The sequence below is a fragment of the Osmerus mordax genome, chromosome 27, assembly GCF_038355195.1.
Source record: "Osmerus mordax isolate fOsmMor3 chromosome 27, fOsmMor3.pri, whole genome shotgun sequence".
NCBI classification, from domain to species: Eukaryota; Metazoa; Chordata; class Actinopteri; order Osmeriformes; family Osmeridae; genus Osmerus; species Osmerus mordax.
Genome location: NC_090076.1, coordinates 4,556,337 through 4,626,099, shown reverse-complemented (window position 1 = coordinate 4,626,099; position 69,763 = coordinate 4,556,337). Strand labels below are relative to the sequence as shown.

The window sequence follows — 69,763 nt, the reverse complement described above, 5'->3', positions numbered from 1 at the left end:
ACTTTGACCACTCTCGCTCTGATTTAACCCATAGAGTCAAATAACCGCAATAATATTAATACACTGTTCCATTTACCCCTCTTCCTTTCAACGTAGGGGAATAGTTTTGGTTGTTTGGCCAATATAAAAAACCCTACATGTGATATACAGATTTCAGCCACATCATTATTTCACCTGAACTCTCAGTGGCACTTGCATCTGTCATCTATGTGAGACAATGTTTCTCTGTTCTTAGTGAACTGGTTCCATTTAATTCAGCTATGAATATAGGTTTGAATGAAAACATCTCTCACCCTCATACCCTGTTCAGATTTGTGGTTTTACAGTAATTCATAGTTGTTTTGTTAGTAAATTGGCCAATGCCACCACAATAAAACGTTTTTTTGTCATTGTGTGAGACTTACTGGTCAAAATGTTGATATGCTTTTTCACCAAGGCAGTCAATCCTGGAAATGTTAGTTTTATACAAATTTAACTTTTGGTATACTTTTACTTCACTGACTGCTTACTGCAAAATGCAAGAATGTCAGTTTTTAAATTTGCATGTCAATTTCTACATATTTTTTACATGTAAGGTCATATACTGTATAGTGAACATAAATTTGCCACAAATTGTCATCCATGCAAAAAAATACAAGATTGGTTGATTGGAAACATTGTGAAAATGTGACAGAATGAGAACATCCTAAGATTGTGATTCCTTCAATAATATGTCACCTGCAGGTCATCTACCAATTTATCAGACATCACAAACATTTCATGTCATACAAAGCTATTTAGGGAATATATAGCCTACATGTATGTCTGACAACATTTTATAATTGAATGGATCCTTTTGCATGTGGTGGCTCACATGATGAAATAATGTTTAGAAGTTGTGAAGCGTGTCAATTTCACTAAGAATCAACTCGTCAGTTTTGATCAGCAAGCCATGTGCATGTAGTTATTGAGGATTATACCATGGTCAGTGGAGCCAGACGTGCAGCCAATCAGAATCAAGTAACTTATTTGGAGAATATACATTTTCTTAATTTACAGTGTCACATAACAGCTCATCTCACATCCCATTCGCTTTTCACCTCGCTAGGCTACCTTCAGCCAGGCTGCGGCCACCGGCCAACACGACACAGTCCTTTAGGCTAGGCCTACACCATAGGCAGAAATCCAGGGGGGGACAGGGTGGACACGAACCCCCCATCCTGGGAAAAATATTATTTGTCCCCCCCAATAAATCACTATACCATAAGGAAATGTCAATAATATTAATAATATACATTTAACATATTACAATGTAGGCTATGTGTTACAACAGTAATTTTGGTGTCCCCCTCGGGAATTGCTCTTGAGAAAATGTCATATAATTGTCCCCCCCAAAATTGATAGCAGAGTTTCGCCACTGGGCTACACATGGCCAATTATTTTGTTCAGGAAATCCTTGATATCGATTTGGGGACAATGACATGCCTGGGTAGCTGGTCAGTCTTGATGTTAAACATAGTGTCAAATTGTATTTACTGTTTGGAGAATATGCCAACTTTGACACGATCTCACATCTATTCAACTCGCTATACAGGCTGTGGTAGCCTAGTCTATATGGCCGAGAGGCTACTTTGTTTGTGAAAATCTTGATATTGATTTTGGGACAATGACATAGCTGGCCAGCTAGATAATCTTCTTGTCAAACATACTGTCAAATTATATTTATTGTTTGTCAACCGTACACAATGTTATTGCTTTTGAATCTTGCTAGCCTAACGTTAGCTCTAGCTTTCTGGCTAATGGCTCCGCCAAAGGAAAGCCGGTAACCTATGGGTTATATGAGCTGAGTGGATTAGAGATATCAGAGTTGGACTAGTTAGATATCAGAGTTGAAATCTAACGTTGAAAAACGTTAGATTTCTATGGCTAAACGCATGAAAACATAAATTTACGTTTGTAAAAAAAAAACATTGGCAAGTGACCATGGTATAAGGGAACTTACATATCGTAGACAATTGTACTTACTCTTTTGCACACACGTGCCACAACAAGAAACTATTTGTTCAGAGATTTGAACTTAAAATAAGTCTCATTGGAGAATTGAGCCAAAGCAATTGAGAAAAACCGTATTACATTACATCTCTATATCTCTCCACATCCCTGCCCCTCCTCTCTCCCAGGTACCCCTGATCTGTGAGACCAAGCCCATGATCAACATCCAGCAGCTGATGAACTGTCAGAACAACAACGGCAGCTACCAGCCTCCTCCTCCGGGGGCCAAGCTTGAGCACATACCCCCAGACGTGGCCCGACTCATGCAGCTCGAGGAGGGTGTGCGGCCCCCACCCCCTCCAGAGAGGAAAAAGCCCCCGGTGCCACCCAGGCAGCTGAAGAAAGACAAGGAACACTGTGCCATAGACATGAATGGCCTGGAGACCAATGTATAGCCCTGTCACCGTCGCTGCAGTATCACTGCTTCCCCAGCAGGGCCAAGCCTCAGTTCAGGCTCACCAGAACAAGGGATGACAACCTCACACCAGAAAAGGACCTGGATGAAGAAGATTGGATGGATATCATCTTATTTATGGTCGTAGATGTTTGAATGATTGGTCAAATGCTTTTTTTTATGCTGTTTTGTAAGTGTGTGTGTTTGGTATAATAGGTGGCAAGGCTTCCTTCTAGGCTTGTTTGGATAGTGGCCAAATAAAGTGTAGGGGTGGGGATTGTGGGCTGCCCTTCAGCCTGGCAATGATTGCTGGTGAAGACTTGAGAGTCATTGACAGGACACATTAAGTGCTATATCAACAGATTTTCAGGGGCCAAAGACAGGCACAAAGACTTTAGTTGACATACTTTGTCTCCAAAATGCTAAGCAAGTTCTAAGCAACATCGTTACAAACTATCATTAACACCGGTAGGAGGTTTTTGAAAGGACATAACTGCATGAACTTACAGGTACAAACACACGCAAGGACACACATACACACACTCACAGTCGCTCATTCCTTCCCACACACACAAACAAACATACAGAGTTCCTCAGACCTATACATATTTGTATTTATATTGTTTTAAGGTAGATTTGTCTTTGGTATTTACATTTTATATACTTTCTTGTGCAACAAGTCTGATAGTGCATATTGTCCATGTACATTCAGCTTGTGGCTTTATGTATGGCTAACAGGCCACTGCATGTGTCATACACCAGAACAGGGCAGAGAGAAAAACCAAGATGTCTGACTTGAGACATTGTTTGATCTGTAAGAAACCTGCCCTCATCCTGGATATTTATTCTGCCTTAACAAAGCTAGTGGTGTTAGGCTGATGTCTTCAAAGGAAGAGGATCCGAAGACAATCGAAAATCACATCCCAGTAAACCAGTTAAGATGCAGCCTGCGTATCATACAAGAGCTTACTTTTTTTTACAGGGGGAAAGGTATCCCTGTGTGTGTCTAAACTGACATTGCATAAGTATTTATTTTTTCTATTTTGAAGATTTAAAAAGAAATGTATAGACTATAACGTTCATGTTGTGTAATATGAATGCAGTTCATAGCTAGGCTGCCTGCTATTTATCTCGCTTTGTATCTTGGTTGACATGAAGGCAGATCCATTGAATAGATTTATGTTTATGTTAAATGCTTCATTAGTGTGTCTGTTCAAGGAACTGAACATTTAATGGAACAAATTACCTGTTTTTGACAAGCATTAGCATTAAAACTGGACTAACACATTCTGAGGGGCTTGGATTGGTTAAGCTCCAAGTATTTCATTTTCAGTTCCACATTTGATCTTAGCAAGATGGGGATTTTTCTCCCATGTATTTTTGCCACTTCAGGACATGAACGATTTAGGCTGTCCTTCACAAGACCTCTCTCAAGCGTAACAAATTACCTCATGTGGTGCTGCTTATGATGAAAAGGCAAATTATGTACACCTTTTTAATAAGCAGTAACTGAACATCATTTGTGAGTTATAGTTTCTTCAACATGTAAACCCCTATTCTACCATCCTTCTTCTGATTTCTCACAACTTTCCTTTAGATTTGTCTATTGTAACAGTAGCATTGATGGGCCAGAGTAGGAAGGAAAATATCATACATAAAATGTTATCCTTGCCAATTTGTGAAGATAAATATCAGTTCCCTGTGGATAAAATATCAAGAAAACATAGGTCTGTAATGTAATGGCAATCTTCTGAGTTTTTTTCTTTTCAAGATATTTGGGGGCCAAGCAGCGAAGCTGCGAAGCCACCTATTGTGTTTCTACCTTTTATTATTATTATTGGGGGGCAAGCAGCGAAGCTGCAAAGCTACCAATTGTGTTTCTACCTGTTCTTTTTATTATTACGCATCTTCTTCTCCTCCCATTGGAGTCTATGGCAGCCCCAAAAACCATATGGTGAAAAGTTGTGAAATTTGGCACAGTCATTTTTTGTAACACGTCAAAACCTTTTGTCCGGTACAGCCAATCAAAATCAGCAGCTAAGAAACCAAACAGGAAGTTGGGACCAACACTAAACTTGGTACCTTGACTCGGAACCCTCTTCTGAGGATGTGAAAACATTTTTGGTGTCGTGTGACCACTGGAAGCGCCGCAGAAGCAAAAATGCGATTTGGCCAACAACGGTTGATTTGTTTGCCTTATTTAAGTGATTACTTTCTCACATGATAAATATTGGGAGATCCCATTTCTGACAAAATACCAGCCGAATTGATGCGGCTGCCATTTGGAATTCATGAAAAAACTGTTTATTCACTATTCCTCCTAAAAAGTTTGTCCGATCTTCTCAGACCAAGTCTCACAAAATTCATCACAGGGTTTTTTGAAAGCGTTTGTCCGGTACAGCCAATCGGAATTGACAGCAGAGCCGCCAAACAGGAAATTGGTTAGTATCTCAGCAAATCTTTGATGGATTCACACCATTGCTATACATACTCAGAACTCTGTTCTGAGAATTTGTTTTTTTGCGTCAGTTGACATGCCTGGCCTCCTAATTGCTGCTTGCAGCTATATTTATTTTTGGCATTTTCATGCTTCCTTGGACAATACAAGTGTGACAGGAAAGATGGGGAAGAGAGAGTGGAAGAGAAGGGAAAACATAGAGCAAAGGACACAGGCTAGGTTTGAACCCAGGCCGCTACATTAAGGCCTCAGCCTACATGGTATGCGCTCTTATCTGGTGTGCCATCAGGGAGCCCCCCCCGAGATTATTTTTTTAATCAACAGATGGAGTACTTGAATATCTGTGGTTTGAAAATGACTCACTGGGAATAAAATTGATACTCCTATTCTTCCTATCTTTTCTTCTGACCATCTGCAGAATTTGCTAAATGTTTTGTAAGAGTAAATCTAACACTGCATTTATGAATAAAAAAAACTAGTTTAATGTTACTTGGTGACTGTTTCAGTACACCAAATGAACCTCAGTTTGTGTGAAGGATTTTGATTGCGCAATACTTTTATAAATAATTTATTGCAGAAAGCCTTGACAATTTATGCAGACTAATACATAGACATCCATGGTATTTATAAAATAATTTCTGTGAAAATGTAGGGTAAAAGTATTTTAGAAAATATTTGCAATCTTACATTTTGTAAAACAAGACATAAGGAAAAAATTAAAAATAGGCTAAACTAAACAGGTACACACTATATGACTATCCTAATGGCTTCAAGTACAGTAGCATAATGGCATAGCAATGGTAATAATCACATCACACACTCAAATGAAATTGAGTCAGAATATAAACACATTTTGATTGTGTCAAACTTTGAAAGAACTGATTTAGATGCAAACCATGGTGATCGCTGACATGTTGACTGTTTACTTACAGACATTAACACAGAATGCATCGTTTTTAATCAAACGGAAATGTCCTTAAACCTGACAGAAAGAGGAGGAATATTATATGCAGTAGCAGGTCATTGCACTGAAAAGCAAAGTCTGAAACAACAATTAATCTGGTATCCTGCACCAGAAAGATATACACATGCCATTCACCACCACCTCCGTTTTCTCCATCCTTTTCTAACAGAATTCAGCTTTAAGTCTCCTCCTCAATCTCCTCCTCCATTTCCGCCTCTTCCTCCACCTCTTCCTCATGTCCAAAGGAGCGTTCAGTGCTGGACGGGCCCAAGTCCAGAACCTGCAGGTTGGTTAGGTGGGAGAAAGAGCTTTCCTTCACTGAGTTCACTGACAGACGATTGGACCTGAGAAGAGACAAGACCAGAGGTTCCAAAGGTCAACTGTTTGTCAGGGACCACATCACAGCTGGTTCATTTACTCAACACATTTGTTGTAATTTTCAATAAAAGCATCAACTAACTTATCAAAATGTTAAATGTATCAGTCCACCACAGCATCTTAAATCACACCATCACACATGAAATCAGGGTTTTTATTTTCCAGTGAGAACACAGCCATCAACAGGGCAGTGTTTTTGATGGATGAAATCATAGTGTCTTAAGTCTATCCACAAGTCCACTCTTTCTCTGTGAAAAGATCAATATGGCCAATCTGTTGGTCATGTTCGTGTGAAACTATTGACCCTTATGGTCCTTCATTTCATCATGGAGATGTAACAAATTACTTTTACTTTAGATTATGGGGGTTAAACTAAATAATTATGCTTGCTGCGATTAACTGATCCACACTCACACACTTCCCATGATCAATCAATGACAGTTGGTCACACAAATGGGCAGTAACAGTCACACACAAACGAACACAGCACAGACACGCACACACACCCACACCCACATCCAAACACACACAAATCCCCCCTCCCCCCAATGAAGCAAGCATTCCAGATGCTCTAAATTGGCTCAAGCTACATGCTCCCAGCTGTGGAGGGATTTGGTCGAAAAACAACATTTCCAAATGATGTGGCAGCAGCTGCTAAGCGCAGCATGAAAAGTTTGACAGCCTGGACAGGGTCAGGGCCTGTAAATACAACCGATAAACTGACAGCATGGGGTCAGGCTGACCAACCCAAAAGACCAACCCTGCCACACAAGGCCTTAAGTCCCTTCAGTGGTTTGCCACAAACTGGCCCAAAACCACTATCGACTGTTGTTCAAATCGTTCCTTCCTCAGCAAAGACAATTAGCATAATTGGATGTGACATTGGGGCTGTCACCAGGCGATTCCTTCTCGTGGGGTTCTCAGCAAACACAAGTAAACAGTACTGTTGTGAATTTCTTACACTACGGAGACTGTGTAGGTTGCAGTGTGTGTGGTTATGGCTAAGTTAGTGACGTATGCTAATGAACGCCTTGTGTTTTCTTTTGTTGATTACGGTATATGGTTGCCTGTACAGAAGTCAGAGACGATGTAAGTTTGTACACTTTATGTTTAGCTATTGTTTGTGCGCAGATCAAGCTATTCCTGACTTGTTTCAGCCTGCAACGAGTACAGAATGTTAGCCGTTTTACCCGGCGATGCGAAGCTGCAAGTTAATCTATTTGCTAGCTTGCTAACTTTCCACTGTAGCTACATCACACATGTTCCTAGCTAACGTGTGATACGTTTGTTGTGGCGCTAATCGTTACTGTGCTAGAGAGGATTTTTTTTCACTTGCACAGTGTGATAATTGTACACTTTATTTCCGTATTTGATAATAAGGGATTAATAACCTACTGTTTAATATCCGATAATAATAGTTATAACAGCTGTGACATTAATGAACCTTTTTGGGTTTATTTCAGAAACTTAATTAATTTATCCAACAATGTACAGCTTGTGACTGCCTGTAGTGCACCATCTTATCACCGAGTAAAAAGTTTGAACACCACCTGGTGACTCGTGCTCTCTAATAGGAGCCCTGAAGTGGCTAATACACATTATCCAGCATTCACAGGGTTAAAATCCCAACGTTCTTTGAGACGGATATATTGGCTACTTCAGAAGATGTCATCAGAGGGGCAGAAAGGAGCAGCAGCGAATGGTAGCCAGGCAAAAATAACCTCCAACCTGAGTAGGTACACAGCCACACACAAATCCCAAGCTGCAGATTTTCTGAGTATGGATTCATTAAGGAACCTAGTTGAGTCCCTCTCCGGGAAGGAAAGGCAAGAGGCTGCTGAAATCGCTCAACTTACCAGCAAACTAGCGAAGTATGAGGTACGACAGCGTTGACGCCAGGACTTCATGGAGCGTATTACATCAAACTTAAGAGAGGAAGAAGTAGGTGAGACTCCTCCAAACATGAAGAGCGCAGAACACTCACCAACCCCACCTCCCACAGTGACTCGTCACAACATAAATCCAGTCTATTCACCCTCACCTGGGCAGACAAACCTGTCCCATACAGAGACACAGAGTGAGAGGCAGGCCGCCCATGAGAAGTCCCTGGAGCCAGTGGTTAGGACAAAGACGATACATCAGGTTCCAGGTGAAGAGGCAGAAGAATGGAGTGGTCAAACCGGAAGGTCAAACACACAGTCCCCCAGCCTTTCATTTTGTAATATTGGATTCCGACCAATTTATCCAACCCCACAGCACCAGGGGGGCTCCCTCTTTTCACCTATCTCCTCTGGCACAATAACTCCACTACCCGTCAAGCAGCAGCACCCCGCCAGTCCAGGACCTGTACCGCCACAGCCCACTAGACCGTCCTATCCCTATGCTGCTCCTGACCAGTCAGCCCCGTCTCCAGTGCAACGGCAGTTACCTGTTTCAGATCCTTTATGTCTGCAGGCTAACCTGCCTCAAGGCTGTCAGACTGTGCTACAACCGCAGCCGCGACAACAGGCCGGCCCTGTTTGAGCGGGCTACATTCCCGCCCACTATCCTCCTACATATCTGTTAGCCTCATTGCATCAAACCCTTACCTCTGCTCCACTAGTGCATGGCTCAGTGCCAGTGGTCCCTTCTCAGCTGCTCTCAGCCCAGACTGTATCTCCGACTGGCTTTGGCACGTCACCTCCCTCATTGTATGGTGCACCGAAACCCACTATTCCAGATTTTTCATCCGACAGCGAGAAATTCACCAATCTGAAACTGGCGTTGGATAACCTCCTCAAACCCCACCTGGGACTGACAGAGAAATACAAGTACCATGTACTGCTGGAACATCTTAAACTCCCAGAGGCTCAGATAACAGGTCAGTCTTGCCGCCACCATCCATACCCGTACTCAGCCTCTATGCAGGCTCTACAGCTGCAGTATGGCCAACCACACCAGCTAGCTCAGAGTGAAATAGCGGCGATCCTTACATCACCTGAGGTGAAAGCGAACGATGTCCGTAGCTTCCAGAGCTTCTCACTACAGGTTCACCTCCTAGTCAGCATGCTGCTTTCACTGGAGGGACCCCAAGGTATCGAGCTTAACTGCTGCTCACACGTAGACGTCTTCTCATCAAGCTACCGAAATATCTCCAGGATGGATTTATTGACTCCCTACAGATACAGGGGAAGCTCAACTCTGCAAGCCTGAACCCCTGCACTCTGCAGGACTTTGCTGGATGGCTCCATTCCAAGGCCCAACAGCAGCGGCTGTCCAGCCGCTTACTACAACGCTACCAACAAGAGAAGCCCCCAAGCAATTATAGGGAGAATGCTCCAGCCAAGACCAGGAATCAAAGTGCGACCATCTACCATGGTGCAAAACCAGTAAAGCCCAAGGTATCCGGATTCCCTATGCAGTCTAAACCCAAGAAGCCATTCAAGGTGCACTGTCTTTTTTGTAACAGCAATGAGCACTATATTACTCGCTGCAACAGCATTAAAGAGCAACCTACAAAGGAACTGATCGGATGGATAACTGGAGGGAAGCGCTGCTGGAAATGTGCTTGTTCCCATCCACCTGAGACATGCAACCTCAAGAAACCCTGCAGTGACGGTGGTGGCATTCATCTTCAAGTCCTCCATGGTGTGGCCCAACATGGGTCAATCAACCCTCCATCTGGCACCTCTGACAGTCGGATCTATCTGACACCCTCCATCCCGTCAGGCCGAGTGCTTCTGAAAGTCGTGCCAGTCCTACGACATAACAACTCCATATCAATGAAAACCTTTGCAGTTCTGGATGACGGGGCTCAGCAGACCATGATCCTATCAACTGCTGTACAGCAGCTCCAGTTAGCTGGCGTGCGGGAGAGCCTTGCCCTCCGTACTGTACGACCTGACATAACTCACCTCAGTGGATCCAAGGTTACCTTTGAGATTTCCCCAAAGATAATCCAGGGAAGCGCTATAAGGTCCAGGGAGCCTTCACCGCTTCAGGCCTGGACTTGGTGGAGCAGAACTACCCAGTCCAGAGTCTCCAGAGACGGCACGCTCATCTGCGGAAGATTCCACTTCACCCTTTTCACAATGCACAACCGCTAGTGCTAATAGGGTCAGTTCATGTTCAACTTATCACTGCCATTGAGCCGGTGCGCCAAGGGGCCAAAGGCAGACCCATAGCCATCCACACCGCCCTCGGGTGGGCTCTACAAGTTGCCGAGGGGTGTGACCCAAACCAAACCTCAGAGCCTCAGTACCTCTGCCTTTCTGTAGCCAGTCCGGAGGATCTCCTTTACCGAAACGTCGAGAGATTATGGCAGCTCGATGTCCTCCCTTATCGAAGTGAGAAGTTGGTTACCCGCTCCAGAGAGGATCAGGAGGCTATACGTCTTCTTGAGGACAGAACTCAGCGGGTCGGGGGAGTTCAACGTTATGTTACTCCTCTTCTGCGCAAGTCAGGTGCACCCAAGCTGAAAGGTTCCATCCAGTCGGTCACAGCTAACTTGAGGAGCACAGAAAAAAGACTCAAGAAAAACCGGGAGAAAGCAGCTGTCTATTCAGCAGAGATTGCCAAGTTTGCCCAAGCAGGATACGTCACCAAGCTACAGTCTGAGGAGGTAGATCAGTCAGAAGAGTCTTGGTACCATCCTCATCACTTGGTACACCACAAAAAGACAGGTCTTCAACTGCTCATTCCAATACTAGGGAATGTCGCTAAATGAGCAACTGCTGCCGGGGCCCACCTTGGACGCATCCCTGCTAGGAGTCCTCCTGCGATTCCGACAGTACAAGGTTGCTATCAGTGGGGATATCCGGGGGAATGTTTCAACAGGTCCGTCTGCGGCCTGAGGACAAATCCCTTTTCAGATTCGTCTGGAGAGACCTGCGTAGCGAGGACCCACCTGATGTGTATGAATGGCATGCTGTGCCATTTTCGCTTTGCAGATGCACGCTCGTCATTACCAGGACAGTAATCCTGACATTCCACCGTCAGTGGAACAAGGCTTCTACGTGGACAACTGCCTCGAGAGCCTTCCCAACATACCTGCCGCCAAGGATCGAGTGGACCAACTACGCAGCCTACTGGCAGAGGGAGGGTTTGAGCTACGGCAGTCGGCCAGTAACCGAACAGAGGTAGTAGCTGATCTACCTACAGAGGCAAGGTCAGTCGTTACAGACCAATGGCTAGTTCAGAACAGAACCGACCCACTGGAACCTGCTCTAGGCCTCAGGTGGAACTGCGCAGAAGACACTCTTAGTTATCATTTAGGGGAGTCAGATGGCTGAGCGGTGAGGGAGTCGGGCTAGTAATCTGAAGGTTACCGGTTCGATTCCCGGCTGTGCCAAATGACGTTGTGTCCTTGGGCAAGGCACTTCACCCTACTTGCCTCAGGGGGAATGTCCCTGTACTTACTGTAAGTCGCTCTGGATAAGAGCGTCTGCTAAATGACTAAATGTCTAAATGTATCATTACCGGCCCGTGGAGCTTTCAGCACTGACAATGAGAAAGGTCTACCAGGTTTTAGCCAGTCAGTATGATCCTCTGGGGTTTATGGTGCCATTTACCACACAGGCTAAGGTGTTCATTCAGCAGCTATGGTCAAAGAGAAGAGTGATGATCCTGACTTGCCTCTGGATCTCCGAAATGCGCCTGGGAGCGCCTTGGAGTCTGAGCTAGGGCACCTCAGTACAATATCGCAGTGCTGCTACTTACCTGCTCCTGATGATGGTTCAAATCTGGAGCATGACCTCCGGGCAGCCCATTGGTCATCAAGATGCAAAGTCTTTACTGCTAATAGAGTGCCAAGCCCAACCTTCCCTGAAGAGGTGGTTGTTCTCCAGGCGCAGGAACCTGTGTCCTCCCACATTCGGCTATCTTGCCTTGCTCCTGAGTGTGGTCCTACACTCAGGATTGTTTGGGTCGGAGGGAGACTACAGAAGGCCAACTTGGAAGAGATCCATCCTATTGTACTGGATCCACGTCACCCAACCACAAAGCTCCTCATTAAGGAGTTTGATGAACGGCTGTTACACCCAGGAATGGAGCGAGTGTATGCATAGCTCCGGAGGCAGTATTGGATTCTGCGAGTACGTCAGGCTATCAAGCACCACCAGCTCACCTGTCCAGCCTGTCAGCAATGGAGAGCCCAGTCTAAAGTCCCGCAGATGGCATATTTACCACCGGAACCCCTCAGACTCCTCTGTTCGCCCTTTTATTCAAAAGGCGTTGATTGCTCTGGGCCGTACTTGGTCAAGATTGGCAGGAGGAACGAGAAGTGCTGGGGTGTCCTTTTTAAATGTCTCACCACTCGCGCCGTCCACATTGAACTCCACAGACTCGGATGCCTTCCTACTCGCCTTACGTAGATTCATTGCCAGAAGAGGTTGACCAAAGGAGATATTATCGGACTGTCATAACCGGGTTCATAGGAAGAATAGATAGATAAGTAGGCACTTCAGGCAGTGACAAGCCACTTAAATAAGGATAACAGTGTACTGCCTGTCTTGTCCTTCTGAAGTTGTTAAATTGAATAGGCTGAACATCAACATGTAACATCAATAGCCTAGAAATTCCAAACGAATTAGCTTTCAATGTTATGTATGCCTAGGCTACTTGGACCATGTCCTGGCAATAAATAAAGAACATTATGCTACATGTTTTGCCAGGATAACTGGCAAGACCATTGAATGTTCATGATGTTCCTGTGTGTTTATTCCTTTGACTGGGTACAACAACGCGATCAGTCAACCGACTATAAATTTTTTTAATGTCGGGCTACTAATTTATAGAACAACTTCTGTCTGATACGTGTGGCATCCTTTAGCCAAATAATTAGCCTACATTTTGCTGAGAGATTGAAGAGCTAGACAACAAATGTTCTAATGAATCACCGACTAAAGTCATCTTCTGACATTGCCTTTGCTCCATGTTAAAAGCTCCAAAATGATGGACTGGCAAAAGCTTTATAACTATAAATCTACTCAAAAATGTACTTTAAAGTATGGCGACGACGTTGGCAACTTATCCAGTAGTAAATGTCAAACGACAAGTATGTCAAAGTAGTAGAACCGTGATCCCAAGCTAGCATCGACAACGCTGTGTTTACACCGGCAGACGCGTTGCAAACCACTTCCGGCAGAAATGAAGTTATGGCGGCCCCCTGGGATTTGGCGTGTAAACTTGTCTATATCGGCCTTAAGTTAGTGACGTAAGGTAATGACGTAAGTTCCACGAGAACGCCTTGTGTTTTCTTTTCATTACGGCGGTTGCCTGTACAGAAGTCAGAGATGGTGTAAGTTTGTACTCTTTATGTTTAGCTATTGTTGCAGCAGATCAAGCTATTCCTGAGTTGTTTCAGCCAGCAACGAGTACTGAATGTTAAGCGTTTTATCCAGCAATGCGAAACTGCGAGTTAATCTGTATTTTCTAGCTTGCTAACTTTCCACTGTACATCACACATGTTCCTAGCTAGCGTGTGATACGTTTGTTGGGGCTCTAATTGTTACTGTGCTAGAGAGGATGTTTATTTTACTTGCACAGTGTGATAATTGTCCACTTTATTTACGTATTTGTTAATAAGTGATTAATAACATACTGTTTAATATCATACCTATTAATATGTTATTATCCGATAATAACAGTTATAACTGCTGTGACATCAATGCACCTTTTTGGGTTTATTTCAGAAACTTCATTCATTTATCCAACGTACATTCATTTATCCAATGTACAGCTTGTGACTGCCTATAGTGAACCATCTTATCACAGAGTAAAAAGTTGAACTCCACCTGGTCACTCTTGCTGTCTGATAGGAGCCCTGAAGCGGCTAATACACATTATCCAGCATTCACAGGGTTAATATCCCAACAAGTACCTTGTCTACAATCTTCATATGCACCCTGTGGAGACAGCACTTTGGAGAGTTCAGAGATATTTCAGGAAAAAGAAACAGATGGACAGTTTGCAGGGCTGAAACTGTGTTTTCTGTTTTCCTCACAAAGCTGGCAGAACGGCTGCCAAGTGTGTGGGCCAAATGGAAAAAATATATACTTACATAAGGCTGAGAAAACTATCAACCAAACATACATAAAAGCTGTGTGTATGAACAAGGACCCACTGGACAAGCGATATGTCATACAGCTGGCATGAATGAAAAGGACTTCCTTACATATATTCTCAGGGGATGAATAGAGTAGTGAATCGAGCTATAGACAGAGCCAATATGTCATTTTGAAATGAGAAAATTCTAGCAAACCACCCAAAGTGAATGAAAAAGATCAGGAGTTCAGTAGAAGCCAATTTAATGTTATAATAACAAGCTGTAGTTATTGCCACTTTGTCTGTCAAATGTATGTTGGCTTTGTGAGTGTGTTTTAGTGTCTGCATACTGGACATCTGTGATATCTATCTCTCAGCTTGGGGGGTTTCTCTCATTTATTCTTTCTTCTCACCGTAGGAAGATGGCTTTGATGTTGGGCGTGCCTTCGAAAGCTGTGACGGGTACGTTGCTTATGCGGTTACTCTGCAGGTGAAGGTACTCTAAAGACTCAGGCAGGTCCGAGGGGATGTGAGAAAGCTGGTTACTCGACAGGTCCAGTATCTGCAACAACAGACAGCTTTATCAAACGGAAAAGTGTCCTCCCCAATGGTTCTGTACACAGTCCATCAAACAAAGTGTTCTGAGAAGAAGAAGCTGCTGTGAGGATCAGAGAGTTGCTTTGTATGCTGCTAGTGTTGAAAAATAATCCCCTCAGCTTTCTCTCCGCTAAAATATTACCGGAAGGTCACAGGTCATCCTCTCTCTCTCGCTCTCTCTCTCTCTCTCTCTCTCTCTCTCTCTCTCTCTCTCTCTCTCTCTCTCTCTCTCTCTCTCTCTCTCACCCTTTATATCTCCCTTTCTCCCTCCCTTCCTGTCTCCTACCCCCTCTCTCACCCTCCCCCATTTCCACTCTCACCTTCAGTGCACTCAGCTCCAGCCAGGCTCCCTGGTAGATGGAGTTGAGCTTCAGCTCGTTGTTGCTAAGGTTGATCTCCCTCAGCTTGGGCATGCTGGTCAGCGCCCCTTCCGGTATGGAGGTCAGCTGGTTGTCCTTGACCCGGAGGACATGGAGGCTGCGCGGCAGGCCCACGGGCAGGGCCTGGAGCCCGTTCCCGGACAGGTCAAGGGTCTCCAGCAGGCGTAGCTTCCTGAAGGCCTCGCGGTGCACCTTTGGGCTGGTCAGACGGTTGTAGCTGAGGTTGAGCTCCGTCAGGGTGTACAGCGCAATCAGGTCGTTGCGGCCGATCTCCGAGATGCTGTTGTGGAGCAACATGAGGGTCTTGGCCCGTCGGGGCAGGCCTCGGGGAACGCGCTCCAGCAGGTTATTGTACATGTGGAGGGTGTGGAGTTTCTTCAGGCCCTGCAATGCACATAGATTCGATAAACTAAGACTCAGCGATGGCACAAGGCTGTTTAACACGGTGAGTGAAGGAGAGAGGCAAGTTACTGTACGTGGAAGGCGGCCGGGTCTATGGAGCGTGACCGGAGTTTGTTGTTGTGGAGCAGGAGGTACTCTAGGTTCCGGATGGGGCTGAGCGTGTCCCTGGGGATGCTGTGGATGGAGTTCTTCTCCAGGTGGAGCAACACCAAACTGCGGGGTAGGCCCTTGGGGACGACACTCAGGTTGTTGTTTGACAGGTCCAGGCACTCCAGGCTGCTCAGCTGACTAGAAGAGGAAGGAAAGAAGAAGTCTTCCTTTCATCAATAAATAATCTTTTCTCCTCTTTCCCCCTGATATCGTCATTTCCACCTCCACCCAGTTGTTTACCCAGGAAGGATAGAAGAATACTCTTATAGAGAAAATTCAGACTCTCTCTTCCAATGACTACATTTAGTCATTTAGCAGACGCTCTTATCCAGAGCGACTAATTGCGGATGTTCTGTGGTGGTTTTATCTGCTAAATGTGTTTTATCATCAGAATCGAAAATAAACTGTAATTTCGGTTGCAAACCTAGAAGTCTTTTTATAAAGTTACATAAAGGCAACCTTGCCCAGATCAGCATCATCCTGTGAGGAGGGCTGACATGGCCTGATGTCCTTCCCTACCTGAACGTCTCATTGTCCATACCGTCGTTGCTCAAAAGGTTGTCCTGTAAATATAGCTCTCTGAGGTGGGACAGGTTGTCAAAAGCCCCGGGTGGAATTTTCTCCAGTTTGTTACTCTGTACACAAAAGACCATGAGGTAAAACATTTAAACATAAAAAAAAAAAAGATGAGTCATAGATTGATCTGAACTTTTGATATCAGACTGCTCTGCACCTTCAGATGAAAGCGATGGAGGGCAGATGGCAGGTTCCGGGGTACATAACGCAGGAAGTTGCTGGACATAATGAGGATCTCCAGGCCGTCGGAACTATTGAACATGTGTTCTGGCAGACCTGCATCCGTCAGCTTGTTGTTATGGAGATAGACAGACCTGCAGAGAGGTTTGGACAGGGATCAGGGGTTGAGGAACAGAAATAATAAATGTGTGATTAGCGTTCTTTTGTTTTATCTTTGCACATGAAGCCATTTAAGATGAGATTTCCAGAATTCATGCACCTGCATGGGCAGCCCCAACGTTCACACACACACAGACATGCACAAAAATGCACATACAGAAAAACAACCTACTTCAGTCTTGGTTTCTGGCCAAATGTATATGGATATATCTTTGTCAGTTGATTAGCAGCAAAATCTGCGCTGATCAAGGAAGTAGGAAGATGTTTTGGTGCTGAGCTGAGCTACAAGTAAAAACAAAACAGGGAAAACGTTAAGTTTACCATTATTATTTTTTTACCTGCCACTGCTACAAAGGTAATTGGCAGGTATCTATGCCAAACTCTGATGAAGTATATTGCCTTTTTTAATTGAGATTTAGAACACAGACGAAAAATCACCAAATCGAATGGGAAACGTTCATTTCATTTCAGAAATGTTTCCACCGCATTCTCTGAGAGGGAGTTACACTCTTGACATATGGCAGGTTACGTTGCTCTTTCATCCCAAAACCGGGTTGTCCAAGCCCATCTAAGTCACTCCTTTTGAACACACCATGTATTGTGCAAACTGAATATAGAAATAGGAGGAAGTGCTCGTGGTGAGATTAAACTTCAGTGTTCGTCCGGGTTTAGTGAGCTCTCTTTTTCAAACATGGTTTATGGATTAAAGCAACATGGGTGTCTTTGAGGCTTAGTGAGCACTTAAAAATCCCCATTCTTTCTGTAGCTCCCTTGCCTATTCATCCCTGTTAAGTCACTGATAAATCTGTCCGTCCTACCTCCCTCTCTGTCCTTCCCTCTTCTGTTCACTCTCTAACACACACACACACACACACAAACAAACATGTACACAACGCACACACTCACATGCACACACGTACACAAATACACATGTACACACAAGTACAGACAGTTACTCAGTAACTCTCCAAAAAGGCCTGTGCGCCAGAAACATGTTAGATCTGACCAGCTGGCACTAACACACTGGAAGTGATTACAAGCATAAGCTGGCACACACTGTGTAAGGAAGAGAATAGAGATCGCTGAATTCACGTCTCCCCAATGCCACAGACATAAAAGACTGGTACATCAGGACAGAATAAAATTGAATTGAATAGACTTCTTGTCACTACACAAAGAGAAATGTGCAAGGCATCCAAACATTTATTAATTAAGACGGAACTAAAACGAAAATGTTATGTTGCAAGGACTGCTAAAGGTTTATACATTGTCACTGTAGATAGAAAACAAAAGAAGAAAAAGGTTTTACAGAAGCAAGGACAATGATCATTCTCATATGGAAAGTTTTGTGTGTGACTCACCTTGTTATTTGCCAAGTATAAGTAAGTCAGCTGACTTAGAACTTCAAACCCTTCATCTTCAAGGCCTGAAAAGATTATATGCGTAACCTTAACATATTTTAATAAAAAAGTGGAAAACTTTTACTCGTAGAAGTCAGCTTTCAAATATAAAACTAAAAGAAGCATATGTTTTATCATCACAAGACGAAAAAAAGGGACTGATTTCGTTTTAATTAAGTAAACTGTCCTGCAAGTATCAGTGACTAGATGAGGAGCATGGGAAATTAATCTTTGTAATTAAAAAAGAAACCGAGTGGATCAAGAGACGTCTAGTCTCAGATTATTAAATAGCCCACCACTGTGCAGCTAGATGGCTCCAAATCAGGAGTTGTCTAACACTGCAGGGGCCCAGAAACAGTGTTCACTTCAAAGAGAAAACTTTCAGATACTCTGTTTCTGCAGTATATTGCGGTGTTAGAGCCTTCTTTTCTTTCTTTCTTTGTTTCTCTCTCTTTCTCTATCAACTACATTTTATCCAATTGAGCGAGCATGAGAAAACAAATGTTGCCAAAGCAACAGGGAGATACGGATATATTTTTCTTTCTCGCTCTTTCTCACCGTGCGTGGTGAGGCGGTTGTTCTGTAAGTTGAGCGTCTCCAGGTGGTGCAGAGAGGAGAGATGCTCAATGGTTATCTCCTCGATACGATTGTTCTGGAAGCAGAAAATAAACACCTTTAAAACAGCACACTTGTTCACAATCGTCATCATCAATTAAGGCTTTTCCATTTTACTCGAGGATCTGGAAAATTGAGTTTACTCATACAGTCAAAGCCACTGTCAGAGCAGTGGTTTTTCCAATGTACTGACAAAAGGGATATCTGATAGTGCCTGTTAGAGCTAGGCACTTCCAACCTGGCTCGACTGTTACACACTTTTTGTATGTCCCTTTGGATAAAAGCATCAACTAAATGAATCGAATTTATTGAACTCAATTGACAGTGTATCCCTTTTGTATTGACTAAAAGTGGGATCGGTTAGAAATGGGAGGTTTGCATAGGTCTACCTGGAGGGAAAGATGGCGAGTGTTTTCTGACAGCTCGCTGGGGAACTCAGTGAGGTCGACCCCAGCACAGTCCACTGCCCCCTCTTCTGTGCAGCTGCACTCTGGAGGACAGACCAGAGACTCCATCTTGGCCCTAACAGTAGCCGTCTCCTCAGTGAGCTCTTCCTCCTCTTCCTCTTCCTGTTCTTCTGGCTCCAGAGGGGCCTGGCATTGCACCAGCGCCCAGGTTAGGAGCAGCACACCCAGGGCCCGCAGGAGAGAACGTCTGGGGAACGACATGGCACTTGGCTGGAACTCCAGCTGAGCCACAAATGCTCAATACTGAAAGAAGCATGGAAAAAGAGCGCAAGTAATGGATTCATTAAAAACCATTCAGTAAAAACCTTTCTTTCTAAAAAAAAACTTCCACAAAACGGAATAAATATGGTGTATAACTAATGGCTGTTGAGATAGGAAGTAAACACAACAGGACCAGTAAGAACTCACATATTCTGGATGCTTGGCCTCTGATCCTATGCAGATGGACAAAGACAAGCTGAGAGTTCCCTGCTGTGCCAGGATCTCCACTGCCCTGCTTTCCTCCCAGTGCCCTCACCACCTGCGAAGACCGAAGTGCCCAATAGAAATGTAAATCAGTAAGAGATCATTCTCATTACGGTAGGGTGTCATGGCATCATCACCAGTATCAGTAGTTTTCTCAGTTAGGGACCCACAGCTCTGAAATGTTCTTCCACTCCACATAAGAATAGTGTCCTGCTGTGTTATTTTTAACATTTGAATGCTTTACCTTTTAATTATTGTGCAGCCCTTTGGTTACATCTGGTTGTTTTTAAATGTGCTATAGAAATGAATGTTACCTGAACTGACTATGTTCTGGTCCTCGATCTACAAGGATGGAATAATACAAGTTCCCAAATCAAGCTTGGACCATGAGGTCTAATGGACATGATTGCGTTGCATACCAGCCGGTGAATCAGTCAAAAGGTTACTTTATAACAATGTTTTGGTAAGGACAGGCTCTTTAGTCATCTTCTCCAGTGCTGATGGACATAATCCAAACAGGCACTCGGCTGGCTGACCATTAAAATCCACCTTTCTCTCAAAGCAATTTAATGCTCTTCTCAGCTCTCCTCTCAACATTGACCAAAAGGCAATCTAGACCCACACACACACACAAAATGAATAGGCCAAATGTGTGTTTCCCAAGAAGGAACCCAAACAAACACACACATCTGTGCAGCGAAGTACAACACCCTCAAATTGATAAACATTTAGTCATTTAGCAGATGCTCTTATCCAGAGTGACTTACAGTAAGTACAGGGACAAACACACAAAAAGCAGTACAGCACAGTCAAAAAGCCATACTCTCATGCTCAAAACTTCAATTCACCATCACTCCACAGCAATGTAATCACAAAGAAATGTTTGACCAATTCCAATCATGATTTACTTGAGTAAAGATATCCATTATGTATGCACCATCATGTATGCTCATCCACAGCAATAGCAGTCCAGCTGTGCTCCTTCACAGCTCCCACAACTTTCTTCTAAGATACTATTCAAGTAAAGTGGCAAGCTCACCAACAGCACAGAACATTTGAGAGTATTGGAGCACTGATTCTGACATTGAAAGTACTATTCCATTTCAGTATTATCTAAGAACATCATAAAAGCACTAATCACATGAAAAATAGAAAGTTTGAATTGTTTTCACAAATATCGATATAATATTCTTTACCCTTTGTGATCAATTTTTTCTGAGAGGCAGAGCAGTGTTAAGTCCAGTCCAACCATACATAATCCCATCGGAAGGGAGAAGGAGAGACAAGTCACCACCACTCCAGATACCCTCCAGATGTGAGGGAAAGTGGGAGTGAGGGAGGGAAAGTTCCAAAAAAGAAAGTGACAGAGTAGAGAAGGGAGAGAGAGAAATAGCAGGGAAGACAGAAGTGAGAGAGAGAGGAAAGGGAGTGAGGGAAACCGTATTCTGAAAGAGAGCCAAAAGCCCAAATTCTTCAGTTTTTTTCCCCCTTCTCTTTATTTGCGTCAGGTTTTTCAGTCCTAAAGTGGAGATATACTGATTTGTAACAAAAATCTTAAATTAAGTATGCTTTCGAGAAATGAAACAAATGACATTACATGGAATCTGCTTTTAACCATCTACAAGGAATGTCAGTAACCACCAGCCAAGATTGGAAACACAACTGCTTGTTTGACATGTTTGAATCAAAAACCCAAATATGTTCTTCATAACTCCATTTTGCATCAAATGTGGATAATATTTAATTTATCACTGGTAACTCAGTACCAGAACGTTCATTCCATGCAGAAGTTTTTAATGCAGCTCCATGCTTGCTTCACAAAAGCTTAGCATCTAAGCTTCAGCTAAAATGTAGATTAGGTTATTAGGGATGATATCTCTGTTGATCTTGAAAAGACATGATGAGATTTCAGAAATATTGAAGAGACAGGATATCCAAGCTTGCCAAAAAGGGGTGACAGGATATGATCCAATGGCTAACATATTTCTGAAGGTCATTCTCTATATACATCCCATCAGATGTTTTGTTTGCACAACTGCTTTGAGCAAATGTCTTGATCTTGCAGATTAAATTAATTCCCCTTTCAGCATATTAGATGTTCTCAGCTGTCAGAGTCTGTTTGCCTGGAGACCACATTGGAGACCAAATTGCACTCACTGTTGTTTTGTCAAGTAATGAACTTGAGTAGGATCAATTCCCTTGAAATTGGACCACAGTCGTAGTTATAAGTAATCATTTCAAACAGTATGACAGTCTAAACATTTTCTCGAGCACAAAACATCCTTCCTTTGAATTGCAAATTGTTTATTCATCACAACCTCACTGGCCCGCTGAAGACTAGCAATAACACTCAAGCAAATTACTCCAGTGAACTGGTAAGTACTCCCTGTGCTCTGCTTGATCAAATCAAATTCCTGTGCCATTGCCAGTATTTCATGTCTACATACTGGCGCTGTTATTTGTATTTCCTGATTAGACATCATATCAAAAGTACAGATAGAAGTATTTCCACAAACAACCACCATGGGTAGAAAATGAAGAGAAACTCATGTAAGATTTGTGGATGAAGTGCAGTCTCCTGTGTACGACAGAGGGGGATTGGAGGATCATGAAGGGGAATCGAAACACATCTGTCTGCTGGGCTGCAGTCTCTGAGCTGATGAGTTATGAAGACTTCTATTTTAGAATTCAAGACACAGACAAAAATATCTACTGCTCTTTGTAGTTGTCTGCGTGACCAAAATTGCATGTCCGTCTATGGTGCACTGCTCTCTTGAGTTACCCTGGGATGACTAATGGACTAATCTTTGGGATGAAAAAACAAATAATAGTATTGAAATGTAAATATAGCTTTAAGCACACATCTTTAGTAGTCACAATTCTCACAGATCTCCTCAAAATACAGTTGTGCATGTGTACTACAAAGTCATATAGTTTAGAGCGTGCAAATTCTTGTGACTTGGAAGGTTTTTGGCAAGAAATTAAATCACCTGGGGTTTGAGTAAATTACAAAAGACATTTACACCCATTCTGGGACGAAGGGAGGCCCCTCGTTTGTGTGTAACAAGCCAAATTCATGAACAGCCACAGTTGTTATGTTTGGGTTGCACATGTGAAATAGCAATACTGAATACCAGACAAATAAGATAAAAATGTAACCATGTTTACTGACTAATCAAGTAAATGGACAACACTCCCCCACCCCCACTGTTACTCCACTCCTACAATAGTTTTTCTTCTGTACACAATCCACTGATCATTAAAACCACTCCAACTTATACAACTTGCCATTCAAATCTCATTGTCAGAGGATGGAATATCAGTAGTCAATCCATCTAGGCCCTATGCTGTTCAGTGGTATCTATCTGGAATGCAGATTTTGGACATTTGCATAACATTAATGCATGTGTGTGGGTACAAATAATAGTAATTAAGTACAGTAATTACAACATCAAATTATTATTTCTGTAAATTGCAGTAACTGTGAAGAAATTAGTCATGTATGCCTTTCCATCTGGATATAAATAGTTTGAGTACTTACTGTTTGGAATGCATGGCTTTTTGGAATTATAATCAAAATAGTACATAAGGTACACATATAGGGTTGTGCAGAGTTACAAATGGAGATATTTTCAAAAAGCCTTGTCATGACAAATAAAACAGCATTTTCCACCCAAATTGAACAAATGCTATGAACACGACTTCTAGGCAGTACAAGTTGTGAGTCTTGAAAAGCTTTAGTCTCCAGAGTTGGAGCCAGAGGAGAATAGGAGAGGCCAGCCAGCCTTGCAGTGGAATCTGGGTCAAAGCTCGTTAACAGATTTGTGTTTTAGCCATACACTTACTAGCTTGCCATTTACAAAGGAAAAACTACAGCGTGGCAGTGTGAAAGCTTACTGGAAAGATGCAAATAATGTAATAAAGATATGCCCACAATGGGAACATTTTGTGTTCCTACAACTACTATTAACACGGGCTCCAACATATTGGAAACATTAAAATATGCTGTTTTCATTTATTATGGAATTCTTTGTTACAGTATACTGAATCAAGGAGAGTCTGTCGTGCCTTTACCAGAGCTGCAACCAAGCACCCTGGACTCTGGAAGGAAACGCACGCTCATCCTGACAGACCTCCATTTCCTGTGAACACGCCACCAACATTCCCACAAACAAATCTGCAGGTCAGGTGTGGACAATGTGGTAAATGTTCCCTCGTCCTCAACATTAGACATAAATCAACAATCATAACAGCATCATAAATGTCAAGATATTTAACCCGGAAAATGAGGTCAGCGCAACATATCGGTGTTGTTGTAGTCCAGTTTTTAATAGATAACCTTAGCCAGGGGACGAGGGAGCAGGATGAATGAGAGCATTGTTGAGGGGACAACAGGTGCCAGCACATCTTTGACTACTCGTGTTATGCTCTCTGTTTGGATTTTCATGTTGGAATTATTATATTATTATATTTGTGACCTAGTGGATACTAAAGTATCAACGAGAAAGGTGACAGCAAGGGGATAGCCTTCTGTACCTGTTAAGAGACAAGAGAACATAGAGAGTGGTCACTCTCTTTTAGAGTCATCGCTCATTGAGATACAGCAGGAGAAAATACTGTTTATTCAGTAACAAGTCACGTTTTGTTTACAAAAGACTGACATGGCAGATATTGGAGTCACAGTGACCCACATCCAGTTATCCATTAAGTCCAATTATCAAGAGTATGCAATACAAACGTGTCTAAAGGTGATACAGTCCTTATGCAACAACACACAAAAGATAAGAGGCACTTGACTCACAGACAGAAAGTGAAAAACTACTCCACACAACTTTGACCAGATTTATACAGCTTTTTGGGAGGGATATTTCCATTAGCAAAGAATGTTTGTGCAGAGTGGCTCAACAAAAGAGGGAGGTATTGGACAACATAATTGTGTTAGAAAGATGATTGGTTCATAAACATGAAAATCAGGGTGCCCACCTCTACAAGGTCTCAACTAACACTGTCAGAAAATAGTCGTTGGGAGGAAAAACTGTGTTTCTGTCCATCCATACTCCTTTCCCCGACAGACAGGGCTTGTTTTCTCCTATCAACAAGGTTGAACAAACAAGGATGGTTGAACAAACAACCACCTACTGCATTCAGTAGGTGGATGTTACCCTTAGGCACTGGTCTGGACAACGGTTGTTATTGAACTACTTAGGCTAGATCTGAGATGTATAACGTTAATCCTAAATCAATGCCTGGAGTCAAGCTTTGCCCATTTTCCACTACTGCTCCTTCACAGCTTGGCTTTGCCTGGCTGCAGTTGCAGGCTCTGGAGCTTCATGGCCATACCCATGTTCCCTGTGATCTTCAACTTCCCCTGGAAAAAAGCCTGCAAAGAGAAAAACAATTTTGTTGGGTGTTTAAACATACACACAATCTTCTTTTCTAAACGTCTGTGTAATCCAAAATGATCCACGCGTTCAACATATGCATGGACACAATATCTGATCCAGACTGAAGTAGGCCTATGTGTGGCTGGTGTAGAGTTAAAAACAAAAGAGATTAACTAGACTCAGGGAAAGTGGGGCAGCTGCGACAGCAACAAGGGCTTATGGGAAGGCAGGACACAGGGCAGGACACAGAGCAAGGCACACCGTGTTGGAACAAATAAGCGTATGTGGAAAAACATTGGAAATAGTTCAACCAAAAAAAAAAGCATCTTCTATGGCCAAAACACTCCACCGATGATACACTGCTCTACTGCATTCTGGGGAAGAAATGTGTTCAGTAGAATTTTCTGAAATGAAGCCTCATTCAGAAAGTTCACTGCTCCTCGAGTTAGATTGATGTAATACTTTTTTAACAATGGATGTCAAAAGGAGGTGAAGTGCTGCATTAGGCCGTGAAGCTAGAATGAATGGCAAAAATGCATCCAATTCTCCCACTTGTTGTTTTCAACAGTGAGCACCTCTTTTAGTCATCTCCACAATTTGGCAGTTAGGACTTTTGAGTCTTGCACACCCGTATTTGGGCGGTTTGTTTTCTGCTTGCAGATCCTTTCAAGCCCTGTCAAATTGGAGTCTGAGTGTTGTACTGAGTGGTGGTTTACTGTAACCATCAGGTCTCTGATGGGGTTTACGCCTTGGCTTTGGTTGGGTCAGTCAAGGACATTCAGAGACTGTACCAAAACTTTGTGTTGGGGTCATTGTCTTTCCGAAAGATGAATCGTCACCCCAGGCTGAGGTGTTATGGGCTCAGCATCATTTTTGTCTCTCTCTCCAGCATCTCTTTTACACCCCTAAGGATTTACCATAGGGATGTTACTTACCAAGTGATTAGTGGTAGCCATTTTTTGCCAGATGTAGCGCTTGGCCAATTATGTTTTTGGGTCTCATCGGGCCAGATAATCGTTTTTCCCCAAGCTCTTAAAAGTGCTGTTTGGTCAACTCCAGGTGGCGGCATGCATTTTCCTCCAGAATGCCTTGTATTTAGCCACTCCACCATAAGGGCCTGACTAACGGAGTGGTACAAAGATCATTTTGTTCCATCTCTACTGAGTGATTAGATTACCTGTATTTGGCAGCAAAGGCTGCTCTAGGAAGTGACTCAATCTTTCCAGAATTCATAACAAAAAATTATCCTTTATTATTCTTTATTAGCCACCTTTAATGGCTCACCGGATTAGTGTGCGCACCATGTAGAGCGAATCCTCACTGCAGCGGCCTGGGTCCAAAACCGGCCCAGGCCCTTTACCGCATGTCATCCTCTCTCTCCCCACATTTCCTGTCCTCTCCAAACACTATCTCTGTCAGAAGTAAATAATAAAAGAATAAATTATACCAAAAAAAAAAAATATATATATATATTGTTTTCTTTTGTAAACTTCCCCAAATCTAACCTTTACTAATTATATCTTGGAGGATAGGACAGAAACACAATGCCAAGGCTCACACAGTACCAAAACCCTCCACTTGCAAACGTCCTTGAAGAGCTCCTTCATAGTGACAAAAGTGTGCACAGTATAGTATAGTGCACATTCTAAAGACAAGCCATAAAAAACATTGCATACATGAAAAGAAGCCTGGAGCCAACCTTAACAAAGTAGTAGACCATATTATTATTTTAAAAAATGCATTGCATCGCTTTTGTTTCAAATATTTAAAGATGCATCATCAAGTCACATTTTTTTTTTTTACCTCAGACTACTAATAAGAAATACTTAGGGGGACCACGGAGGACGGAATACACCTCTTAACTAACAAAAAGGACTGTCGGCCCAAACATTACAGTTAGCCTGTTTACGCCAACCGGCTATCATGAGGTTAATAGTAGGAATGCTCAAATTAACTAATCTGGATGTTAGTCTGATAAGATTAAAATGTATATTGTGATGCAGCTGAAGCCAGCATAAATTCTGCAAAGGCACTGGAATAGTCTCGAAAGATCTGGTTCCTTCTACTACACTTCCCGTGAGTGAAAAGCAACAGCTAAATATTACAATATTGGAGTGGCCCTTAAGTGTAAATATATTTCACTTTGATAACTAATTCTGGGGAGTAATTCCCCCTTCTCTACTTAGGAGAGTAGAATCTTCAGTGTTTCCCCTACCATTATATTAAGGGGGCGCCCCGCCCCCCCAGTGGAACCCCCCGCCCTCCCTGGAAGGTCAAGTTAATAAAATAATAATAATTAATGTTTTTGTTTTTTTTAATAGTGCCAGATCACAAAATAAGTCATTTAAGGTTACCTTTCCTATAAAACAGGTCTATAGCTTGCTCTTTTATTAAACAAACTAAATGGCCTTATGTTATTTATCTTATTAACACGACGGCATGTCAGAAATGTGTTTCCCCTAGCTGTAAACCTAGGGGAAACACTGATCTTGCTTACACATAAATACAGGGGCAACATAAAAACTGTAGTGAACAGTCAGTGAAACTTGCTCAAGAATGTAACACATCAAAGACATAGAACTGTCAGACAAAGATTCTACAAGGACAAAATAAAGAGACACACCAAGGCTAAATACTCACTGTTTGTGGGTTCATCTTCCCCGTCATCAGAGCCAGCAGATCAGCATCTGACATTGCAATTGTGCAGTCTGCTTTTTTTGCTGAGTGAGGGAGGAAACAACGAAAACGGCAGCTCATAATTCTGTTTTAATCAGTTAAGGTCCATAATTTAGTATTTTCATTTTACAAGGACATAGAAAATGATACATAACAGACTACAAGAAGCAAATTGTGTATTTTTGTCACAAGATGGTTAACTGTTTCAATTTTTATGTAAATGTAGCCTTTCCAATATCCATTGTTGAGTTGTAAGCACATACCGGTAACTACATTTGTAGTTCTCACCTGTGTCATTGTGGACACAGCCTTTGCCATTTTTCACATCAACAAACCACACAGCCTCCTCCCCATTTGGTCCACCCTTCACCTTGAAAGCGAAAACTCCTCCGATCTTTTTCACAAACTGCTCCCCATCCTGCTTGTAAAACCATGGACAAAAGGAATCTTAATTAGTATATTAGGGATATTTCTTTGGATGACTGTCTGTAAATGCACTCCACTGGACCACGAGAGTCAAGATATGCATCTATATCTACATCTGTAATCTGATGGGACAGCTACTTGTATGGACTGAATGTGTAGGAGCACATTTTATCAGATTGAATCTGAAAGTTCAAATATGTGTTTTAGATGTTAACTGATCTAAATAACTTCCTAAAGTGACTGAAAAATCATGAATAAACATAATATACTGATATCAAAGGACCTCGGTAAAGAAACCTTTAGTAAATTGAATGCCTGTATTATTTTCATTATAATGACATCACCTCCTGAAGCTTTTTGTTTATCTCCTGGAACACGGCATTAGCCTTGAAGCCTTCCAGCCCACTGCTCGAGCTAGTGTAAACAGCCTGGATTATCTTGTGGCTGGGGAAAGATACAAACAATGGCAACAACCACATCAACTTGTGTTATATCATAAACTAATTTTAGAAAGTTATTTTGATCCACAATTTGTAGATCTCTGTACTTTGTAACTAGCTGAATGCGTGGTATGAGTAACCTACACCACCAATTTGGTAACATCATTGCATGACATTCACTTTAGTTCATTAATTTGGTAGCTACTTGCTAGTTTGATGTATACCGTTTCGAACAGGTCTGATAATTTGATTATTTAAAAGGCTTTATATCGTCGCTGTTGCAATGGACACCGGTTTCTTCCTTTTTGGACCATTGAATGATATGAACAATGCAAGTCAAACTAGAGAATACATAATACAATCTACACATTTGTTAACCTCACCTTACAGCCTGTGGATCTCGCATTTTGTTTAAATTTGAGGTAACAATACTCTACAGACGAAGGTGGAGCGTGCAAATATGTTATGATTTTCTGCTGTGAAATGATTACGAAAAGTACTTCCTAGTTCGTGACGTTTGACAGACCATACGTGTCGATGAACGAATCGAACCCGCTCAGCCCCAGCATGACGTTTCCGAACGGTAGCTTATTCTATGGCTCTGCCCAATTATTAAAAGCAATCATAAATTTAACGTCTGTTATTTCTTGTATGGATCCAAATAAAAATGTAATTGTTAATTAGGATGAGCTGTGGTCTTAGAAATCACCTTCAACAGACCAAAATGCGATTTCGAGTCTTCCTATTTTAATTGGAGGCTATTATATTTTTGGAATTCACGAGAAAGAAGTCTATGTAGGCCTCTGCAGCAAAAGTGTTATAGACAATTTAGCCTAATCATTGGTGAACTGGTGCTGTGTGCTCGTCGGGATTGTGTTTCAAATCTGGTCATATTTAAAAGCATAGCCATCTTTGACCTTAGTTAATTCATAAACGACTTTAAAGTAGAAATAAACTAAAAGTTTTAAGTTTAAACTGAGACGCGCCAACTCTATATATATATATCTGAGTTTGAATTTCAAACACCCATTGATGCTGACTTTTTTTAGCCTATGGTCTGCACCTCTGTCATTTGTCAACTGTTTCTGGAGGAGCTGGGATCCCTCGCCGAATTGCCCCTTGGTTTCTTCCATTTATTCTCAATGAGTTTTCCTAGTGTCTTCCTTGAGGGTTTAGGTTTACTGAGGGGCAGTTCTATATGGGTGCATGGGAAGCCCTCTGTGACATCATGAATGTGCTATACAAATACATTTTGATTAGATTTGATGCAGCTTACATGGTTTTAATGAAAGTTTTTGGGTTTCATAAAACCAACAAACTGGATGAAGGAATTGGGGTATAGTGCCTGAGGGCAATAGGGATGCAGGCATATTACTCTGTGAACAACCCATATAGGTCGTCTGAATAAAGACAAACAGCTGAAAATGTCATAATGGAGGCAGTGAACTGTCACCTTCTTAACTCCCAGCCCGTGCAGCATTTATAGAGCAGTGCTGGTGAAGGGGGAGGATGCTGTAGCTGGTGATGACAAGGGTTAGTGGATGGGGAGGATTTAAGGCCAAGCATCAAACTCGAGCTAGCTTGATTACTCTCTCACCCAACAGAGCTCATAGGCGGACTGAATAGCCGGGAAGCCAGCCAATGTTGTGCTGCTGTGAGTGTGTCAGTCAGTCTGGTCGTAAGGGGCCGAGTCCTCTGCTTTTCAGTCCAAACATAAACTGTTTAAGCCGATGCTGCTCTCTGTTGGCAAGTCTTACATTTAAAAACTCAAATATATGTCAACGGGTTGTAAGACAGGTCGCTTATGTTTTTTTTAATGACGAGGATTAAAACAACGAAATTTTAAGTGTATATGGCAATGTCACCAGGAACCTGGTAAATGTCTGCTTTATAAAAAAAATAAAAAAACACCGACGGACCAGCATGTCACGTGACTTTCTGTCCTGGAGATATTCTTCCTGGAACATTAGCTAAAAGAGCAGCTTCTCATTCAGGGCTAGTTTTAGTCTGTAATAACAGGCTTTTATGAAATATCTTACTTGCTTTTGTGGTCAGTCTCAGTCAACATTTTATTACAAGGGACGCCAGTTTTGTGTGCAAATGGCAAGATAATCAGCTAATGTGTTGACTGGCTAGCTCTCAAATACAACTATACATTGCTTGCTGTTAGCAAACTAGCGTGATCTTGTAAACTGTGATAATACTTTTTAAAGCCTTCTCGTTGGCAGAACACCTTGACTTCCAGCTAGGATTTGACCTGTAGAACCATGGCGAATTTGCTCTCGCTGCAGTTCAGTGCCTCTCTCAGAAAATATGGGAGTCTAAAGCCTCTGAGGACTGCTACAACGTTACCCATTGATAAAAGACGTTACAGCAGCAAAGATGGATCTACTTCTGAGTACCTGCACAAAAGTATTGTGCCGTCTATGCATTATCAGAAGAGTTTACCCAGGTAAGCGTACAGCAAGTATCCGTTTCTAGTATCCAGCAATACAACAATATAGGCTAAAGATACAATGTATTTATTATTTCGTATTTATTTCCCATGCTGATTACCTATCAAGCATTTAGCTATCCAAATATTTGATTTATTTAGTAGAAAGGGTTGTCACTGGAAAAGGAATGTAGGTGAAAGGGCAAAGGGATATTGAACGTTGACACATATGGCCAACAGAGGACGGTGTTTCACATACAGTATGCTATTAATCCATTGTTTCTATAGGCTACCAATTCCAAAACTGGAAGATACAGTCAAGAGATATTTGGCAGCTCAGAGACCTCTCCTTGATGATGACCAGTTCAGGTGAGCATGCAACAACAACAAAAATCTACAAACAAAACATTCATCAATCATGAGGACACATTCACCACTCAAAATGCTTTTTATGTCTTCAGTAAAACGGAGAAGTTGGTAAGGGACTTCCAAAGTGGTGTTGGGAACCAACTTCACGAGGAGCTGATGGCTCAGGACAAGCAGAACAAGCACACAAGCTACATCTCAGGTTAGCTATGGATCCAAAACGCAGTGAAATCAAATTATTTTGTGTATCGTAGTGTTTTGTTCCAAAATGTCTGCGTATGTGGTCTTTTCAGATTTTGCAAAGGATTGTAAACAAAGTGTAGCTCTACGAAAATAAAAACGAATAGAAAATATGGGAATTTTAGGATGATTTGACAACCAAATTGAAAATAAATTCATTTGTTCATTTCATTTCAGCCCCATGGTTTGACATGTACCTGTCCGCAAGGGACTCTGTAGTCCTGAACTTTAATCCCTTCATGTCCTTCAACCTCGACCCCAAGACGGAGTACAATGACCAGCTAGTGCGAGGCACGAACATGGTCTGCTCGGCTGTACGGTTTATGAAGACCCTCCGTGCTGGCTACCTGGAGCCAGAGGTCTTCCATCTGAACCCAGCCAAGAGTGACACGGTCAGCTTTAAAAAGTTCATTCGCTGGGTCCCCTCCTCCCTGTCATGGTACGGGGCCTACATGGTGAACGCCTACCCCCTGGATATGTCCCAGTATTTCCGCCTATTCAACTCCACCCGTATCCCCAAGAAGGGACGGGACGAGCTCTTCACAGAGCCTAAAGGGCACCACCTACTGGTGATTAGGAAAGGCCACATGTATGTGTTCGATGTGGTAGATCCTAACGGGAACCCGGTGGAGCCTACGCAGATCCAGTCCCACTTGAAATACATCCTGTCTGACCAAACTCCAGCCCCCGCCTATCCTCTGGGCTTCCTGACCAGCGAGAACCGGGACGTATGGGCCGGACTGAGAGAGAAGCTCCTGGCTGCCGGAAATGGAGAGGCGATCGGTAGTGTCGACAGTGCCTTATTCTGTCTGTGCTTGGAGGACGAGAACATGCGAGACCACATTCACATCTCCCACAACATGCTGCACGGGGACGGCTCTAACCGCTGGTTCGACAAGTCGTTCAGCATAATCCTCGCCAAAGACGGACAGGCGGCCATCAACTTCGAGCACTCCTGGGGCGACGGCGTGGCCGTGCTCCGCTTCCAGAACGAGATCTTCAAGGACTCCACGGAGAGGCCTCTGGTCCATCCCGGCTCCTCAGCAGCGGTGGTGGACTCCGCTTCTGCCGTGCGCCGCCTCCAGTTCAACCTCGACGGCGAGCTGGAGACTGGGATCGCGAAGGCCAAGGAGAACTTCGATTCGGCCGTGTCAAAGCTCACCATCGACGCCATGGAGTTCAAGAAGGGCGGGAAGGAGCAGCTGAAGAAGAAGAAACTGAGTCCGGACGCCATCGCTCAGCTGGCGTTCCAGATGGGCTTTCTGAGGCAGTACGGGCAAACCGTAGCTTCCTACGAGTCTTGCAGCACCGCGGCGTTCCGTCATGGCCGCACAGAGACCATCCGGCCCGCCACGGTCCACACACTGCGCTGTGCTCACGCCTTTGTACGTCAGCCAGGGAAGCACAGTGTGGACGAATTGCAGGGCCTGCTCTCCGAATGCTCTAAATATCACGGGCAGCTCACCAAAGAGGCGGCCATGGGTTAGTGCACAGCCGTTTCACAAAATGGGCAAAGTGAAACGGGTTTCATATTTGAGATGGCGAGGGCAGGGTTAAATCCCATACATGTTAGAACATCCTCATTTTAATTATTCTTCCTGCACCTGTTTTTTTCTCCACCAGGCCAAGGGTTTGACCGGCACCTGTTCGCAATGAAGTATCTGGCCAACTCAAAGGGCCAGCCACTACATGCCCTGTACCAGGACCCGGCATATGCAGCTATTAATCACAACATCCTGTCCACCAGCACCCTTACCAGCCCTGCAGTTAGCTTGGGAGGCTTTGCCCCTGTGGTGTCTGACGGTTTTGGGGTAGGCTATGGTGTCCATGACGACTGGATCGGCTGCAACGTGTCCAGCTATCCAGACCGTAACGTACATGAGTTCCTGCAGTGTGTCCACAAGTCTCTTGAGGACATCTTTACTGTTCTGGAAGGAAAGCCTCTCAGCTAAGGAAAGGGTTTCATACAGAGATCACTAGTGCAGGGAAATTATGGAGTTCTGTAATACAATGAGGAAAATTTTAAGGCTGTGTTTCTCGACTACTGATCTTCAGACCATCACTGCTCAGGTGGTACAACCATACCTGCAGACTAGGTGACCTTATCTGTCTGAAAGGAATAGGTTGAAAAACACTTTAAGTGCACTTTGTCCAGGTTAAGGGCTAATACAATAACGTGGATTGAGAGGTGTTGTTAAATGACCTCACAGCAAACTATAGAATTGGGTCATCAAAGGTTAATGTAGCAGTTTAATATTCAGTACTCCACTTTTGCAGTGCATGTGAATTAAGCAGGGCAGTGTTCTAAACAATCTTCACTATGAATGTCAAGTTGGAGAAACCATGAGTGATTCATTGTATTTTTTTGCTTTTATAATTGGCATTTATAATGCCATTCATGACCTTTAATGAAGCCGTGTAGGTGTATGTACATGCCTTATTGAGTCAAATGAATAAATGTTTACTTGAAGTCAATTCTGCTTAATGGCTTGCCACAATTTGTGACATTTTAAGGATCTCTGCCTTTTTTCATAATATAACCTCAGATCTTTGCTAATGGGCATTTTTATGAATCATGAATCTAAAGCAGTTGCACACAGGCAAACAATATGAATGTTTGTATGAAAACTCTTGAACTGAATTTTTAAAGAAAGCTCCATATGTCCATGGTGGGCTATCTGTCAATACTAGGGTATGATCCATTTCTTCACCTGATAAAATTTAAAGTGCCTGAAATGTTTTCTCAATCATTTATTTAAAATAAAAAACAATCAAAAGTAATATACAAAAGGTCATACAGGCTCGAACTCGTAACTAAAACAATTCCAACGAGATTATCATCATCTTAAATGGGCTTGATTTTGAAGTGTAGGCCGATCAGACTGAAGACGAGACATTTCAGATCTTGCACCAGGTAGTAAAACACCCTGAGGCCTTCTGGATCCCTGCAAAACAAGTGTTATTTTTAGAAGTGAGAACAACTTGACAGGGACCTCATTATTCTAGCTGTGCCCATATCTTACAACCACCAATGCATTTTACTTACTTGGACTGGTTGACATCGATCAAGGAGCCAATCTTTGAAGTTGTGAAAGAAATGTGCTCATCCCCAATGACAATCTCAAGCTCCTGGTTGGGTGAAGATAAAAGGTTCTTTATTTTAGTTTTCAATCAAATGGCATTAAGCTCACCTGGTATCCTCCATGCATTGAACTTGGCCAAATACTTGGGTAAAACAGCAATACATGGACTCCTTAGTTTAAAGAAAATCTGACAAACCTGTCTGCCAACTCTATCAGGAGGCGGCCACAGTGCATCGTCTTCCTTAGTGATCTCGCTGTCGTCAATGATCCTCTTTAGCTCTTCCATAACACTTTTATGTACATAGGCCTGTGAGGAAAGTAGTACATAAGGCATGCTGTGAGTAAGTACTGTAAAATTCGATATTTGATTGTAGGTTTGATGTATACATTTGAACAATTTAGTACTACACTTGCAGAAATTAAATAATTAATTGTAAGGAGTTCTTAATACAAATGTTCGTGTAATGATTAATGATCGATGTGATTGTTATTGAAGCCGCCCCCGCTTCCTCCATTCAGACACAAACCTCTTTTCTGATCATCACGTCGTTTTTGTAGTTACTGTTGTTGGCGTACCTCAACTTGCCTGCAATAAATTAAGTCATGAGCTCTATAGTAAAAACAGCTACAGTAACAGCGGTATTTAGCTCAAGTCAATTCGCCTATATGGTTATTAGCTAGTTAGCTTATTTACTAGCTACTTAGTGGGTCAAGTACTACTGTGAATAACAACCAACCAGCTAACCAGCAAGCGTATAATGGAACTCTACTGGTATTGGCAAGCTTCCTTGGTTAAGCTAGACAAGAAAAAAAGCGCGTTCCTCGACAAAATAAAGTTACTAAATAGTTAACACATACTAGGTAACTAGCACGCGGATACATAACTATCGGCTGTGTAGCTAGCTAGCTTGGATTTCTGCAAAAGTTAGTTAGCAAATAGGAAGCTAACGCATATAACACGTAACAGTTAGCTTGCTAGCCAGCCATCCCCCCCAAAAAATAGCTAGCTAGCACAGAGTCGTGGTGGTAGCAGCTACATTGCTAGTAGCTAGTTAGCTTGCTCAATGAAATTGCCGCCTAGACAAACTTACCGTCGGGTCTGAACTCAAATTCCAGAAACTCGTGGCCAAATTTTCCCTTATGCCCAACATAGTATCTCAAATAAAAGTCACTCGTTGACATAATCAAATCGCCTAAAGTGTTTGCCGGATCAAACCAAAGGAAGTACACCGTAACTCTGCAGCCCTTGTGCTGTGATCAAAAGCTAACCTCGCTGGTCTACCGCCTCACATGAACACTGCGCATGCGTCCGGGCGCTTCTTTGTGATCTCATGTTCGTTGTCGCAAGAAAATGACGTAGTCAAACAGCGGACTTACCTTAGTATTTCGAAATCTGTGAAAATATTATAAAGAAAAATAATGCATTTCTAAATTTTTGCTGGTACATTTAGCTAAACAAATTGCTACAAATTACCCAATAAGAAGATCAGATCACATATATATTAGATTTTTCACTATACTAGTAGCTATCATAACCTACAGCATTAACAGTCAAGTAATAAAACGCCTGCAGTTTTGTCAGTTGTTTTGACTGCAGACTGGTCTGCCAATGTCAAGAACACACAGAAACTTCTTGTCACAACCTTTAATTAATTGGAACCATGTAATTAATCTAAAAATTCATTTGTAATTATTTGAAACTAAAATAAATAACTCATGCATTATCAGAATAGTATCTGCACATATGGAGAGCAAAAAAAGATCAGACAAAATGTGTTTGATACAATTATAGACTCAAAATAATCCAATAAATGATAGATGTTGACAATGATACACGTTGCATTAGCTGTGTTTTTGTGCTCATTTTATTATTTTACTGCTTCATCTTTAACCTATAAATACACTTTTTCACAGTGTTAAATCCTGTGGGAGATTTGAAGGTATAGAAGCTATAACAGTCCATGCAGCATTACATGGTTCATTATATTGACTAACAAGTTTGCAGCTAGCTTTTTATTCCCATGTAAGCAAGCCATGTTTTTTAATATTTAAAAGGCATGTCGGTGGATTTATGCACAGATAAACTGAAGTATATCAGTAACATTAAAGTGTGTTTATACACAATTCAGGGGTCTTTTGCTCACACAGAAAAATGCGAACAAAGGTAGAATTGTGAACATGAAGTTATCCTTTGCAAAGGAGTGGTAATCTACAGGTAGGACATATTACAAACATTTCAGATCAATTAATCCAATTTTGCGAATCAATAGATAAGTAGCAGAATTTAAATGCATAAATGTTCAGTTCACATCACTTATAAAAACCTGAGGTTTCAAGGAGAGAACTTCAATGTGATAGGACTTATTTATTCTTTGGTGGGGTTGTCCCTAGACAAAACACCACTCGGCACAAGGATTGTTCAACAAAATGGATGAACGTTTTTCAGTGTTGGTGTAGCTGGAAAAATTATAACATTTAGAACAAACTGTGTAGTGGCAGCACATAGAGACATTGTACAAACTGTTCAAGAGCAACATCGGCACCATTAATACATTAGGATCAAAACCAAACTGCTTTGATTCATAAAGTCAAGTAGTTTAGTTTATATCCGTGTAAAACGCAAAGTTGCATTGTTTCTAGGATTTTGTCAGCAAGGCAGTTAACCTGAATAGGGCCTGAGAAAATGCATAAATAAGAACATGCCACAACAGCACTACCCTGCATTCAAGGCTTATAATACAGAATACAAGAGGTTCTGCAAAATTAACAAGCCATTATTTATCGGCAATCACTCGAGTGTATATATTCTCAGCTGCTGTTGTCTGATGGTAAATACTAAAAGGATCACATTTGTTACTTTCCCACAAACCGCACACACCTTTAACTAAAACTGATAGTTGCTTAAAGTTGAACTCTTAGAAAAAACAACACCCACAATTCACCCTGTTCCTCTATTCTGACAACAAACAAAATAGTGAGCAGACATCCAAAGAAAATAGCTAACTACTCAGATTCACAACTTTGACATAGTTTCAAAGTTTCAAAACAAGGAATAAATCCTACTCCTAACACCCTGCATTTTTTTCTTCAGTAAAAATATGCAAAGTATCAAGGAATAGGCCTTATGGAATAAGGAGAAATATTCCGTTGTTTCTGGACAAGGTGTGGAAAGTTAGTATGTACAGAAAAGCACTTCCCTCCATTCATCCATCCATCCAGTTGTCCCTGGCACTACGAGAGAGGCAATGAAGTCAGTGTGGCCGACTGCTGGACTCAGACGCCTGCCGTTTTCTAGGTGTACTGTGCCCATTGAGGCAACCATTCTGCCGCTTGGTCAAACCTCCATTTAAAATGTCTTGGATGTGCTGAACTATAAGATTTATGGCAACTGCAATCAAACACATGGGAGAGTATAGTGGACATAAAAAAACAGTACAATTACAGTATGAACAAAAGACAACAGATTCACAATTAGTTTGATTCTGCATTTTTGGACGATTGGTTTTGGATGTCATATGAAAGCCCCTAACATGAGCAGTGATCACTTCTGAGTAGTCCATTAAATTGTGAAAATTAGCCTTGGACCTTGTTTTTTAGGAGGTACAGTTAGGTCCATAAGTATTTGGACATTGACACAATTTTCATCATTTTGGCTCTGTATACCACCACAATGGATTTGAAATGAAACAATAAAGATGTGCTTTAATTTCAGGGTATTTACATCCAAATCAGGTGAACGGTGTTGGAATTACAATACATTTTATATGTGGCCCCCCCCTTTTTAAGGGACCAAAAGTAATTGGACAATTGGCTGCTCAGCTGTTCCATGGCCAGGTGTATGTTATTCCCTCATAAAGGGAGTTTGTTATTTCATTGACAAGGAGCAGATAAAAGGTCTAGAGTTCATTTCAAGTATGGTATTTTTGTTTGGAATCTGTTGCTGTCAACTCTCAATATGAAGTCCAAAGAGCTGTCACCATCAGTGAAGCAAGCCATCGTTAGGCTGAAAAATAAAAACAAACCTATCAGAGAGATAGCAAAAACATTAGGTGTGGCCAAATCAACTGTTTGGTACATTCTTAAAAAGAAAGAACGCACTGGTGAGCTCAGCAACACCAAAAGACCAGGAAGACCACGGAAAACAACTGTGGTGGATGACAGAAGAATTCTTTCCCTGGTGAAGAAAAACCCCTTCACAACAGTTGGCCAGATCAAGAACACTCTCCAGGAGGTAGGCGTATCTGTGTCAAAGTCAACAATTAAGAGAAGACTTCACCAGAGTAAATATAGAGGGTTCACCACAAGATGTAAACCATTGGTGAGTCTCAAAAACAGGAAGACCAGATTAGAGTTTGCCAAAAAACATCTAAAAGAGCCTGTACAGTTCTGGAACAACATCCTATGGACAGATGAGACCAGGATCAACTTGTACCAGAATGATGGGAAGAGAAGAGTATGGAGAACGGAAGGAACTGCTCATGATCCAAAGCATACCACCTCATCAGTGAATGTATGGCTGCCAATGGAACTGGTTCCCTTGTATTTATCGATGATGTGACTGCTGACAAAAGCAGTAGGATGAATTCTGAAGTGTTTCGGGCAATATTATCTGCTCAGATTCAGCCAAATGCTTCTGAACTCATAGGACGGCACTTCACAGTGCAGATGGACAATGACCTGAAGCATACTGCGAAAGCAACCAAAGAGTTTTTTAAGGCAAAGAAGTGGAATGTCAATCACCTGACCTAAATCCAATTGAGCATGCATTTCACTTGCTAAAGACAAAACTGAAGGGAAAATGCCCCAAGAACAAGCAGGAACTGAAGACAGTTGCAGTAGAGGCCTGGCAGAGCATCACCAGGGACGAAATCCAGCGTCTGGTGATGTCTATGGGTTCCAGACTTCAGGCTGTCATTGACTGCAAAGGATTTGCAACCAAGTATTAAAAGTGACAATTAGATTTATGATTGTTAGTTTGTCCAATTATTTTTGGTCCCTTAAAAGGGGGGGGCCACATATAAAATGTGTTGTAATTCCTACACCGTTCACCTGATTTGGATGTAAATAACCTGAAATTAAAGCTGAAAGTCTGCACTTAAAGCACATCTAGATTGTTTCATTTCAAATCCATTGTGGTGGTATACAGAGCCAAAATGATAAATTGTGTCAATGTCCAAATACTTATGGACCTAACTGTATCTGACATTGACCTTGTGATTCCAAAACAAAGACAGTATTTTGTCTTGAGAATATTTATATCTAGTTCTCTGCCATGTGTAGGTCAAAACTGTAGAACAAGCCAACAAAGCTCAGTCAGGCCTCAAAAAGATAAGAGGAAGAATAAAGAAAAGCTGGAAAACAAAGACATTCATTTAGTGTCATGAGCCCTTTTACAAATCGTTGTTGTCGTCAGTCTCGAAACCATTTGAACATAAGCAAAGTACCATGACTCACCCAGATTATCAGCTCCTCTCGGAATGATAACATCAGCATACTTCTTTGTCTAAACAAAAAATGTGGAAAAATACACATTTCAAATAGATCAAAATTGAAGAAAGAAAGGCAAACAAATAAATTGAAGTGTAATTCGTATTTCTAGGTACTACTGACTGGCAAGCAGAACTCCTCAAAGGCAGGCTTGACAAAAGTTATGTATTGCGCCAGGACTTGCTCCAGGTCCCTTCCTCGTTCACTGATGTCACGGAGCACTGGTGAATATAGGGGGAGGGGCTGTCACTATAACAATAACATCTGCCTTCATACAATGTCTGTGAACACACAAGTACACTGAGTGGTTTACCTCTGCGTGAGAGCCGCGTGTCTGCATCCGTATCCACAAACAGCTTCATATGGAAGAGATCCCGGATCTCCTGGGAGTAGAACATTAGGATTCCCTCGAACAGCACCACGTCTGCAGGGTACACCGTCACCGTCTCCTCTTTCCTGTGACAAATCGGTAGGACAAAGCATTCAATGCTGCTACCATAGAAACAGGCTAGTCTCCAATACAGTTATTCTCCCTTTCCAAAAACGGTCGGCCATTTTTATTGCTCATTCCTAATAACCATGCTAGCTTTGCACTCACCTGGAATGGGTGACAAAGTCGTACACAGGGATCTGCACCGTTTTGCCCTCTATGATGCCCCATAGGGTCCTGACAATAAGCTCGTTATCAAACGCATCTAGTGAGGATAAAAGGAAATCATGGTCAAAACCATAGCCATTTGATTACTGTCAGTCTTTGCCAGTCCATAGGATAAAGATATAATCTAGTATGTTAACCACAGGTGGACAGGCTGTGTGCTCTACTTGTTTTACATGCTCTGCTGTGCTGCCAGATTGTGCAGCCAGCCCCCACACACAATGTGAGAAACAGAGACAGCCGGCTGCTGAAGTGACAAAGACACCAAGCTACTGAAAGACAGAGTGTTGGAGAGGAAGAAAAGAAAGAGTGAGAATGTGTGTGGGGGTGAAAGTGTGTCTTTGTGTGTGTGTCCCTGTGTGTGTGGGTGTCTTTGTGTCCGTGTGTGTGTCTGTGTCCATGTGTGTGTCTGTGTCCATGTGTGTACGTGTTTGTGTGCGTGTCCGTGTATAAGGGAGCTGACTGAGTGACTGAGTGAATGAGTGAGTGACTGACTGAGTACTTACCTGGGTGGTCAAAGTTGAACTGGCCCTTGAGAGCCTTGGATTTCTGCTCTGGCATCAATACCTTGTAGAAACTGTCTTGACTGAGAATGGCCACCTGGCGTTGGTGATGGTCAATCTTGTTCTGACCAAGCAGCTCCATGATCTTACTGCAGACTGAAGACTAATCAGGGAATGAAGAAAAACAAGAAAATACCTGTAACTGTGTTCCTAAAGATTAAACTGATTAAATCAAATGAGCTTATGTTAAACAAAAAAAAACAGCAAATCCGCAAATATATTTTTGTTGACCCGTGGGATTTAGAAGACAGATGACAACTGCCATGATCCTATAATACTGTAGTTTAAACAACAGTCCGTAACCCCAGTGTTGAAAAACAACAACAGCAGGTGCTCTTTGCAGTCTTTCCGATAGAAGAACTTAAATTGGGCAAAGATGACACACAGTGAAAAGTAGTTGTAATGAAGAGCTATATAGTTTTATCCTGAGATGTTAAGACATAGTTATATAGCATCACTTGTAGTTCTGGAATGTATACACTAATTATCAGTCAGCAGAGAGGAGAGAAAACAACTAACAATAATGACCAGAACTAGAAGTGTCAGAAGAAGTATCTCTGAGGCATAGAAGTTATAGCTCATGTGAGAGAGAGAGAGAGAGAGAGAGAGAGAGAGAGAGAGAGAGAGAGAGAGAGAGAGAGAGAGAGAGAGAGAGAGAGAGAGAGAGAGAGAGAGAGAGAAGAAGAAGATGAATAGCAACACAGATGTAGATACTGAGTATTGTGATTGAATTATTTCATATATGCCATTAGGTCACCTGAAGTTATTAGTTCTCTGTGGCCATTGCTTTAAAGAGTGTGTCCAGTGGGGAGGATGCTTGACAAATTCCAACACCTTTAAATGTTGAAGCTAAAGATAGGTTGTGAAGAGGTCTGTCATTAACCACTAATCAGTTAACAATAATAACGATTACAAATAATGATTACTATATTACTTTTATACAGTTTTGAATATTCTGATTATAATAAACAATGTTTGATCGACAGTATACCCTGCTATATTAGCTCACGAGAACATCACCCTTGGTCATGAGAGAAATATGCCTATATATGAATAGTGTTGCGTGTATCATGGATAAACTGTCATTATGCTGTTTGCTAAAGCTTGCTTATGCCTGCATAGCCATAAATTAGTTATTTGTAAGATGAGACCAGGAAATGTCTGGGACACTACTGTAGGTCCGAGGTCACAATGTCACCAAAGTTTATAAAGCCATGCAACGAGGAAAATAGAAGGAACGTCATGGCCATTTCTATGAACTATCTAAAGACTAAACAAAAGCTATCTAGAGCCATGAATGCAGAGTTTTCTGTCTGTGCTTACAAAGTCTATGTTGATTGTCACCCCCCTGACATTTATTGTGAGAGTAAAACCTCCCATATTGTGATCCTATTTAACTGCCCTTCATTCCTGTATTCATTGTCCAGTCATCTGAGATGCTCAGCTTGAGTGTATCAGACACCTGCACCTTACAGATCTGTAATAAATACTTAGATTTAGTCTCGAACTTGTGCTTGGCAACTGACTTCATTGACTTGGTACTTTCACAGCAATGGGGTAAAACAAGAGACTTCTTCAGTTTGGCATCAGAACTTGTAAGCTGTTTGAGCGTGTGACTTCTGATCCCACCTGATTCATGGCCAGATGTTATGGTCTTATGTGTTTGTGTATCAAAAGATGGTCATGTTGGTGTAATGGTTGTTCTGTTTAATAAATATGAGTTTGAAGGACATTTAACCAGTTTAATGATTGATTCTCGGAATAACTTCCACCACAGTATACAGGAACTCATGTGGCACCAGTTACCATTAAGTGGATTACAAGAACGCTGTGAAAACTTGGATGAACAAATACATGGATACATAATGGTAAATTATTTGATTTCTTCCACACTAGGAACAGCTGCGTATGTTACTATCCAAACACAAGTTTTCCATGCTGTGCACTAGCTGAAGTGTATGGCATCCCTTACAATACTTGTAGCCTATAATCTTGAGCAAGAAGTGCCTTCCTGATGACATACAGCCATTAGAAAAATAAGCATGCACAAAACCACACAGGCAGACATGTAGAGATGCCCACAAGAGACACATGCAGAGTAGATGTTTTTTCCCCATAATTGACTGAACAGGTGCATATTTCAGTTACTCTCTTCTGGGAAAGGATAGTAACAGGAAATTTAACTTGCAGCTGATTGTAGATTTGTGGGGTTACCCACATATTCCTAACATGACAAATATGTTGTCAACGTGAAAACTCTTCTCATGTAAAAATATACATTATTCAAGTATTCCAATTGTTACGCTATTTTACACTTAAAAGAGAGTATGGGGTCATACGCGATAGTTTACATAAACGACTCGTTATGAGGCTCTGAAACGAATGCCAAGATGCAGCAGCAGCAGCAGCAGCAGACAGGCGCAGCATCCTTGTGTTTTGCTACCGCAACGATATGTGGGAGCATGCACGTCGCTCCGTTATGAGGTAAGTGTGCCACTGACCCCGTTCTTATGTATTATGGCGGTCAGCTGTTTTTCATCACTGTGAATCAATCAGCTGCCCCCGACACGCGTGGTGGACGACGAGAAGGATAATTACTGCTTATGGATCTCTATTTATTTATTACATTTTCTGGATCTGGATTGAAGAAGGCAGAGTCGGATTTGGCTAAGCCCGTTTCTGTGTGGTCCCCGTTTACCTTAACATTAATTGAAGTAAAGGATGTGCAGGGGGATAAAAGCCAAATAGGCCCATTATGAGATTTGGGTGATCGTAAACTATGAATATTTAGTAAAGTAATTCTCATTAAACTAATCATGATCTGTTAACAGAATATCAAGTTATTTTCCACATACATCCAATCAATCACTGTGACAGAGAATTTGAAAAGGAGGGGGGAAAGACAAAAGAATATGAAATCGCCCAAACGTGTTAAATGCCAACCTTGCCGCTGGCAGTCCCTCCGGCAACCCCGATCAGAAAAGGATGCCAGTTGACATTCTCGTTTTCGGCGTGGCTGTCCAGCCTTGTCTCAATGTCGCCTGCCATGCTTGCACTAAAAGCATTTGGACGCTCGTGGGTGGTTTTACTCAAATTGCGCTCCGCCTCCTACCAACAGCGGTGCTTATTATTTGCTGTTCGACCAGACATTGTGGCCTACATCGTGAACGTCAATTATAGATAAACTACTTGAATATCGTTTAACATTTAAGAATGTTTTGAGTAAAGGGTTTAAAGATATGATCAAATTGTAGCTGTGTATAGGCCGACGTGTAGACAAATGTTAAGAAAACGCATAGGCTGTAGCCTATTTTCTTTCCATTCTTATAGGCTATTCTTTTTTATGTCTCATCGTATGGATCATTCGGGGATCAGTTTCTATATGCGTACCGGAAACTAATCTACGTCTCCTCTACAATTTTAGAAAGGCGGCTAGAGCGCTGCAGTTCCGTCAGTTATTTCATCGTAGGAAGGCCTTCACAAAAATGGCAAAAGCATGTGTTCTTCTCGGTTTTTACTTTTATATTAATTATATAGTCCTGTTGGTTGCAACTTAAGTATGTCCTCTTACTGTATAATGTTTTTGAAATTGTATTTTGGTCAGTAAAGTTTTTCAAAAAGTATTGTGTGTCCTGGTAGATGAATATGCCTACATAAACAAATGAATACATTAAATTAATATTTTTTTAATCAGTCTCTCACACTAGGAAATCAATACATTTATGGTTTTATTGGAAGGATAACACAGGATATATAAAAAATAATCTAGCCTCCTAAATCTGATAATAATGCAGAGTAATTATTTGTGTCCATCACCAGAACCCAACCCAGGGGGTCTGACAGATAACCCATATTAGACATTCTCTGAGTCTACCCTTGAGGCTGTTTCAATTACTTTACATCTCCGGTCCTTGGGGTGGCAGTAGCGTTTGCAGTTATCTAGTAAACATTAGAGCAGAGGACAGAAGTAGGATCACATTCCGGTGCGTGACCTGGTGCGTCCTCCAACTGCGAATTCTTCAGATTTGACAGCGGGTCACACTAGGACACGATTATCAGGATCATGGTTTTCGAGGAGAAAATGATCTTAAATGGGGAACCCGATGAGGTAAAATATTCATTTTCATTCATGCTCAGCATAGAGAAGCTAATGCGCGCTAGCGAGTGTGCTCTACTGCTGCTGTTGTTAGCATAGATCGCTAGAGAGCATTTGGTTGACAAATGACATGGACGCGATGTAGCTAAATGTCTTCTACAGCAAACATTTGCCAGCTTGCTTACGACATGGATGTCATGAAAAGGTTATGCAGTATTAAAAGTATTTTATAGGTAGTATTGTACAGTACTGAATTTGCAACCTTCGGTTTGATGTACAGATGCACTGATAAGTGATAACACTGACAAGTACTGAAACTAGTAGGCTAAGTAGCTGGATAGCTAGAGCTAATTACAGTACTGTTGTTAAAAAGAATAAGCCATATGGTATGTCTGTGCTGTTTTATAGGAAGAAGAGGAGGAGGAGGAAGAGGACGAAGAGGACATGGTGGTAAGAATGTTTTAGATAATGTTGTACATTTACATTTACCATATGCACCTTCCTGCCATAGTAAATTCCTTGTTTGTGCTAACTAACTTTTCAAATAAAGCTTATTCTGATTCTGAGAAGGCTTCAAGCTGACCAATTTTGGGACTGTAAATACAACGTTGTACCAGTAGCTTGTTTGTTTATTGTTAGTAGGCTTGTCACTAGCTCTGTCACTTTTGACTTTCATTCAAGGATCCACTGGAAACTGTAAGGCAGAAGTGTGAACAGTCGGAGCACTGCGTCCACAATCGGGAGAGACTGGAAGCATGTGAGAATAGGGTTGGCTCAAGGTCTGAGACCGATGAGGACTGCACCGAGGAGCTCTTTGACTTCCTTCATGCCCGCGACCACTGTGTGCGTAATTATTACTTTTTTACTTCTGACATATACTCTGAGAGATGCCAAGGGGACTGGAGGTGGCAGGGAAAGACTCCTATAAAGGAAAACAAGTCTGCTTGTTGAGCTGTCAAACTGGCACAGCACTGTGTGTCCAATCGATGTGAAACCTCCCCACATTAATCCATTGATGCCATTGTTTCCCTGAACATATTGCATGACATGTCAGCATTTCAACCAGCAGTCTTTATTCATGTAATTGTGGTTATGGATAGGCATTTGTGTCATGTCATTTTTGGTAGATAAATGTACCATTAAAACATTGCAACAGTACACTTACTGTACAATATGATTGGTAGGGCTGAAGACTGGGGTGGTAGTGGTAAGTGGAATGCTGAATAGATAAAATAATAAGTTTAGCCTACTAAAATATATCTAGTGATATATTAGAAGCTTTAAACTGACTCTTGCATTGACTAACAAATCCAGTACATTATCTGTTTTCAATTGCTTTGATATTTGTAATAATTATGGAATGAGGCTGTAGTTGGATTTCCACAGGAGATAGTGTGAAATTAAAGTCCTGACCCAAATAAACCCCTTCTCTGGGCTGTAATCTGAAAGCATTTGTGGAGATTCAAGTAGATTAGACAGGTCAAAACAATATGGTGGCTTCTTACTAGCCATCCAGAAGACAAGTTGGTGACATCATAAACACCTGTCAAAGCATCAACATCAGATTCCCAGAACACATAGTAGTTGATCTGAGATGAGACACAGGCCATTGCTGTACATTTCAGCTGAGGGATGGTGTTAATGGATGTTCAATCAATGTTGAGTGATGGATGCTGTTCCTTTATAAACCACCCTGAATTGTATGTAAGTGTGCTGATGTTTAGTCCATAAATCATCCAGAGAATGTTAGTGAGCTCAGGGGAGCAATTCAAGGATAGACATTCAGGCTACTTTTGTCTTTGTTATGGAGACATTTTCCTCTTAATGTACAATTATACCCGTTTTAATTATATCTCATCTTCAATTTTGTCCTCTAGGTGGCACACAAAGTTTTCCATTCTGTGAAGTGATGTCCTTCAGGTCCCAGCCTGTTGGAGGATCCCCTTCAGATGTATAGTTATATTACTTCTGTGTCAAGAGCATGGTTTTAACAGGTCCCTGTATGGATCTGTGCTGTATCTTAAGTACACTGTATCTGTTCATGTGAATAAATTGTATATTCAATGTCAAATTTTAATTTGATTGGTCAACTTTATTTTATCAAATGTCAACGTCAACAGTTAGGATTATGTCAAATATGGCTAGTTTTATTTTTATTGTGTGTTAAATAAGGCCTCCTTCTTAATAGGAATTGTTGAAGTGACATGGCATTTTCACTTTCACACTAGATACAAATGAGTATAATCAGTAAAAACTGCATTGCTATTAGTTTTAGATTTTGTTGTTGTTGCCAAATCTCCAATGACATTGGAGTCATGTCATGACTGTCTCAAGCATGATGCAATATATATTTTAAATAATTTTAAAAGAAAAGTATACAAATGTCAATAAATACCCCAGGCATAATTTTACAAGTGTCTATTTTAGTAAATGGCAATAATTTTCTTCATCCACATATTCAGGTGGGGAGTCAGGTGGCTGAGTGGTTAGGGAATCTGGCTAGTAATCTGAAGGTTGCCTGTTCGATTCCCGGCCGTCTGGTTAAGAGCGTCTGCTAAATGACTAAGTGTAAGTTTTGGAACTTGATACAATTTGCCACTGAAAAGCATGACCTACGGTGTGATGCCATATCCTAGTTTTAAAATGGGCAATTCCTCCGACCACTTTATTTAGTTGAAGGATCCTATTCGAGGTCATCTTACTGAAAAACCTTGTGAAGCCCCTGACATCTTCATGTTAAAAGTTTTGATCTCAGAATTGATCAAATGTGAAACTTTTTTGAGACCATTGAAAGTGTTAAGTTTTGTTGTCCTTGGGTGTGACCCCCTAAAGTATATATTTTTTTGTAAAAACCTGTATTAACCCTTGTGCTGCCTTCGGGTCACATGACCCAAAGGTTCATAACGAACCATCGTTGTGTTTACCCAATTTTAAGAAAGGGTTAAAACACAATTATGGAAATGTGTGCAAATGTCTCTTGCTAGCTGCTCATGACAGGTTAGTTAGGAATAGCATGATCATTAACTGACACAAAAGACTGAAACGTCCCCCGGCGAGACAGTCACACTGCAGGACAAGACGTCACACAAGAGGACAATGTCTGTAAGAAGCATTTTAAATAAATAAGGTTTGATTAAATACTTAATATTATTTTAAATCCCAAATAGACACATTAATAACATTAAGGAAACATTTTTGATGGTCAAAGTTCATTTTGTTGGTGAAAAGTGTTTTCCACTGTGAAATGTTTTGTAAAAACATGGTATACATGGCTGTATTGTTGATTAAAATTAAATATTCTTTACGTATTAACTCTAACTCATTAATGCAATAAGAATGTATGTCTTATTGTGTGACACACAAAAAAGGTGTTTTATCTTAGAATATAAAAGAAAACTTGAGTGTTCCATTAGATGAGATAAAATCATTACTCATCTTAACTTGGTATAAGTTTAAACAGTTTGGTAAGGATGACAGCAAAGTTTGACTTGAATTTATCGTAAAAAAGTTATGGTGGGATTATGTTAGGCTATTCATAATTTTGCATTAAATAAATACCAGTAGGCCTATATGACAACAAGTGTGTAACACTGAAGATAAATCTCTCATGCTATTTGTATATTATTTACTACTTTTTCTTATTTCATTTTTTGTCACACCATAGGCTACACATTTATGGTGCAGTTCAGTGAAAATGTAAAAAAAAAAAGCTGCAGTCAAACCCTAGAATACGGCCTACTTTAGCGGCTCGTGTTTCTTTCCTTGTATACGTCTAGTTGAGTTTGGAGCATTCACTCTTGTCGAATCAAGTTATGGCTACACTATATAGTTACTATGTAACTATACTGTGTACACCCCTAGCGTTAACATAAAACTACTGGTCTGCTACACTAGGCCTACTGTCTGCAGCTGAGGACTCGCTACGTCGTTAGAAAAGTATAGGCTACGCTAGAGCTATCTCTAGCTCTATGGCAATATGGAAAGTGTGGAGACGAGCTGGACAGCGATTCTGACTGCTACAACATGTGGAGCAAGTGCCATGGTCATTTTGTTTAAATGGTACCGGCATCAGCAAATAAAGAAGAAAATTCAGAAAGCAAGAACCAGAAGAGATGCGACGATACAACGGGCAGCGTATGCAGTCCGTCAGTTCAAAGATTCGGTAATGCAAATTATATAGCAGCTAGCTAGCAGCCATAGAGTAGTCCCATACTGTGTTCTGCCATATGTTGAAACCAATTCGATACCATATATACTGCTATTTTTACGTTTTATGTGGTCAATTATGGTTTGTGAAAAGCTTAGCTGAAATTGAAAGCATATTCAAATGACGATCACAACCTTGATGGCAAGTATTGCCATTACATGTTTTGTGCTGCTGTATCATTATGTTTGCATGATGACGTTTGACGTAAAACAAAATAGCGACTGTGCTGCATTTGTTCATCGTAGATTTAATGTGGTGGTCAATTGAATGTCATTCACAACCACGCTGATCCCAGTTACTACCGGAGCTGACCTTCAGCCCGTAACAGAGATGGGAAAGTACACACATCCTTTTCACTGAAGTAAAAGTACCGATATGTTTAAAATACTCTAGCAAAAGTTGAAGTACTGACTAGCCTACACCTTTTCACTCAAGTCATAGTAAAGAAGTAGCCTATGGGCTCTTACATAAGTAAAAAGTAGCCATTACTGCCTGTTTTAATGTCACGCTGGTAAATTGACTTTATACAAGGTTGCCAACTTTGCCACTAGTATGAAATACGGAACAAAAGGTCGCTTGCCGCAGCAGTGCGATATGGTTTTGTTTATTGTTTTAAGCATTTTGTCATAATGATAGCTATTTGGAGCATGGGCGTATCTAGCCCTATTTTTGGGCTGGAGCCCCCCCCAAAAGTTTCATTAGCCCCCCCAAATTGTTTTAATAATAAAAAAAAAGATTTAGATTTTAAATCTAAATTAGTTAATTTCTCTTCCTAAAACCCACTAGAGGATACTATTTAAAAGGATATTTTCAAAAATGTCTTCTGGGGGAACATGCCCCCAGACCCCCCTAGTTTTGCTGGGTCACAGGAAACATAATAGGTTTTATGGTGGGCTTAGCCCCCCCAAAAGTGGGAACCTAAATTCGCCCCTGATTTGGAGAATTGTCGCACCTACTACTGATTTACTATAGCCTACTGCTACGTAGGCCTAGCGCAGCATGCATGCTCTTTTTCAGATGTACAGTACCTACTGTAGATTTAGTGCTGCTTCTTTTACAGTTGCCAAGAAGGATGATCTCTGTTAAGTATTTGATTACACAGACTGCCAAACAGTTATAAAGACCTCACAAGGTTTGGCAATAAAAAAAAACACAATAGTTACAATGATTGGATGCCTTAACTCAACATGCAGGGGGTGACGATTTTTCCCCCTGCTCAGTTCACCACACTTAACTTCCTAAAATCATTCCACAGAAGCGAGTGCTTGCAAATCTCTCTTTCCTTTTAAAATAATGTCTAACATAAAAAAGTGCACTTTTATGTCCATGATTTAACACTTTCAGTGCAGTAACGTGGCCAATGGCTGGTATGAATCTTTATAAGTCAATAATATAGATAATAGTAGCCTATATCCCAAAGTGTTTTTCACTGAATTTCAGAAGGCAAGCCAACTACATTCTATTTCATAAGAGGTATTCCCTATGTGGTGTTGATACAGGTTTCACTTCTCTAAGTAATGAGTCTGTGCATCCTATTGTGCTTCCATGTAGGGCTGCACAATTAAATGTTTATTACCAACAAGCAAATAGCGCAAATTCGTTGGAAAAAATAAACCTGCCATATGGCCTTTAATCGAATTGTAATCACGATCACGATTTTTGGCTTCCCACGATCAAATTCGTGTGATCGAGCGATATTTAAAATGCGTCATTCCGTTCATAGTATCAAAGTATTTTTTGTTGTTGTTTTTTTTTGCTTCCTAAAACATATTTACACTATTTTCCATTTATGCAACTTATATTTTATTTTATTGTATATTTAATTCTATTCTAATCCCACTTAGTACTGCTAGTTTATGTACCCTTAGTATAGATAGTCCACATATTTAAATTTTAGGTCCCTATATGTTTATTGTATGCACCTTCCTGCCAAAGCAAATTCCTTGTCTGTGCAAACTTTCATGGCGAATAAATCCCATTCTGATTTATGTAAAAAGGAAAATAGTGTCCTGTTGAAGTTTTGCTATATTTTCTTTATTGTTTTCTTTATTTCTTTTTATTTATTCTTTAAGGAGATGCACTGAATTTTGTTGAATAAGAGGACCTATTTTATTTTTATGCACATATTTGTAAATTAGCAGGAATGTAGCACAATATGAATGTGAAAGCAGTTATAATTAGCCTATGTGACAATAACATTTGTTTTGGTTAAAATCAACAAAATATTGTGATAATTAATTGTGATCTCAATATTGATCAAAATAATCCTGATGATCATTTTGGCCATAATCGTGCAGCCCTACTTCCATGTACAGTGCATTGGGTCATCGCAGCAAGATGCATTCAAGTCTCAATATCAATCGTCCTTGTCAGACGTGCTGTCTTCCTGGTTGTTCCCAGGGATTAAATGATACACTGACAATTTGTTTTTGTTCCAAATGAGGTGCATATAGATCTGCGTAGGGATACTCAAATGACCCAGTAACTCATTGCATTCCAAAAAGCAGTAAACCCTGCCTATACTAACCATAGGTGATGTAGCCAGAGCAGTCTGCGTCGATCTCCTTAAAGAGCTTGGAGACATTGAGGTCACAGACACCCAAAGCTGAGTCCAGCAGAGAGGAGATCTCCTCTCTTGTGATTCGCTGATCATCGTCCGTGTCAAACAACTGTGAATACATATATTGAAACGTTAGCTCTCGAAAGGTACCATAGGGGATGTGGCCGGCCAGGGTCTCAGCACTCAGTCTGCTGCCTCGTTCCCGTTAGCCGACAACGAGCTCCCCAGGTGTGGCCACTTGACCAGAACCACGATAAGAGAGGTCGGAAATACTACCAGGGGAGAGGGAAGCCGAGGAGTAGGGAGCTAAAACGTGCTCTCTCTACCTACCAGCAGCCATGTCCGAACACATAACCCGAACACCTGACCAATTTTGTTCCCGTGAGGACATGAAGGCTGCTGCTAGGCCAACTGGGAAAACTTCTTTAGAAGTTTCTTGCCTTTATCAGATGTCTGTGCAACAGCCTGTGTTCTCCCTGCCACAGGCCACATGGAAGTGAGGTAATCTTATTCCCCCAATGTCCTACTTCTGCAAACAACAACACACGTGTTGCCACACTGCATGTCCAAAATAGTACTTGCTCTTTTTTCTGCCCAGCCTCCTATAGCCTACTGATGCACGTGAGGGGAGGCTGTGATTGGATGATGACAGGTGTCTGGTCATTTTCAAGTGTCTTGATCAGCACTGCTGCTGCTGCTGTTGTGGCCTGTCAGTCAGTGGTTATATCAACGTAGCAGTCAATAAACGGGACAAGGGAAGTCACGTATGGGGACAAATTAATTAGGGCCAATATAAGGGACGTCCGGCTAATACAGGACAGTTGGCAACCCTAACCTCACATAATACATTAATACAATCAGAATCAGAATCAGAATGGGATTTATTCGCCATGAAAGTTTGCACAGACAAGGAATTTGCTTTGGCAGGAAGGTGCATACAATAAACATATACCTAAAATTTTAATATGTGGACTAACTATACTAAGGGTACATAAACTAGCAGTACTAAGTGGGATTAGAATATAATTAAATATACAATAAAATAAAATATAAGTTGCTGTAAATTACAATATAAAAATACAAAAATACAAATATTACAAAAAATACAAATGTACAAGATACCATGTTGTAATGCAGTGCAAAAAGCAGTGTGTTTTAAGCAAGAAGTCATTAGAGTCAGTGTGGCCCCTTGGCCTTGTTGAAGAGGCCAACAGCGGAAGGGAAGAAACTGTTTTTGTGGCGTGAGGTATTGGTCCTGATGGACCGCAGCCTTCTGCCGGAGGGGAGTGACTGAAACAGGGAGTGTCCAGGGTGGGAGGAGTCGGCCACAATCTTCCTCGCTCGCCTCAGGGTCCTCGAGGTGTGCAGGTCCTCGAGGGTAGGCAGATTGCAGCCAATCACCTTCTCAGCAGTACGGATGATACGCTGCAGTCTGCTCTTTTCCTTGGCAGTGGCAGCAGCGTACCAGACGGTGATGGAGGAGGTGAGGATGGACTCAATGATGGCTGAGTAGAAGTGCACCATCATTGTCTTTGGCAGGTTGAACTTCTTCAGCTGCCGAAGGAAGTACATCCTCTGTTGTGCTTTCTTGATGAGGGAGCTGATGTTCAGTTCCCACTTGAGGTCCTGGGAGAGGATTTACATTTAGTCATTTAGCAGACGCTCTTATCCAGAGCGATAGTGCCCAGGAAGCGGAAGGACTCCACAGTGTTGACTGGGGAGTCACACAGGGTGATGGGGGTGAGTGGGGCTGTGTTCCTCCTGAAGTCCACAACCATCTCCACTGTCTTAAGAGCATTGAGCTCTAAGTTGTTCTGGCTGCACCAGGTCACCAGGTTGGCCGCTTCCCACCTATAATCAGACTCGTCTCCACCAGAGATGAGCCCAATAAGGGTGGTGTCGTCCGCAAACTTCAGGAGTTTGACGGACGGATGACTGGAGGTGCAACTGTTGGTGTACAGGGAGAAGAGCAGAGGAGAAAGGACGCAGCCCTGAGGTGATCCGGTGCTGATGGACCGGGAGTCAGAGACTTGTGTTCCCAGCTTAACGCACTGCTTCCTGTCAGACAGGAAGTCTGTGATCCACCTGCAGGTGGAATCAGGCACGTTCAGCTGGGAGAGCTTGTCCTGAAGCAGGGCGGGGATGATGGTATTGAAGGCAGAGCTGAAGTCCACAAACAGGATCCTGGCATAGGATGCTGGGGAGTCCAGGTGCTGTAGGGTGAAGTGGAGGGCCATGTTAACTGCATCGTCCACAGACCTGTTGGCTCTGTAGGCAAACTGCAGGGGGTCCAGTAGAGGGTCAGTGATGGATTTAAGGTGTGCCAGCACCAGGCGCTCGAAAGACTTCATTACCACAGAGGTCAGGGCAATGGGTCTATAGTCATTATGTCCTGTTGGCCTTGGCTTTTTGGGCACAGGGATGATGGTGGAGGACTTGAGACAGGCTGGCACATGGCATGTCTCAAGGGAGGTGTTAAAGATGTAGGTAAACACCGGAGACAGCTGGTCAGCGCAGTGCTTGAGGGTGGCTGGAGAGTCCGGCCCAGCTGCTTTGCGGGGATTCTGCCTCTTGAAAAGTCTGTTAACTTCACCCTCCTGAATGGAGAGAGTCGTCACTGTAGAGGGGGGGATGTGGGAGGCCTCCTGGGTGGGAAGGGGTAGTTCAGGATTGTCCAATTGTCTTTCAAATCTGCAGTAGAACTCATTCAGGTCGTTGGCCAGGCGGGAGTCGTTAGTGGAGTGGGGGGCTCTGGGCTTGTAGTTGGTAATTTGCCTGAGCCCTCTCCAGACAGAAGCAGAGTCGTTTGCAGAGAATTGGTGTTTTAGTCTCTCTGAGTACAGTCGTTTAGCCTCCCTCACCGCCTTGCTAAACCTGTTCTTCGACTCCTTGAAACTGTCTTTGTCCCCACTCCTAAACGCGGCCTCTTTCTCTGACCTCAACCTTCTGAGTTTAGCTGTAAACCAGGGTTTGTCGTTGTTGTAGCTTACCCTGGTGCGTGTTGGTATACAGCAGTCCTCACAGAAGCTGATGTATGATGTCACAGCCTCTGTGAGCTCATCCAGACTATTGGTAGCAGTCGTGAACATGTCCCAGTCAGTGCAGTCCAAGCACGCCCGCAGATCCTCCATAGCTTCACTGGTCCACTGTTTTGATGTCCTCACAGCAGGCTTACAGCGCTTTAGCTTCTGCCTGTATGCAGGAATCAGGTGGACCATGGCGTGGTCAGAGTGACCCAGTGCTGCTCGGGGGACCGCATGGTATGCTTTGCTGATTGTAGAGTAGCAGTGATCCAAGGTGTTTCCTTCTCTGGTAGGGCATTTGATGAATTGTCTATATTCTTGAGTGAGATTGCCTTTGTTAAAGTCGCCTAGCACAATAACCAAGGAATCCGGATTTTCATGCTCCACACTCAGTATCTGGCTGGCGAGCACACGTTGAGCCTCGTTGACGCTAGCCTGCGGAGGCATGTAGACGCCAACCAGAATGAATGATGCAAGAAGACACTACGCAGCGCATTCGCCAGGAATCCTTTTTGACGCCAACAGTTTCCAACATCCCCCTCACATATGGCCATGTGTGTGATCAGCAGTGTCTCTATTCTCAGTTATGTCGACATTGCCAACTCCCTCTGTTTCATCCATAACGTTAAGCATTCTTGTTTTCTTCTGCCTTGCTCCATGGTAGATTCGTATAGCTTACGTTTGTTGTGCGTGAATGGAAAGAGGCGCGCATGCAATGACAATAAATTATATTTATCATTGCAGATTAAAACTAGTAAAAAGTAACAAGCCTGATTTGAAAATGTATGAAGTAGAAAGTACAGATATTTGGGTAAAAAATGTAAGGGGTGAAAGTAAAAAGCCTGAAAAATAAATAGTGAAGTAAAGTACCAATACCAGAAAAAAGTACTTGGTTACTTCCCATCTCTGGCCCCTAATGAGAATGTGACACGGATACAGAGCCTTGGTTGTTGGGCCAGGTGTGTCTGTAAAAACATGTATCCACTGTATCTCCATCAGCAGTGTCGCCAGCCATTTTGGCCGGGACTGCTGCCCCAAACCTTTTGAGTGTATCCAGTGATTCTTGTTCGCAAATAACATCCGGTCATTCTCTTGTTTTCAAACGAATAATTGAAAGGAACTTAATGAACCTGAAGAACTTGCGGAAACAGTTCTAAACTGCTACCTACTTTCTTTTAGTTCCTTCAATTCGCCAAAAGCATAGCTTAGGCAGAGACTCAAACAAACAAATCTTTTTGGGGAAGGATTGCGTTTATTTTCTTCACTTAAACGATTCATTTAAAAAATATATATATTTTGCGAACGACCCATCACTAATGGTGAAGCTGTGAGAGAACAGACACGTCTTCTCAGTCTCTTTATGTTTTCCTGTTTCTACAGGTAAATAACTCAAATGTTTATTGAGAAAAGTATAAAAATGTGACAACATACATAACATACATAACAAGATACTGGGGGAGTACGCTGTGTGAAAGATGTAATTGTTTTGAGTGCTAGGCTACTTGAGTTTTCCTTTGGTTTGTAATATCCGTCTTATGCAGTCTGTGAATTGAAGGGATTGGCTTCATTTATGTTATGTTAATTGTAACAAGTTCATATATTTGATGTTAATGAACATGAAGTTAGTGACATTTTAAAGGTATACAAGGCTCACTCTAACCACGTTTGGTGCGCTTGGCAAATGAGGGTGTCAAACAAGTTTATGGAACATTGGAAGCTGTGGTAACACTAACAGAGATTAATTAACACTCGCTTTCTTTGATGTCCCTAGCTGAGGTCAAATAAAGCCTACTCAAGGTCCTATGTTAGGTTTGGGCTAAGCCACGGATGTTAACAATAACCTGTCAACAACAGCATGATACAATTCCTGAAATTCAGTTATGGCTTTTGATGTTGGTGTGCCACCCCAAGATTTTTTGTGGCCCCATCGGCCACCCCTATGAAATTCTGGGGGTGCCACTGGTCAAAACCCCTGCTAAATCACACATTTCACTGGATAACAATTTACATGTATTTATTATTTATTAATACAGTTATTTAACAATAAATTAATAATACATATTGTTTTGACATTGGCTCAACTGACCCAAAAACCAACCCAGCAGGGAACAGTCACAACCCTCTTAACCCTTCTCTCCCCTTTTGGCTAAAAACACCTCTGTGTGCCTGTCTGTGTATTTTTTAGAATGGGATTTTAGGGCAACGAGTTTCCCACAATTATCTCAAGAACCGGGCACTCTGCAAAGTTAATATTTCGCAAGTGTCCATTTTATAATCCAGGGGAGTGCAGTTCCGCATTTGACGTTGTTTGGATAAGCATTTAGACATTTCTCAAAAAAATCTTTGTTGCCAGTTCCGTAATGGATCTTCTTTTCCCGAGACGAAACAATGTGGATATAGCGAGTCGAAAACAGGCATAAGAAAAGAACAATATCATTTGTCAGTGCGACACAGAAAATCCAAGACAATTTTACTGATGAAATACTGGCTAGATAACTAAGAAACATTTAGCCGTGCTGAGCTGACTGCTGGCATAACATTGAGTCAGCTAATTTCAAAGGGGTTTCTTTGTGGATGAAACGCTGTCTAGCTAACAAAACAACAATATAAATGGATACTTTCAGTACATCAGTGAATGTTGTTCACTGATCTTATTTTATATCTTATTTTATATTTTACACTTCATAGTATTGTTTAGAAATATATAGTTTGTTGTACATTTTCAGATTCTTATATGTTTATCGTGTGCACCTTCCTGCCACAGTAAATTCCTTGTTTGTGTAAACTTACTTGGTCAATAAAGCTGATTCTGGTTCTAATATGGGCAGTATTCCTACCACTTTAGGCTCCTCTTTCTTGAGGCATGGATATAGCGATCCACAAACGGGCATACGACAGGAGCAATGTTTTCCTCGGTCAGTTGTCGTGTCTTATTTATGCGAATGCTATACAGATAATACAATAATATTTTACAGCATTGCATAGCACAAAGGAAAAAAACGCTAATGCAAACATAGCCAATTAGGCCTACAATTACATTTACATGTATTCATTTAGCAGACGCTTTTATCCAAAGCGACTTCCAAGAGAGAGCTTTACAAAGTGCATAGGTCACTGATAATAACAACAAGATAGCCCCAAAAACATTGCGGGTAGCCAAAACATGAAGCACATATTGTGAACAACCAAAATAAGTGCCAAAGGGAACTATGGGAATTATGACAACTGGCCCAACCATTGCGCATGTAATGACTTCTGTTATGAACTAAATGTCTTTGATGTGGTGGTAAAACAGATTTAACAGAGAACCAAAATATCCTAATACATTTTGATCAACATAACAATTTATAACGTAGGAAACAGTATACAAATGAAGGCTACATAATCATTTGCATGAATGTACAACAGCATTGGCAAAGTGTTTAAAATAATGAGAAATTGCTTTTATGGTGTGCATAAATGACTAGGATAGATTATGTGGAGGTTGAACAAGTACTTCAGAGATTACAGAGAATTTCAATTGTGATCTGAGAAATATAGGTACCAAAGCCACTTAGAAGAGCTGTCTGTCATCACCAGCTGCATCATGTGCACTGTACTATATCTATTGGGGTGACAAAAATGCAACAATTAAATTTTTACTTTGTCAGTATGGTAGGGCAGTCCCCACTCAGTCGATTGGTCGATTGTTTGGTCGATATGCTCTTGGTCGGCTAGATTTTTTTTAGTCGAGCAGCCGTATGGCAGTGTGAGATCTGAATCCCGCTTGTGTCACCATTGCTGAATTAAAGAAATGTTTTACAGAAATTGTAGATTATATTATTTAACACTAATAAAGCAACTCTAAATATATTATAATTTAAAAAAAGGTGTTACTGTTTTCCGTTTCGTTAATCTGCGTTTTTTTTTTTTTTTGGCACATGAGCACAATTGTAGCTGTTAGCCTAACTACAAACTTTACCATACTTTGTCTACAGTTTGTGTTATTAATCCTTTAGGCAAAATGGCATAGAAATCGGGAAAATGTTTGTACCTTTATGTTTGTCTAGTTGTCAATCACCCTTCTTGCGTATGTATTTGTTTCAGATTATGTCTTAAAACAGTGAGGTAAAACATCACACAAAATGTTTTGATGAAAAACATTTTCGATTTTCAGAAGTGTTCAGTCGAATCTTGGTCGAGCAAACAAAATCTTAGTCGGGGACAGCCCTACAGTATGGGATATTGTATGTACAATATGTGTGTTAAATAAAGTAGAAAATTGTAAAATGTTTGAAAGGGTGTGTGAACACTTAATTTACAGTCAATGTCATAGAAAATCCTATATCCTATTTATTTTTGCAGCACTCTGTCACAGACACTTCTCATATCCTTTCCTTACCCCTGGCTGAGTTAATCAAGAAACTAAAAGATGGCTCTCTCAGTCCTGAAACTGTGTTCCACTCCTACATGGAAAAGGTAGGCTATACCCATATCAGCAATTTACATTTAGTCATTTAGCAGACGCTCTTATCCAGAGCGATTTAATGATAACTCAATAATTGACTAACCAACATGTTTTGAAATGATCAAACTTCTTTTCTAAAATTAATTACTTATCAGAATTGTGCGTAACATAGTGTTACCAGAGTAGAAACACAGTTCAGGGTGACTTACTGACTTATAGATAAATGTGGCCTGTGCAAACTGTACTCTTTTAATTAGCCTAAACTGACTAACATGTGCTGACACAATTCAAAAGTTACCCCCATCCCCCTCCTACCACATTGGGTGAGGAGAGTGGGTGAGGAGAGCCAGCTGATAATTCACTTTACACTTTCCAAACAGACCTTGGAGGTGAATAAGAGGCTCAACTGTTGCACTGAGATTCTACTGGAAAGTTTTGACCAGCTCAAAAATATTGGGTGCTGCAAGGAAGGTCTTCTTTATGGTGTCCCCATCAGCATCAAAGAAAATTTGGGATTCAAGGTACCTACATTTAGACCAAGTTGACATGGTGTTTCCTTCCCTATGGAAGCTGTGGTGGTTTCAAGAAGATATCCTCATAACCTAGGGAAGAAGGTCAACCTAATAAGTTTATATTTTTCTGTGTATACAGGGTCATGACTCCTCATGTGGTGTGCTCTGTAAATTGGACCAACCTGTTCCAGAGGACAGTGTGTTAGTGAAGGTTCTGAAGACACAGGGAGCCATTCCCTTTGCCAAAACCAATATTCCCCAAGGCCTTCTAAAGTAATACTCAACCAAATCTTTTTTCCTGCCAAATAATCTTAAACGCTCAGCAAAGGAATAACAGACTAATTATAAATGATTACCATGTACTTGTAGAACACGGCATCTTGTATTTTAACCATCATAAGAACATCTCGGCCTTACTTAGAACTTATATGACCCCAGTCCTTTCTCCTCTCCTTCGTATCCAGTTATGACTGCAGCAATCCCATTTTTGGGCAGACTGTGAACCCGCACAATTCTCTGAAGACTTCGGGTGGTTCCTCCGGGGGTGAGGGGGCTCTGATTGGAGGTGGAGGCTCTCTACTGGGCTTGGGCACTGACATTGGGGGCAGCATCCGTATCCCATCATCCTTCTGTGGCATCTGTGGTTTCAAGCCCACAACAAATAGGCTGAGGTGAGTATGTCTGTTATGACGGAGTCAGGTTCCAAAGGGTTACATTCACAAGACATGATTACATAATCTCCTGCCTTGTATGACCTTTAGACTCACAACTGGAGTTGTGTTGGACATGTGATTGATTGTACATGTGTTTGTACTACCAAGCAGGGTTTGATTTTGTGAGGTCATCACCATTCCTAGAAGATACAGTAAAAAAAAATTGTGCCAATAGTAAGAGTGTCTTGTAGGAAGGCAAGAGTTTATAGAAACAGACAAAACCCATTGGCTTTCTCTGATGAGTATCTTTGTATACCGATATCATCCTAAAACAGAAACTGATTGAAGCACTAAAGCCTTCTACTTGTCCTTAAAAGATTTGCCAGTAAGACTATACTTACCCGTATCTTTATTTTCTCCCAAGACTGTTTAACACTACCATGCAGATGAAAGAATAAGGCTAAAATTGTATTGTCTTACACACCATAATAACGTATCTAAGCAACTCATAAATGTAATGGAATACACTATTGTAATTATTGTCAGACCTACTCGTGCCTTAATGATGGGACAGTGATATCGATGAGCTAAACTTAAGCAGTCACACAGTCAGAAATCTTTGCCAGCTTTCCTTCCTGCCTTTGCCAGCAGCAACTGTGTTGGTTTGAGCCTGGGTTATATTGATAAATTATTCTTATTTGTTTAATATTATAGTTTGCTCATTTTGTGTAAAATATGCAGCTCTGGTCGACTTGTCCATGTTTGAGATTGGTCATATGGTGCAAACACCACCTCTTTCAATTGACGCTCATAGTTAGATTGGGAAAACCCAGGTTGATTTAGCCAGCTAATGAAAAGATATCCTGGGTATGCTGAACTTGATTCGTAGTATAGGCCGCTCCTTGGTTCATCTTTGGCTTAGATATTATCTAATGTCTTTGTTGCAGTGGTCAAGGTGTTACCTCCTGCAGCAAAGGCCAGAAGGCAGGTAAGGTGATATGAGACTCAAACCCCATTGACCAGTCATTTAGCTGTTTAGTGCTTCAGGGCATTGTGATGAACTAACAGTGTATTGTGTTGTACCTGTCCGTAGTGTTGTCTTCCACCGGGCCTATGGCGCGAGACGTTGACAGCCTGGCTCTATGTATGCAGGCTCTGCTGTGTGATCACTTGTTCAAACTGGACCCCACTGTGCCACCCATCCCATTTAACCAGAAGGTGTGCTCCTAATGTTTTTTATATGGGTTGCTTACCATCATTCAATGCAATATACCACAAATAATGTTATATGGGTTAGATGGGCTGAAAAACACATTCAGGAACACTCCAACTTCAGGGACGTTCAAAAAGGTTAGTCAAAAAGTGAAATTTGAATACCATTCCAAAATTCTCTCAAAATGTGAGTTCAACTATACACCTTTCTCCAGGGAAATAATGTAGTGTCTTTTTTGTTGTTTTAAAACCTCTGTATTACCCTGATTGGCTTCCCAAAATTCTAGTAATTGAAGGGCTGACTGATTTGAGTAAGGAAATCTGACACATCCTCTAGAACATAAACATGCATCCTTGCAAGTATTTTAATTGGACTTACAATGATACTGATTTTCAGCTTCCAACAAACTCTTCTAGCGAAACGCCATTAAAAGGGCATGACCATGTTTATGATTGGTCATATGGTGCAAACACCATCCCTTTTACGTGATCGGGCGATTGCTAGATTGGCAAGACCTGGGTTGACTTCAGGTCTTCTAAGTTGTCCAACAGATGCAGTTTTACACTCCTCAAAGCAAACACCTTACTGCTGCCTATCTGACTAGATATGTCTGTCAGATATGGTTTCACTCCAGTCATAGTTTATAATCGAGACCCTAAGTGCAGAGAGAGAAGATACTACAAGACAATAGAAAAAACCTAGCATCATATTTTCTTTTGAAAGTCAGAAAGAAAAGAAAATTTAAAGAAAGAAGCATGATAACATAACGCATGTAATGAAATGCTTATTTACATTTAGTCATTTAGCAGACGCTCTTATCCAGAGTGACTTACAGTAAGTACAGGGACATTCTCCCCTGAGGCAAGTAGGGTGAAGTGCCTTTCCCAAGGACATAATGTCATTTTGCATGGCCGGGAATCAAACTGGCAACCTTCAGATTACTAGCCCGCTTCTCTAACCACTCAGCCACTTGACTTACATCTTGTTTCAGGTGTACACTTCTTCCAAGCCCCTGAAGATTGGTTACTTTGAAAGCGATGGCTACCAAATGCCATCTCCTAGCATGAAACGAGGCCTGAGGGAAACCAAGGCCCTGTTAGAGAGAGCTGGCCACACGGTACGTCTCACCACAACCCTGACACTCGAGTCTACAGTCTCCATGCCACTGCTTAATGCAGGGTTAACATACAGCAACAAGTTGTATGTTTGAATTGGACTTTGAAGTAAATGTTTGTTACTCCTGACCTTTTTCAAGACTGGCATTTTAAGATTCAACTGTTAATCTTATCACTAATCCACACAGTAATCACTGTTGTATCTCACACCAGTTTATGGCACCAAGTCAATCCTCAGTTAGGCATGCCTTAACTTATCAAAGGTAGTTTAATGTTCATAGGACTTGGCAGTGTTTCCTAAATCACCATAAACTTGTATATGGTATGTGATACACTGTCCTTCTGTCTGTTAGGGTATGTGCTTTTCTTGGATCAAGGGACCTATAGGTTACATTTTGTGCAAGATAGTCTTACTTATAAACTTTAACAGGCCCAGGCTTCTTCTTTCTACATTGTAATACAAGCACTTACAGGCAACTGCCATTTGGGCCAACAGGCCAAATGGGTTTTTGCACAACTGCAAAAAAATATTATAATATTCAAAATATTGAATAATATTTTGAAATAATGAAAAACAACCAGATGAGCTGAGCACTTGACTCATCCACCTCACCCTTGGTCTAATGTCTCTGCTGTACTACACACACACACACACACACACATTGTATGCACCCACTTCATGGGTCTTTACCCATAAAGTGGGTTACTTTAATACATATCTTTTTAACTATCAATTCAATAGAGCAAAGATCATTAATGTTAATATGTGTCTTCTTTGCGGTCTCTCACTCTCTCTCTCTCTCTCTCTCTCTCTCTCTCTCTCCCTCTCTCTCACACACAATGTGTGTGTAGTTGGTGCCTTTCAGTGTTCCCAGGTTGAGCTATGTCATGCATGAGCTTGTTATCAAAGGTATCCTTGGAGACGGAGCCAACACCCTGCTAAGCCACTTGTGAGTAGGTCAAATTCCCCAGGGAGATTATTAAAAATGATTCTGACTGAACAACCAAACAGAATCACGACAACAGTGTTTGCCAACAACACTTTTCTACAAAAGTAGAACGTTATACGAGAACGTAAAACTGGAAGTGGTTGTCAAGTGTTCTTCTAATGACCTGTGTTTTGTGTTATTTTAGGAAGGGTGGTCCAGTAGACCCTTGTTTGAGACCACAGACTGTCACATACAATCTACCCCACACTGTGAAAAAGATCCTCTCTGTTCTCCTGAAACCTCTGGTAGGTGCTCACTTCTTACACCGGGTACAAAGATGGTGATTCAGGCGTCTCTGACTTTAGCAACATTTGATTATAATTAATTGGTTTTGAAGTGTTTTCCACATATGATATTCATTTTCAGTGCCTATGCAGATTATTTATCTGCGAGTTTGGACATTTCCGCAAGTAAAAATCTTTGCATTCTCCCCTAGTTTCCTCGAGTAGCTGACTCTTTGGGAGCCACTTGTGGTGTTAGGTGAGAATCAAATCAAATGTATTTTGTTTATCCCTTTTTACAAGCATGAGCACATGTCAAATAGGGCTTCACATACGCTCATTGAACTGCACCTGAACTAACCTAAACCCTCATTTAGACTGCCCTACCCCCTCCCTCCCATCTTGCAACATTGACAACCTCACACAATGCAATGTGGACTAACAAGTTTAGGTTCTCTTTATTTGCCTTTTCACCATAGGTATTACGATAGACATACAGCGTAACACACAAGTTCAATGTTGTTATGGTGTCAGCCTCACTAATTGAAATAAGAATAAGCAACAAACTGCTATCTGCTCAGTAGCTCTCCTTGCAGCGCCTTTGTTGTCATGTGCCAGTGTGTATACAAGAAGTAACCATCACAAATGACTGTTGCCACTCCTTGTAACAGCTCTGTACAGGACATGTGGAAAACCCAGGCGGCTATAGAGGTAAATATTAATCAGTATAAACCTTAGTAGCATACTGAAGTAATCTCTGTGAGCCTTTGACCACTAACCGTTAACTTCACGTCAAATTGGCAAAGGGCTCTGTGCTACACTTGTAACATTTTGTAATGCAGTTCATTGTCTGTCACAAAGGACTACACCCAGGAAATTATAGCTGAGTGGAGGAAGTGTGAGATGGACGTGTTGCTCTGCCCAATGCTAGGACCGGCCTTCAACTTTTTCAACTGTGGGAAGCTCACATGTACGGTATTTCATTCCTCCCTTTGCTGCGTAGTGCACAGTGTTAACAGGGGACTTTCCATTACCTGAGATAGGACGCTATCCAGGAGTTACAAAATGACTTAGTCCAAAGGGAATTGTTTAATTACTGTACTTCAAACCATTTGCCTTAGCATAAATCCTTTGGTCATTGTGCCAATGTGTAGCGAACTGATGCTGAAATGGTCATGTGGGTATGTTTGGACAAATCAATCATTTTCTTTCTCTGTCACCCTTTCAGGTGCAACATCGTACACTATTATCTACAATCTGATCAATTTCCCAGCTGGGACTGTTCCTGTGTCTACAGTCACTGCTGAGGATGAACAGGAGCTCAAATGCTACAAGGGGCACTTTGGTGATCCTTGGGACAAACAATTTGTAAAGGTCTGGTTTTATCTTTCAAAACATCCTTGTTTTACAGGTTTTATTTTGCAGCCTTTCACCCCAGGTGACTATTGCCACTGGCCAGGCTGATATTTGCATATATTGTAAATAAGAATTTGTTCTTAATGCCTGGTTGAATAAAGGTTGCTAAGTTTACCTTGCTTAGTTTTCCCATAGCCTCAATCTAAACAACTGGGTTCCGAGATTAGTTCCCAGTGAAAGTTTGTGTGTGAATCTAAATGTGACCAGTAGAGGGAGGCAGTGGCCTACTCAACACACTAGAGGCTTGTTTGTGTGTGAACTCTATGTGCGTGTGTCTGCAGGCAGTGACCGGCGCTGAGGGCCTGCCTGTGGCCGTACAGTGTGTGGCCCTGCCCTGGCAGGATGAACTCTGCCTACGGCTCATGAAGGAGGTGGAGCGACTGGTCAAGGAGAACAAGTGAGGAGGGAGAGAAGGAAGGCGCCTTGAGTACAATTCCACTCTAGGCTTATGAAGTTGCTCCAGAGGATAAAGGAAAGAGGAAAAGCCTAAAGCAGTCAAAAGCACTAGCTATTCACTATCCGTTTGAATATCATTCGAAACACACTGTAAATCAAGTTTCAAGAAATATAAATGTAAATCAAGTAAAGGGAGACTTGAAATCAATAGAAAGTAGTTGAATGTATTTTTTTAGTAAATTGCTGCTGTGTATATGTATTTTGATTGATAAAATAACAATAACCATATTTTTGGACATGAACCATATTGATACAATTTATTTAAGGTTCAAATTAAATTTTGTATTACACTTGTTTTAATAATGCATTTACTAACTTATTGTATTGGAAAGTGGAGCTGAGACAATAAAACTTAGTCAACAAGAAAATACTTTTGAACAATTGATCATTTTATATTGCTTAATCTTAAATCATTGTTTTAAATTAGTACATTTAGAGATGACTTACATCTAACTACACTAATTGAAAAACTCACATCAGAAATATGTTACTGGAAGTACCAAGGTTAGGGTTAGGTATCTAACCGTATTTGCTTTTACTTTTATATACAATGTATCTAATTGTGTATTTTAAATCAAGTCTCCAAACTACGAATTATACCTTGACTTGGAAGAATCTGCAAATGATATGTATTTTAATAGTGTTCATTCTTGCAGAGCTAAATGCAGTTCACTGTCACATAAAAATCACAAAAATTGAATTGTTGTACGTGAAATCTATGCACATTAGATTTTATTTGAAATAAAGACATTGATATCGAAATCTTTTGTGTGCATGTCAGTTAGACGCAAAACATTTCTCCCTGTGTCTATGGAGTGTTACAACCATAGCCATGGCATTCTAAACATACATTTATTGATACATGAGGAATATGTATTGTAGCGTACATATTACATTATAGAATGGAATGGGCACTTTAAATGTCCTCCCATAAGTCCTTGCCAGAGATGTTCATTAGTAGGGTGAACATTTGAATAACCCAGCCCAATGGAAACTACCATTCCATCTTCACTATATCACTGTCGCTAGTTATTCCTCAGCCGAAGTAACGTACAGGTGAGGGTACAACATGAGGAGGAATTGTATTAGTTCTTTCATTTGGCTAAGAGGTACCTAGCGCCTCGTGTCAGACACAAGCCTGAAAAAGAAGATGTAGTCTGGCTCGGTTGCACCCCCCCCCCCCCCCACACACACACACACACACGCACGTACACACCCCTTCATGCATGAGGTATCAGATGGGTATAATGGTAACCTATGATGGTATCTTAACAATGGTTCCCTGTTTGCATACAGCTTTTTGATCTTTTCTGTGGGCTCGTGGTACTGTGCTTTCTCAAGTTCACACTTTTGACTGTTGACCTCTACCTGCAATATTTCATTTCACTCATTTCTGTGGCTTCCCTCACGATTTCTCCGTCTTCACTTCTCTTACATGTAGTCTCTTGTAATCCCACTAGAAATGTGTGTTTAATATGCTCTTATGCACTTTCATCTTCCACACTTATCCTGTAGTACTTACCGGAGATGAAGGCATATGTATGTGTGTGTCTGGTATTAAAATACTGTAGGAAAAGTATATTCATACTTTATCTGAAACTTTAAACTGTTGATAAAGTGTATTTTGTTAAATAAAAGGTTGCTCGACCTTCAGATGATCCAGGTCTTCCCTTCCTATGTTGCCTTTGGCCCCCTTTCTCTCTGTTCCACCTCTGTGCCATATACTGTATGAGTGGAGATCAATTCTGATGCACTTTTGAGTGATGACTGTGGTGGCTCCATTACAGCAGACTGTGATAGAGAGACCTAATGACACATAGCGCTTCCATCGGCAAGGCCACCGCACCATGTCTGCATCATCGTGTGTTCACCCTCAAGTATTGTAAATATGTGTTTCATTTGGTTTTACATAAATGTAATTTTTTTTGAACTCTCCCGGGATAGGAGGCCATTAGGGACAATGTGTTTTGTTTTCCCATTACGACTTCCCATGCCATCTTCGCTCTTCCATTATTGAATGGAGATATGGACCTGGGTGTTGGAGTGAGGAGGACACATTAGGCGAGGAGTAGAGTTTAAATTGAGAGGTCGTTATTAGCATTATCCGAGGCACATGGAGAGAGGAGACTGGCTCCGGCTGTGCCACTCAGTCAGGGAGCATTAAGCATTAAGAAGTAGCGAGGAAACTCTGGTCTTCTGAGAAACTTGATATTGTTTGCAAATCACCGTGGTTTTTCCAGCGTACATTGGCAGTGACTTAAACACATGCACCCATTTCCACCGATTAAACTAGTTATTGCAAAAAATTAGTGCAACAGTTATTACTGTCTGTGGTGCATTTCACATGCTGTACATTAAATACAATGCTGTATGTAAGAGGTTGTACCCCATCTCTGAGCCCAGAGTGTATATCTTGGTAAATAACTTTTATACATGCCCTAAGGATGACCTTAACACAAGTTTTTGTGTTACGAAAAGAGTTTGAGAACGATTGAGATGAAAGAAAGACTTGGAAAGAGGAAGTCAGTGTGGATGTTGGGGGCAGCCTCAACAAATCATCTCAAGATGTCTGCGGCATGGAACATCTAAGAATGCTGGCAGGTCCCTCATCTCTTGAAACGTCTCATTGGTAAGAGCAGCAAACACCTCATTTACAGGAACCTCAGGCTATAAGGTCGGGTACTTCAAAAGCCATCCCAACATATCTACACCCTGCTTGGGTGCAAACAAATAAAAGTCGATATCGCCCCAACTAAACTAGGATGATTCTGTCTTAATGTGCCATTTCAGGGGCCAGGGAGCCCTATAGTCTTTACAATGCAGTAGGATTGAAGATAGTAATGTCTATCACAGCGGGACCCCTGCCTTCACGTAATAAAAGTGATGAGTTCTGCCTCTGCAACCAAAGAGATACTTCTAGGAGACATGAGAGGGAAGAAGATTGACAGCTTTTAGGGACTTTGGTCCATTTCACCAGCCATTACTGCCCGATGAGAAAGCTAGCATGCTGTGGAGTAGGAGGAAGGCAATGGGAGATTAGCAGACAGCTGATACAGGTGTACAGGCGGTATCAAACAGGAAGCCTGTCAATGCAGCAGGCACCAGGCTTTTTATATGGGGCCGGGATCTGTAATGTATGCCTACCAATCTCTCTATGACAGGATTAGTTGGGAGCTTCCAATGATTTGCTCAGATTCTGTGACTCAACAATTCCGTGATCCAGGTTCGAGCCGCTTTAAGGGCCCCCTATCCTAAATTTGAAAAGCTTACCCTCCGGACAAGGGACGCTCTATTTTCCGGATGGTTCCGCTTCTCTTTGCTGCTACTTTCAGGCGTTCATCAATGCCACCCCCCCACCCCCCCAACCCACCCCCCTCAGACCACCTCACCATCTTCCCTCCATACACATCTGCTAGGTTTGAGTTTTTTCCCCTTTCTTCCCTCCGAGGGCTTGCTTGGCCCA

At 41.6% G+C, this 69,763-nt stretch overlaps 8 protein-coding genes across 9 annotated transcripts in view; 4 read left to right on the top strand and 4 right to left on the bottom strand.

Annotated features, from left to right (window-relative positions):
• slc1a7b (solute carrier family 1 member 7b) overlaps positions 1–2,426 on the top strand; it is a 23,428-nt gene extending 21,002 nt beyond the window's left edge. For both annotated transcript variants that reach the window (XM_067230304.1, XM_067230305.1), the window contains one exon: positions 2,160–2,426. In XM_067230304.1, the coding sequence (XP_067086405.1) occupies positions 2,160–2,426 (267 nt within the window). The remainder of the gene's footprint in view (positions 1–2,159) is intronic.
• Positions 2,427–5,435: 3,009 nt separating this feature from the next.
• podn (podocan) lies at positions 5,436–20,925 on the bottom strand. Its single transcript, XM_067230493.1, has 12 exons — positions 20,835–20,925; positions 19,582–19,693; positions 19,096–19,416; positions 18,650–18,743; positions 18,053–18,117; positions 16,864–16,973; positions 16,510–16,666; positions 16,296–16,411; positions 15,701–15,914; positions 15,165–15,608; positions 14,661–14,809; positions 5,436–6,191 (listed from the first exon to the last, which is right to left on the bottom strand). Exons 3-12 carry the CDS (start codon positions 19,372–19,374, stop codon positions 6,026–6,028), a joined length of 1,794 nt encoding a protein of 597 aa, XP_067086594.1. The 5' UTR covers positions 19,375–19,416; positions 19,582–19,693; positions 20,835–20,925; the 3' UTR covers positions 5,436–6,025.
• A 3,312-nt stretch (positions 20,926–24,237) lies between these two features.
• On the bottom strand, positions 24,238–29,071 carry scp2b (sterol carrier protein 2b). Its single transcript, XM_067230440.1, has 5 exons — positions 28,948–29,071; positions 28,469–28,568; positions 27,987–28,116; positions 27,663–27,742; positions 24,238–25,018 (listed from the first exon to the last, which is right to left on the bottom strand). Exons 1-5 carry the CDS (start codon positions 28,968–28,970, stop codon positions 24,923–24,925), a joined length of 429 nt encoding a protein of 142 aa, XP_067086541.1. The 5' UTR covers positions 28,971–29,071; the 3' UTR covers positions 24,238–24,922.
• A 1,446-nt stretch (positions 29,072–30,517) lies between these two features.
• Positions 30,518–34,331, top strand: cpt2 (carnitine palmitoyltransferase 2). The gene is made up of 5 exons (XM_067230438.1): positions 30,518–31,016; positions 31,287–31,367; positions 31,460–31,566; positions 31,782–33,086; positions 33,228–34,331. Exons 1-5 carry the CDS (start codon positions 30,832–30,834, stop codon positions 33,554–33,556), a joined length of 2,007 nt encoding a protein of 668 aa, XP_067086539.1. The 5' UTR covers positions 30,518–30,831; the 3' UTR covers positions 33,557–34,331.
• Positions 34,332–34,338: 7 nt separating this feature from the next.
• On the bottom strand, positions 34,339–35,967 carry magoh (mago homolog, exon junction complex subunit). The gene is made up of 5 exons (XM_067230439.1): positions 35,779–35,967; positions 35,215–35,273; positions 34,884–34,994; positions 34,651–34,733; positions 34,339–34,549 (listed from the first exon to the last, which is right to left on the bottom strand). Exons 1-5 carry the CDS (start codon positions 35,867–35,869, stop codon positions 34,450–34,452), a joined length of 444 nt encoding a protein of 147 aa, XP_067086540.1. The 5' UTR covers positions 35,870–35,967; the 3' UTR covers positions 34,339–34,449.
• A 1,886-nt stretch (positions 35,968–37,853) lies between these two features.
• On the bottom strand, positions 37,854–44,440 carry uck2a (uridine-cytidine kinase 2a). The gene is made up of 7 exons (XM_067230551.1): positions 44,336–44,440; positions 41,336–41,495; positions 40,773–40,869; positions 40,488–40,630; positions 40,298–40,395; positions 40,142–40,190; positions 37,854–38,075 (listed from the first exon to the last, which is right to left on the bottom strand). The coding sequence occupies exons 1-7, from the start codon at positions 44,438–44,440 to the stop codon at positions 37,939–37,941; spliced, it is 789 nt and encodes a 262-aa protein (XP_067086652.1). The 3' UTR covers positions 37,854–37,938.
• Positions 44,441–45,359: 919 nt separating this feature from the next.
• uqcrh (ubiquinol-cytochrome c reductase hinge protein) lies at positions 45,360–47,559 on the top strand. The gene is made up of 4 exons (XM_067230482.1): positions 45,360–45,500; positions 45,897–45,938; positions 46,170–46,331; positions 47,366–47,559. Exons 1-4 carry the CDS (start codon positions 45,456–45,458, stop codon positions 47,396–47,398), a joined length of 282 nt encoding a protein of 93 aa, XP_067086583.1. The 5' UTR covers positions 45,360–45,455; the 3' UTR covers positions 47,399–47,559.
• Positions 47,560–49,363: 1,804 nt separating this feature from the next.
• Positions 49,364–67,053, top strand: faah (fatty acid amide hydrolase). The gene is made up of 15 exons (XM_067230769.1): positions 49,364–49,650; positions 59,623–59,736; positions 60,106–60,246; positions 60,377–60,510; positions 60,702–60,908; positions 61,838–61,878; positions 61,984–62,108; positions 63,095–63,220; positions 64,071–64,168; positions 64,353–64,452; positions 64,644–64,687; positions 65,100–65,139; positions 65,290–65,398; positions 65,657–65,802; positions 66,126–67,053. Exons 1-15 carry the CDS (start codon positions 49,465–49,467, stop codon positions 66,243–66,245), a joined length of 1,731 nt encoding a protein of 576 aa, XP_067086870.1. The 5' UTR covers positions 49,364–49,464; the 3' UTR covers positions 66,246–67,053.
• Positions 67,054–69,763: the final 2,710 nt, after the last annotated feature.

Coding starts and splice junctions, on each gene's coding strand:
- podn (XM_067230493.1), bottom strand. CDS start 19,374: ATGTCGTTCCCCAGACGTTCTCTCCTGCGGGCCCTGGGTGTGCTGCTC. Junction 16,974..18,052: donor TATACTTGGCAAATAACAAG/GTGAGTCACACA, acceptor TTTTACTTGTAG/CTCAGCTCAGCACCAAAACA. Junction 6,192..14,660: donor ATCAAAGCCATCTTCCTACG/GTGAGAAGAAAG, acceptor GTCTCTTCTCAG/GTCCAATCGTCTGTCAGTGA.
- scp2b (XM_067230440.1), bottom strand. CDS start 28,970: ATGCGAGATCCACAGGCTGTAAG. Junction 28,117..28,468: donor TAAACAAAAAGCTTCAGGAG/GTGATGTCATTA, acceptor TTTTACAAGCAG/GATGGGGAGCAGTTTGTGAA. Junction 25,019..27,662: donor GGAAGATGAACCCACAAACA/GTGAGTATTTAG, acceptor TTCTCTTTGCAG/GCTTTTTTCCAGGGGAAGTT.
- cpt2 (XM_067230438.1), top strand. CDS start 30,832: ATGGCGAATTTGCTCTCGCTGCAGTTCAGTGCCTCTCTCAGAAAATAT. Junction 31,368..31,459: donor CTTGATGATGACCAGTTCAG/GTGAGCATGCAA, acceptor TTATGTCTTCAG/TAAAACGGAGAAGTTGGTAA. Junction 33,087..33,227: donor CACCAAAGAGGCGGCCATGG/GTTAGTGCACAG, acceptor TTTCTCCACCAG/GCCAAGGGTTTGACCGGCAC.
- magoh (XM_067230439.1), bottom strand. CDS start 35,869: ATGTCAACGAGTGACTTTTATTTGAGATACTATGTTGGGCATAAGGGA. Junction 34,995..35,214: donor ACGTGATGATCAGAAAAGAG/GTTTGTGTCTGA, acceptor CTTTCCTCACAG/GCCTATGTACATAAAAGTGT. Junction 34,550..34,650: donor ATCGATGTCAACCAGTCCAA/GTAAGTAAAATG, acceptor CTTGTTTTGCAG/GGATCCAGAAGGCCTCAGGG.
- uck2a (XM_067230551.1), bottom strand. CDS start 44,440: ATGGCAGGCGACATTGAGACAAGGCTGGACAGCCACGCCGAAAACGAG. Junction 41,496..44,335: donor GAGGGACTGCCAGCGGCAAG/GTTGGCATTTAA, acceptor TTCCCTGATTAG/TCTTCAGTCTGCAGTAAGAT. Junction 40,191..40,297: donor TTGAGGAGTTCTGCTTGCCA/GTCAGTAGTACC, acceptor TTTTTTGTTTAG/ACAAAGAAGTATGCTGATGT.
- uqcrh (XM_067230482.1), top strand. CDS start 45,456: ATGGTTTTCGAGGAGAAAATGATCTTAAATGGGGAACCCGATGAG. Junction 45,501..45,896: donor TAAATGGGGAACCCGATGAG/GTAAAATATTCA, acceptor GCTGTTTTATAG/GAAGAAGAGGAGGAGGAGGA. Junction 45,939..46,169: donor AGGACGAAGAGGACATGGTG/GTAAGAATGTTT, acceptor CTTTCATTCAAG/GATCCACTGGAAACTGTAAG.
- faah (XM_067230769.1), top strand. CDS start 49,465: ATGGAAAGTGTGGAGACGAGCTGGACAGCGATTCTGACTGCTACAACA. Junction 60,247..60,376: donor AAGAAAATTTGGGATTCAAG/GTACCTACATTT, acceptor CTGTGTATACAG/GGTCATGACTCCTCATGTGG. Junction 62,109..63,094: donor CCATCCCATTTAACCAGAAG/GTGTGCTCCTAA, acceptor ATCTTGTTTCAG/GTGTACACTTCTTCCAAGCC.